General features: G+C 35.6%; 1 pseudogene; it reads right to left on the bottom strand.

The window, feature by feature from the left end:
- Positions 1-30,729: 30,729 nt before the first annotated feature.
- On the bottom strand, positions 30,730-37,726 carry LOC143386441 (heme oxygenase 1 pseudogene; annotated as a pseudogene).
- Positions 37,727-72,089: the final 34,363 nt, after the last annotated feature.

Raw genomic sequence — 72,089 nt, 5'->3', positions numbered from 1 at the left:
AAAAATAAGAAAACAGAAGAGGGAGCAAAAACCTAGGGGGAACAACAAAAGAACATGTGCTCTTTTATCATTCCTTCCACCTTCCATTCTCTTATCTTGTTTTCTCAGCCAGGAAGCTTGGTGATCCAGCTACTGTGTTCCCTGAGAGTCTGAGAGAGAAGATAAGAAGACCCCTAAGATTCACATTGGTCTTTGGATAGCCTACGGATAAGCATCAAGTATGAAAGAGAGTGCAAGCATCAAATATGAAATGTGTGTTTATTGTGTTTGAAAAAAAGAGAGAAGTAGCAATTCCAGGTCAGAACATGGAAACTAAGGGGGATGAATTTAGGGAGACTGGACTAGCTTGATTGCCTGAACAGGACAGCCTGAGGAAATCCTAGGAGAATTAGCTAAGAAGCCTCTCTTGGCTTTAGTGTCTATACCTTTTGTTTATTCCAGAAACACTTGTTTTCTTTACTCTTAGGTAGATAAGTAAGCAAGGACTTGAAAAGCCTTCAGGTAAGTATATGTTTACCTTTACAAGAAGCTACTAATGAGTTTTCCAAAATGGTCACACCATTTTACACTCCAGCCAATTATATATAACAGTTTCAGTTGATCCATATCTGTACCAACATTTGGTAGTGTCACTTTCTTAACTTTAGTACAGTAGTGGATATATTATGATATTTCACAGAATAAATGCTAAAGATAACATTTGTATTGTTAGAATATTTTCATGTGTCTGTTACTTATACATCTTCTTTTTTCAAAGTGTTTATTCAAAGTTTTCCTTCTTATTGTTTTCTTCCTACTTTTGGAAGAAGATACAAGCTCTGTGATAACAAGGCAAACCTTTTTCATTATATACCCCAAGAAAGGTAACCATATTGAAATCATGAAGAAGAAATAAGGTGGAGTAGTTAGGGAATCCCATCCCCCCCCCACACCAGGCAAATTCCTGAGTAGCAGAGCACAACACCAGCTTTTTCTGAGAAACTTGAAGAAAGATTCTTTTTAAAGAAGCAACGCAGTGAGACCCTGTTTCTAAATAAAATACAAAATAGGGCTGGGATGAGACTCAGTGGTTGGGTGCCCCTGAATTCAATTCCCAGGACCCCACCCCCCAAATAAATAAATAAAAAAGGAAAGGAAAACTGCAGAGTAGAAAGGAAGAAGACCAGGAGGAGAGAGGAGAGGTAAGAGAATGAAATTCATCAAATTATATGTGCATTTATGAATATATCACAATAAATTCTACTATTATGTATAGTTATAATTCACAGGTAAAAATAACAAAACAAAATCCCTTGCCTTTAGAGCACATACTTTCTTGTGTCATAATTTAACATATGATGGTGTTTAAAGAAACATCTTTTAAGAAGGAATATCTTTTAAAATTTTGATTAAAAGCCATTTTATTCTGCAAAGAGCCTGTATGGATTGAATCTTTTTTGACCAATGTAGATAAGATTAAGAGAAAGTTTTACCCACTGAAAAAATATGGTAAAAATGTTCCATCTTGAATATCCATTCTCACTAGTGGACAGTAGCTCATAGGAGTGCCACACTGAAACAGATTAAAAGCATCCTGTGGACACAATAGGAAACAATGGCAGGGTTTGATAATAAAGGCTGAGGCCAGCATAGGAAGTGAGTGCGCCACCTGCAGGCCAACCCTGTTCTACAGTCTCTCCATTGAGAGTCCTCTCAATGTTATTGGAAGGACTACGAGTCATGATTTCTTTCTTTCTACTTCTTTTTTTTCTTTCTTTCTTTCTTTCTCTCTCTCTTTCTTTCTTTCTTTCTTTCTTTCTTTCTTTTTGGTATTGGGGATTGAATTTAGGGGAATTTGACCACTGAGCCACATCCCTAACCCTATTTTAAATTTTATTTAGAGACAGGGTCTCGCTAAGTTGCCTCACCATTGCTGAGGTTGGCTTTGAACTCACAATCCTCCCACCTCAGCCTCCCAAGCCTCTGGGATTACTGGCATGCACCACTGAGTCTGACTGAGGCATGCTTCTTTACTGTTACAGGAAATAAACTGAAATGACACCAAACTCTCAGTCTTGAACCATATAATATCTCAGTATTTTTAACAATTATTTTTGAATTTGGACAAACTGACTGTAGGAACCTTGTTTTGCTTTGTTGGAATAAGTGTTCTGCGTTTATAAGAAACTTATCACAGTATGGAGTACATAAGTTTCTAATAGGACTATAAAACTACATTTGCTTTATTAAAAAAAAACTGGTTAAAAACAAGTCACTTTTTTTCTGGTGATAAAGAACAAAAGATTCTATTACTACTACTTTTTTTATAACTTTGGGACAATGTCTTATGACCTTAGTTCAGTCATATTGGGTAACTGTGAATTCAGACCTCTTTCAAAACAATGATTTCAGGGTTTCTATGTGGAAAGGTAGGAACAGGGATGGATTTGTAAGAAGCAGTCAGATGACATGCCTTGAAGTGCTCTGCATAGAACAAAAGTGTTGCACTCAATTATGGGTTTATTGGTGGTGGTGGAAATATGCTGATGAAGACTGTGGGGTGGCCAATTCCCTCTCATGGTACCACCATTTTCCTTTGATGTTCATGTAGTAGTTAAGCAAGCGATTGCTTTGTGTGAAGAAGGTGAATGGCATGTGGAGGGATCACACTGATTGTTTAATTGGTGAGAGTTGCATTGAAAAAGCTTCTGATGCTTTCTTGGATGACCTAAGAGATTTGGGTTTGTTAGTTTGATTTGTATTTATATTTTGACAAACTAGCATGCTTCCCGGAGCTTTCGTTTATTTTCAATAGCAGAATGAAAGAGTTACGTGATGACTCACCACATCTGGTCCTACACATGGCAAACATACCCAAATTCCAATCTACAGTACATTATGAAAAATCTTCTGATATACAGTGCATAATCAATTTTCCAAAAGGAATAAAATCTTATTCTCTGAGGTCACTCTTCTTCAGCCAGTGGTCATTCTCATCTAAAGTTAACGCAAGACAAGTCATGTCCAACAATGACTTCTAAGTTAATAGGGCTTCACCTATTCATTTTTGGAATTTGACAATAACTTTCTAAAAGATCTGTCAAGGCTTAATACAGATATAATTGAAACAGTATAGGGAAAAGAGTGTTTTATTTTCTGATTCTGAACACGTTTTGTTGCAGTGAAGAAAAATTACAACTATTGTTCAGTTATTTAGTGTGTTATTGCAACATTATATAACACAGAACATTTATTGTTATAGAAAGTGCTTTTCACTTTAAAGCCCCAAATCATAAAAAGTTGTGCACCGGTTATTATCATTTACCTTTTCCTTAGGTACATTACTTTTCATATGCCTTCATTAGTGCTTAGCTCCCTAGCGTGCAAGTAACTTAAAGTCTACTTGCTAAAACCCAGCTGGGTAGAAAAAAGGAGTTATTCTTGCTTCAGTTCTTTAAGTTGGAACAAAGCTCTTTGCAAAAGACGGTAGTTGTAAAAGAGCCAGACAGAGGAGCCTATAAAGTGTGGCTAGCAAGCATAGGATTGCTCTCTGATTTGCAAGACTTAATAGGTTTCAGGCAATTAATAGACACTATTACAGTTTTATGTGATCTTAATTTTGCATGATGCCTTAACAATGACTAGTCTAAAATGCATGGTTAATCTTTTTTTCACAAATCTTGATATTATTTTTAGTGTAAGGTGTTTTTTTTTTTTTTTTTGTTCTTAGAAAGAGGACGTATTATTTGAGGTAGCTATCTTGAATCATTTGCCTAAAACTTGAAGATTGAATGAATCTATCTTTTCCTGTTCATTGAAGTATCATTTCCAAGCTGATGTCTGCTCCTTGTAACATATTGTGGAGAGGAGGTAATAAGTTAATGTCTGTCTTTAGCAAGTAGAAAGAGAATACTGGCAAAAGTATTTGGGTCTGAGCAATAAAGCTTGTGATTGACCGTTTGTAGTATTCTGCTAACATTTGGGAAATTACAGTATAAAAATATAAAGACAGTAGAAACCTAGATAATAACATCTTGCTGACCAACCAATTTCCTTGGATATCCCTGCCAGAGTATATGAAAAATCAAAATGCAGGGGAAATATACATTAGATGCTCAAACTGCAACTTTTTAAGTAGAGTCACAAATTATTGAGTGTCAATAAAGTGTCCTCTACTTTTGTTAATATTCAATATCTAGAGTTTATTTAAAGACCATCATTAAATGACAGTAGGGGTAATAGAGAATGATTTAATAATGAATGAAAATGGCAATAAAAAGGAAACAAAGTCTTGTTCACAAGATGCAGAAATTACTTGAGCTACAGGCTCCCTTCTTGTAAGGAAACTAGTGACTCCCTTGGAGTGAGAGTAATATTGAAGAATGTGTGAAATTAGTATAAAATATGAGAAGCCCATGAAGGAATAGATTGGGTTGGGTGCCAGTGCAAAGGGTAAAAGATTTTATGCATGGGGTAAAAAGACTGTATTTGTTCTCTTGTCATATCTTTTTAATACAAAGGATCTGTTTTGAAAATCACCTCTGGAATGAGTCTGAGCTTAATGTCCATTCTCAAAGACCTTCACTCACTCTTGCTTTCTATATGACTCTGATTTCAGAGACCAGGGGAGCTCTTGGCAGGGGTGGGATGCAAGAAAAAGCCAGTTTTTCTTTTCTTTTTGTTTTGGATTTTTTTGTTTGTTTGTTAAAAGGGCCAGTTGACTAGACCTTAAAACTTTTTTGAATTTGAAAAAGTTCATGATATCCGTCTGTCTGTGAAACCCATGCCAGAAGGCGGCAATTATTAGAACTTGATTCTAAATATTTTTTTTCTAATCATCGAATCAATCTTTTTTCTCCAGTAGGTGCTACAGAAAATAAACCATTTTCTCACTTTGTACTTCACCGCTGTACTCCTTCCCCCAGTAAATCTTTGCATCCCACGAAGAAAATTTGCTTCTCATTCCGTTGTATCCTGACATACTCCGCCTCATACCTTAGGAACTTGAGAACAAGTCTCAGTCCAAATCAGAATGCCTAGAATAGCAAATGTCACAAGCAGAAGAAGTCATGGCTGTATGGTTTAAGTAATTTTCCCAAACTTGTGAAAGATAAATACTTCAACACTGTATACAATTGTCACCTCCTAAGAGGGGTCTGTGACTTGATTCCACCAAACCAGGTATATATCTCTATCCCCTGTGTTTGTGACTCCTGACTGTTCTTCACTTTGCTCTGGGGTCTCCAGAGACTGACTGTTTTCTCTCTGGACCAGTGAAGGGGAAAGTGACACTGAAGTATTCACAGATCCTGCCCCATCCTGGCTGTATCCATGAAGTAAATGTCACATACCCCATTACAAGATTCTGTCTGCCTAGTTCCCTGTAATCACTCCCACCCATTGCCCCATTGGACCTACAGTGATAAAGGCAGACCTTGTCACTTTCCTATGTTCTGCCAACATCTTCATGAAGTCTCTCTTTTTGTGTCTCCTCAACCTAGTTTTTCTGTGTCCTTTGTTTTCTGCCAAACCCTGAAAGATACATGCACCACAAATTCTTCATCTTCTTCTTCTCCTCATTGGCTGTGTTTCCCTAGGAAGCATGAGGAACCAGAGAATTCTGTAGAGACAGCCCGATTGGAATCAGTCAATGGGCAAAAGTGAAATCATTGGGGAAGAGAGTGTATACATGTGTGTGTATGGGAGTGTGTCCACAATAAAAGGACATCTCAAAATAAAATTGAATTACCACATGAGTTAAATGGATCCTTGCTTCAATGTAACCAATTGTTGCTACATATAAACATCCATGTGGCTATTTATAATGATTGAAAATCACATGCAACTACTTAATGAATTGTGCCCCTTTACATTATTATGACTTTTTACGTTTTAAAATGTGAAATGCAGAATATTTCAGCTGCCTTGAGCTGCCAATAATGAGTTACTAAAAAGTAGGTAACTTATATAACAGAAACCTTCTCACATTTGAGAAATCAAGGTGTTGGCAGAGTTGGTTCATTCTGGACTCCCTGAGGCAGTTATATTCTGAGTATTCTGTAGGCTTTTGCTGGAACTGTGCAATACTGATCCTTATCACAAAGACTTCTACCCAGTGCGAACCCCTGTGTGTCCTCACTTGTTTGTATAAGTATACCGGTCACTGGACTTATCCTCTTAATCCATTGTTACCTACTTTTAGCAAATTAAATCTGTGAAAACTAGAGTTCCAAACAAAGTTACATTCTAAAGTTCTGTATGGACATGAATTTCAGGGAGACACTATTGAATCCACTACAGAATATTACTGTATTTGATGGTATAATTTAGATTTATCCTTTAATAACAGGAAATGTTGTTCTCAGTAAAATTAACTTAAATAAAATCTGATAAGAACAGAGATTCATTTTATTCATTCTATTAAATGGTTGCACTCTATTTTCATGAAGATTGCATAATGCAAGATTTATTTTCTTAAATATGGTTATTTGGTAGTCTTAACTACAGTACTTGCCTTGTCTAGGAAATGATGATTTCATTAAGAATGCATATCATAAATAGAGGGGTGACATGAACTGGAAAATTTGAGGGTCTATGCTACCTACTATATCAATTCTGAAAATCAGTAAGAGTGTTCACCCATTTATTCATGCATTCCTTCATTCTATAAGCAAGCAATGACCTACACACTGAAGACACTTAGAAATATAGTTTCTTCCCTTTTTATAGTCTCATAATGGGGGCATTAAGCATAAAATTATTTTTTTCATTGTGATGTATGTGTGTGTGTGTGTATATATATATATATATATATATATATATATATATATATATATATATATTTGTATATTAGATACTAAAATATGCATTATACTAATATAAAAAAATAAAACATAGGCACTGGCATAATGGGGGATAGACTCTATTATCTATTATACATTAGATGCTCAATCCACAGTTATTTCATTAATTAAAATTAGACTGAATTCAGGAAAAAGCTTCTTGGAGAAAATGATACCTGCTATACATGTGCTGAACATGTAGGTAGAAATTAGTTGATGAAATAAGTATAAGCAATTCCAAGTACAGAGAACAAGTTGTGCAAAGATAAAGCATGGCACAGAATAATGGGTTTGAAAGCCAATAAGTATTTCTTTGTGGCTGGAGAAAGGGTGATGAATTATATATATATGTAGTAGAATTATGATAGAAGATTCCATGGATATAGGAAAGAGCCCAATCATGAAGCAGAGCAAAGGAATTTATGTATTTTCCTGAGAACCATTAAAGTGCTATAAGCAGAGGAGTTTGTTGTCAGATAAAATGGGAGTGATCATCAAACAAAAAGTAGGGACACAGAGATAGTTCAGATAAAACTGATGGAAGCTGAAATAAGTTTTCAAGAAGAGAATAGATGGAGTCCACTTTATTAAGGAAAAAGAATTTTCAGAATTTTAAAATAATAGTATATAATCATAGTTGAAAGAATAGTTCACAATTTATTTTGTTATTTTCAGTGCTTTGTGCATTTATCACCCCACAGGATAGCTAATTTACTTTTTGAAAATGTTCCGTGATGTTGAAATTTGCATTCCTGAAAATTGCTCTTCATTTTTCTGCTGGAATTATAAAATAACAACAACAACAATACAAAAATCCATAAGTATTCCATATCATAGACTTTCCAATGTTTAATACAACTACAATACCATGAAATCAGTTGTGCAATTATTTCTTAAAATGACAAAATTTCTAGATATTTCCCCATCATAGTCACCCACTTGTACTAGTGCAAATACTTTAAAAATGAAGTGGCCCACATGTTTCCAGATGTGAGCTGATCAGTATACAGCTCAGAAAGACCAGATTCTTTGTTCTGAAGATAGTAAGCTTAGTAGTAGGGCTAAAAGTACATGACCTTCCTCCCTCCCTTTCTTTCTTCTTTTTCATTCTTTTTGAAGTTGTTCTGTACTTTAATTCTGTATTGAGTTTGCATGGCCTAATACCCTGAAGTTATAATGCATTAGAAGTTCTTCTTTAGCTTGTACTCAAATTCCTGTATTAATTTACCCTAATGCATAAAATATATCTGATTTTACAATCTCAGTGCATCAGGGTAATTTATAGATAACACTCTGGATTCTGATTCTTTTATTCACCATATTAGCTCTTCCCCATGCTTTCTGATCCATTTATTAAACCTTTGTTTATTTCCAGACAGTAGATAATCTGTGTTGCCATGACCCTCTTCTGGAACTAATCACTTTTTGCCTGTATTATAGTTTTTGGAGATAAGACTTATATTTCATGGATGATAAGTTCTTGATATTAGAATCCATTCTGAATTATTTATTTTAATTCTTTCCATGGATTAGAATAGTATTTTAAAAATCATAAATGATAAATTTCAGGTGAATAAATGAGTAGATGAATGATTTTTAATTAGTAAGAAAATTTTTAGCATTTTCCTGTATCTTTTGTTTCTGTTTTCTCAATTTCACCCATCCTTTCTATATTAAGTTCATTTTCCCTCTAGAATATTTAAAAACTAAAATTGAAAATGAGCAGTTCTAATTCCCATCTTTTTTCATAAACATGTTCTTTTGTGTCTCTAGTTCAACTCCCCTTATTCTAATTTACCTGAGCATAGGTTTATAAGCCTTCTGCCTATTCTTGATGATTCAGTTTTCTTTGTTTGGGGCATGTGCTGTTTGAAAATTTCTGATCCTCTTTCTGCTCAGCAATATTGGTTCTAGTGCCTTTTATTTCCTCAAAAATAATACATAATTAGTTATTGAATCTTATCTCAACCTTCTTCCCTTTCAATATACTGCACAGTTTCTCAATTTATTGATTTCTGACACCAATACTGTCTCTTCTTTTGCAGTTAAAACTTATTAAATAATTTTAAATCATATTAGCTTCACCTTCCACAATCTGCATGTTTTGTTATCTGAATTGTCCTCATTGCTTAAGATTAGTTTCAGCAATTCCTGATTGCTTTATAAATTAACTAAAAGACAAATTTCAGATGGATACAAATGTGGATATATACCTACCTATATCTACCCTGTATGACTCTGTATCCATCATCACCTATCAATTATTTATCAAAAATATGCATCTTTTACTTGAATATGAAAATAGCTATTGTGGTCACAGCAAGTATTGTTCTTAATAGTTAAATACCATAAATATTTTATTAAAAAATAGGAACAAAATAAAGATGTCCTTTATCACCAGTAGTATTTGTAATTCTGCTGAATTTTCTGGCCATGTTAAAAAAAAGCAATATTAAAAATAGGATATTCTTATTCAACATTAATCATAGGATATGCAGATATAGACTATGGGTTGAACTATCTGGAAAACCCAAGATAATTAAGTTAAAAGTCATATAAATACAGTAAGATTTCTGGAAACATATGTAATATAGATGGAGGTTGTTGGTATTTTTTACTCCGTTGTCTTCTTTTTTGCTCGGTTTCTGAAAAGAAGTCCTGTGTAATTTTTTTTTTTTTTTTTTTTGGTACTGGGGATTGAACTCAGGGGCACTCAATCACTGAGCCACATCCCCAGTCCTATTTTGTATTTTATTTAGAGACAGGGTCTCACTGAGTTGCTTAGCACATTGCTGTTGCTGAGGCTGGCTTTGAACTCAGGATCCTCCTGCCTCAACCCTGGAGCCTCCAGGATTACAAACATGCACTACTGCACTCAGTAAAAGTCCTGTGTAATTTTTAACTGTGTTCCTTTGTATATAAGATATTGTTCCCCTCTAGCTTTTCTCAGGATTTTCTTTTTGACTTTGGTTTTTCTGCACTTTGAGCATGATAGACCAAGGTGTAGGTTTGTTTGTAACCAGTTCAAATAAGACAATTGTGAACATCATGGCAGAAGGGTGACAGTGGAGGATAACTGCTTACCTCAGGGCAGTCAGAAAGCAGAGAAAGGTGAAGGTGTTGCAGGAAAAATGATCCCTTCCAGGGCATGCTCCTAGTGACCCACTTCAGTTATGCCACACCTGCATACAGTTACCACCCAAAGTCTGTTCAATCTGGGATAGAGTGATTGAGTAACCACTCTCAAGGTCGAATCATTTCACCTCTGAATATTCCTTCATTAACACAGAGCTTTGAGGGGTGGGGAAGTCACCTCATATCCAAACCGTAACACTCGGTAACTTTTATAGTAACATGAAGAAGAACTAGGAGTTGAGAGAACCACGGTAAGCATATTGACATGGCTCCGCAGCTGTCAAGAATCATAGCCAGCCCATTAATCCCTGTAACAGAGCAGTGGTGGAACAGTGGGGCAGTAAGCAGGGGCCACCGTGGTGTGGAGCCTGCAATGCCTATGTGGACCTATGGCAAGATGAGCTGGACTGAGGAGAGTCAGGGCGACCACCTGGTGCTCCATGGCGGAGCACCCCCATGAGCAGTGAGAAAATGGAAGTGGGACCAGACCTGATTGGAGATTGCAGGGCTAACCAATAGGGTTGGTTTTTTCCTCAAATCTGATTAGCATAAATTTAGACCAGTAGCATTTATCCAAGAGCTATATAAATCCCTAGACTAGCACACCGAAGGGGTAGCCTGCTATTAGGTCCCCTCTCACCTGGCAAGTATTCTCTTTTCTTCCCACTTGAACAAATCCTATCCCTTTTGCTCTTCAGTTGTCTATAAGTTTCATTATTCTGATTGTTGAGACAAGAAGTTGGTGGTGAACTTCTGGGGTCTGCTGCAGCATTGGAGGGCATAGCCCACCATTAGGAGCTCCATATAGCAGTGGAGAAGAATCCAGCTTCACAGGCTACAACCTTCAAATCTGATGCTGGCAGGCATCCTCTCTGCCTACTACCATGAAAACAGGATTTCTCAGCTGCAGAGCATTGTAGCTCATGCAGACTTCACCTGCAAGCAGAAATAGAGAAACTCTGGTATTATATGAGGCAATGAGATCAGAGAATTAAGAGGCCAAAAGCCTCTACAGTTCTCCAGACCACTGTAAGGACTTTGGCTTTTCATCTTAATTGTATTTATTCTTAGTTCATCTTAATTTGGAACCCATTGGAAGAGTTCAAGGAGATGATGACATAATCTGATGCCTTTGTGTTTGGTTTTGTAACTAAATTGATGAAGAAGAATGTCAGAAAAAGGGAGTTAATGTTACCCCAATATAGTATTATTTTACACTAGAGAGCATTATAGGCAGTATAAAAGGGATGTAGTTGTGAGAGTAAGTAGAATAAATTCATGGAGAAAATGAGAAGTAAAATTTAGAGCTTCTAAAGTTTGAGGTGCCTGTTAGATGTTCAAGTGAAATGTCATGTAAGTACTTTCATGTAATGATTCTAGATTTGAAGGGGAAATTTGGGAATGTTTTAGCATATAAATGGAATTTAAATACATAAAACTAGATATAGTAACAGGGGAGTAACCAGAGGAACAAGGACTATACCTCAGGATAGTCCTTCATCAGTTATTGAGTTCAGAAAGAACCAGCAAAGGGAGCTGAGAAGCAGTTGTCAGTGAAAAAAAAAAAAAGAGGAAATCTGAGAAGCAGAAGTCTCCATAATTTTATTACCCTTTATTTCCAGTCCAAGGGAGGTAATCTTTAAATCCTTGGCATTTCCTAAGTGATAGGAGAATCTTTGTCATTCATGGTGTCACCCTAGATAGGTGATGTTAAGGACATGATTCAGGATGGAGATGGTCATGCCCAAAAATTCAACAATATTATTAGAGGGACGAGTCACTTCTATCAAGCTGACCTTTGGTGAGGGAAGGGAGGCTGGACATTGAGTTCAACTAAGTGACCGACGAAAGGACTAATCATGTCTATGGAATGAAACTCAATAAAAATTCTGGTCACTGATGTTGCTGCAAATGTTTCTCGTTGGCAATATTCTGCATACTGTTGCACACAATGTGCCTGGTGTGTAATAAGTTCTGAGGACAAGGAAGCTTCATGTTGGGGACTCTCCCAGACCTACATCACCCTATGTGCATCTGCCTTTGATTGGTACTAATTTGCATTCTTTAGCTATTATAATTGTAATTCTAAGTATAGTGCTTTTGTGATTTCTGTGAGTCATTTTAGCAAATCAACAGGGAGTGGTGGGGAAATCTGAGTTTGTAAACAGCAGATCAGAAGTGAGGGAGTGAGGGTGGCCTGGGGAATTCCAGACTTGTATGTTGTTTTTGTTTTTGAAGAGCAATACACTTCATTTTATTTAATGATAAATTTTTGGAAAAAATATTTTAACCTATGCTCTATGAGTACTTTTTTAAAAATTATTTTCTGTTATATATAACATTAGGATTCATTTTGACATAATCACAAAAGCATGGAATATAATTTGCTCTAATTCAGTCTATAATACTTCTCTCCTGGTCCTTCTCCCTCCCCCATCTTCCCTCCCTCTCTCTACTGACCTTCCTAGAACCTACTCATAGTTTTTCTTTCTTTCTTTTATTTTTTTTAAGTTGGTCTCTTGTAGATGTACTTGATGTTGAGATTCACTGTAGTGTGTTTGCGTCTGAAGTGAGGGCAGATTTATCAGAGAACTGAGCCCTTAACTTGTGAAATTTGATCCATCTCTGAATATTTGGTACCAGAAATAATTGCTGTGGTGAAGAAAAGAGAGTACTTCAGGGAGTAGGTAACAATTGTTTAAATCAGGTTCTATGAAGACTGACAATGGATATTTATTTATATTCAATGACACAGAAATTATGAGTGTCTTTGATTTTTTTTTTTAGTACTGTGGATTGAACTCAGGAGTGCTCTACCACTTAACTAAATCCTCAACCCTTTTTTATTTTTTATTTTGAGAGAAAGCATTGCTTATTGGCCAAGGCTGGCCTCAAACTTGTGATCCTCCTGCCTCAACCTCCCATATTACTGAGATTAAAGAGGTGCACCACCATACACAGCCTACGGGAGACTTGTGAGAAAAGACTATTCTGTACCGTTAACATTTTGATTCAACAGCTTTTTTTTTCATAGATAAAAGAGAAATTGCAGGCAGCAAACACAGTCTACCATTTGGATGAGTTTTGCTATAAATGAAAGGAGACATTTGTTGTTTTAAATGAAGGTAGGATAAAGGAAGACTTTTTTTTTTCCTTTTGGAATTGGGAGATGTCGATGCATGTTTATGCTGATGAAAATAATCAATCAGAAGGAAAACATAGATGAGGCAAGGATAATGGGGATAATGTCTGTAACAATGTCATTGGGAAGTGGAACTTACTGGATTAAGTGCCTAACTCTGGGGGCTGAACCTGAAAAGGACTCAAACAGTGTTTCCATAGTAGCAGAGGGAAAGGGAGAGCAAGGAATGGACGGACATGATGGCCTGAACGTGCAGAGAAGTTCTCTTTTGATTGCTTCTATTTTTAGTTGAATACAAAATAAGGTCATGGAGTGAGAGTGAAGATCATGCAGGCATTATTGAAGGCTTGAGGAAAAAAGGGCAGGTATGAACTACAGGCAGCAGTGAAGGTTCGGGTGAGGATGGAGATCATGAATTTCAAGTAAGACCAGGCAGCATGAGGCAGTGAGTAGCAATGAGGAGAGTGAATACCTTTCCTATGGAGCTCTGTGTGATGAACTAAAATGAGAGAAGAAGGTGCAGTGATTTAGGCAGGCCTCTGAGGAAGATGTACACTAATGGAAGAATTGAAGATCTCTCAAAATATAGAGGTAAAGCGAATAGTTAGGAAAGAGAGTAGGATATAAATGTGTTCATTAACAGATTAGTGGCAGAGAAACAAAAATTCATACATCTGTCCTATGTTTGTGCACATGTGTGTGTTTATGATAATGACAGAATTTCACATTAATGAAGGAAAAAATGGATTGTAAGCGCATTGTGATAATTGGGAGGTACTAAAACTCTATCTTACATTTTACACCAAGAAAAATTCAGACCAGTCAAATATTTAAATATGAAAAAGTAAATTATAAATTTGTTAGAATAAAACATAAATTTTTAAAAAAAGCTTTTACATGGAATTTCCAAATGACACAAAATTCAGAAATTATCTAAAATTGTAATGATCAAGACAAAGCGCCAAAAACATTAATTGGAGAAAAGATAGCCTATTTAAATGGTGCTAGAAAAACTGGAAATCCATATGTAATAAAATGAAATTAAACCCCTATCCCCCACCCTGCATGCCACTCAAGTGAAAGTGGATCAAAGACTTAGGAAGTAGAAGAGAGACCCTGTACTTAATAGAAGAAAAAGTAGGCCCAAATGTTTACCATGTTGGCTTAGGATCTGACTTCCTTACCAAGACTCCTCAAGCACAAGAAGTAAATCAAGAATCAATAACTGGATGGATTCAAACTAAAAAGCTTTTTCTCAGCAAAAGAAACAATCAATAACATTAGGAGAGAGCCTACAGAATGGTAGAAAATCTTTACCCCACACACATCAGATAGAGCACCAATTTCCAGGATGAATAAAGAACTCAAAAAAAATGACACCAAAATAACAAATAACCCAATCAATAAGTGGGCTAAGGAAATGAACAGACACTTCACAGAAGAAATACAATCAATCAACAAATATATAAGAAAGTTCAACATCTCTAGCAATTAAAGAAATGAAATAAAAAATGCTGAGATTTCATTGTACACCAGTCAGAATGGTAGTTATCAAGAATACAAGCAACAATAAGTTTTGGTGAGGATGTGGGGAAAAAGTTAGCCATCACATTGCTAGGTTTATATCCAAAGGACTTAACATCAGCCTGAAAACAGTGACACAGCCACATCAATGTTACAGCAGCTCAACTCACAATAGCTAAACTACGGAACCAACTTAGGTTTCCTTGAACAGATAAAGGAATATATATATATATATATGTATATATATTTAGTAACAGGGGAGTAACCAGAAGAACAAGGACTACACCTTAGGATAGTCCTTCATTAGTTATTGAGTTCAGAAAGAACCAGCAAGGGGAGCTAAGAAGCTCCCTTTTTTTTTTCCTCTTTATTCTCTCTCTCTCTCTCCCTCTCTCTCTCTCTCTCTCTCTCTCTCTCTCTATATATATATATATATATATATATATATATATATATATATATATATAAATCTCAGCCTGAAAGAAAAATGAAATTATGGCATCCATTCCCCAAAACCAAAGGCCAAATATTTTCTCTGATTTGCAGATGCTAATTCACAATTAAGGTGTGGAACTAGGGAAGAATAGAGGTGCTTTGGATTAGACAAAGGAGAGTGAATGGAGGGGAGGGGATACAGGGGTAGGGAGGACAGTAGAATGAATTGGACATTATTGCGCTATGTGAATATATGACTACATGACTGGTGTAATTCTACATCATGAACAACCAGAAGAATGAGAAGTTATACTCCATTTATGTATAATGTGTCAAAGTGCATTCTACTGTCATGTATAACTAATTAAAACAAAGACAAGTAAAAAATTGAACTCATAAAATAAATAAATAAAATTTAAAATATCTTCATTAAAAATCATGTATAAACAAATGCCAAAACAAAGGTTAAAATAAAAATATATATATGTTATAGAAAATGGCTAACTTATTTTATTAGTCAATAATCACCATTCATAGTCAATAAGATGAATAACTATATAAAGGGAAAAAAATTATCAATAAACAATTTGGTTCCTTTTAAATGATATAGCTATTATGATTTGGATGTGAGGTGTTTCCCAAAAGCTCATTTGTGAGAAAATAGAAGAAAGTTCAGAGGAGAAATGATTGGGTTATGAGAGCCTTAACCCAATAAGTGAATTAATCCTCAGACTGGATTAATTCAGTGGTAACTGAAAGTGGCTGGGGTATGGCTGGAGGAGGTGGGACCCTGGGGGCATGACACTGGGGTATATAATTTGTATCTGGGGAGAGGAATCTCTCTTTCTGCTTTCTAATCACCATATGAGCTGCTTCCCTCTGCCACACTCTTCTGCCATTATGTTAAGCCTCACCTTGAGTAATAAAGCCTGCTCTATATGGATTGAGACCTCTAAAACCATGAGCCATCAAACTTTTCCTCTTCTACAGTTGTTCTGATCTGGTCTTTTAGTAGTAGCAGCAAAAAATCTGACTAAAACAATAGCATTGTCAGGAAGCAGGCATTATATGTTGAAGTATGTGAAAGTAAGATGGGAAACAGATTGGATAGTCATTAATAAGGGTGCATTGTTAAGTAAAATACAAGGAAACAATAAGATGGAACACTAAGTAGTCGGTCAAAAGAATGAGCTAATTACATATGCTACTTCAAAATATGCAAAATGAAAAATATTTTAATGATACTTTAAATAGGAAGCAATCTTGCAAAGAGAAATATTGTGAAAAGAGAGACTTTAGAATCAGAACATTTAATAGTCTCTTTGTTAATGAAATGAAAAACAAGTATACATGCACAAATACATAAATGCCTATGTATTCATGTATTTCATGAAATATGCCAGGATATAGGTTGAGCATCCCTAATCTAAAAATCCCAAATCTCAAATGATCCAAAATCCAATATTTTTTTTTTAGTATAAACATGACACCATAAGTGGAAAATTCCAGACCTGTCATAATCATCATGAAGGTTCAATAAAAATATAGCATAAAATTACGTTTGGCTGTCTATATGCAGAATATATGAAACACAAACGAATGTTGTGTTCAAGCTTGGGTCTCATCCCCAAAGTATCTCATTATGCATTTACAAATATTCCAAAATTGAAAAATATCCAAAATCTAGAACACTTCTCTCCCAAGTACTCCAAATAACGATATTCAAACTTTATGTAAAAATGCTAATGTATTTGCTTCTGAAACAGAGCTTGGGTTCTATGACAGAATGGGAGGAAGGCAATCTTTTCACTGCATGCTTTTTTGGAATCTTTTGAATATGATAACGTATTCATGTGTCTTTCATACCATATTCATATATTCATGTTTAAACAATTTAAAGAAATATTTAAACTTATTATTACAATTGGAATAATGAAACACTTTAAACTGAGAGTTTCAAAATTATTAGTAATCCACTATGGACTGGAAAACTTTAGAGATATTTAAAAGCATAATGAAACTAAATTTTAGAAATTAAAAAAATAATAAGATGGTAAGAGAGAATTCATTAGAAGGCCAGAGAATACTAAAGTGTCTTTATGAAGGAGGATGTGTTTTTCTTAATTCTATCTTGGTTGAAATATTGAGTTAAACATGTTTGTTATAAAATTTCAGGCAGTATAATAAAGAAAGTAAATAGAATCTATCCATTCTAGGTCTGAGAAAAAAATAGGAATCATTTAAAAAGTTGATCATGAAATAGGAAATCAACAATAACAGAACATATGACAATTGGAAAATATCCTAATATGTACTCCATGCAAGCACACGTCTGAGGTTAAAAGACAAGCACAACAGAGCCTAGTCACAGCAGTCATTGCAAACAAGGTTATGGTAGATCAGCCAAATGCCAGCTGATTCCCTATAGAATGTGAACAATTCCTAGGAAGTGAGCAAAATAATCCAAGGAACTCTCAGATTTGTGACTAAATAAGTGCTTATTGTGTTAAACTACGGATACGGATTTCTGAGGTGATTTTTTTTTTTTTTTTTGGTAGCATTGTGGTACAGAAGGTTCCTAACGAAGATAAAACTGTCTGGATTGACTTTCATAGTTGGTATAGAATAAATGCAGTGGTGAAATGTCACGTGGTCATATGTCAAGTGTTCTCTTAATCAATGCAAACCAGTCCTTTCAGGTACATGAGACATAATTTACTCACAAAGTCATTAATGAGCTATTTCATAATTCTCTCCACTAATGAGTCACAATACAATTGACTTTATAAAACTATCAAAATTCTAATAACCCCTGCTTTTCCATACCTCTTATTAGCATCAATTTATGTTTCTTCAGCTTTTTCTGTTCAAGTGCTGTGTAATTATTCTCATTTGCCAGTCTGATCCTGCTTCTGACAGTTGCCTTCCCTTTTCTGGCTCTCTTGCCTCTGTTTAACCTGCCACAGCCTTTTGTTTTCCCTCCTGTGCTTCAGGAAAAGGAAGATAACTTGGCATACCTGCCAAAGACTTGTGACAGTCATATAAGAGCAGTGTGCTTCACTGATGTCTTAGAATAAAACAGTACCCTCAAGAAGACAAACCCTCTGTCATTTGGTTTCCAGGGATACAAACATATCTAAAAATGCAGAGCTAAATGCATTTTAAAGTAAGATTTAAAAAAAAATGGAAGTGAAGAGAATGATATAAAGGAAGAACAGGGGTTGTGGAGTCAGACACTGCTGGACTGAATTCTGACAACCATTTACTTCAGACAGGTAACTTAACTGCTTGAGCATCCTTTTATCTTCTGCAAGATGTGAGAATTATATGAGATAGAATAGCTAAACTCCTAGCACAGCCAGCCTGTTTCTTTTCCCCAGTCACTGTGGTCTCATGAACAATGAAGGCTTCTTTTGCCTCCCTCCTAAAAAAAATCCCCCAAATCCTCCTGTGATTCTACCCTGTCCCAGCTCTCCAAACTGGTATGCCTTAAGAGCCAGCACCCTTTCTGAGCAGAAGCCCCGAGGTTGCTAGGACTCAACTGCCTAATAAGAAAAGGAAGGAAAAAACATTAAATATCATTTTAAAAGTTTTATTTGGATACATTTTCAAATTAGAGTCTTTTATCATGCTTACATCATAAAAATAATGCTTGTACTCTTCATCAGCAAAACAATGTCTTAAATTCCACAGAACTTACAAAATACATCTGAAAGGTAGCTTAGAAAAGACTCCTGGACACGATTATACATGACAATAAATAGACTGTAACTAATTGGTTTGATTTGTGAACCTGTGGAAGGGTGGCCACGCTCTTGTCTTGGAAGAATACCTCAAACAAGCATTGATAAAGTAAAAATTCATACCTTGGTTGCCTGAAAATAGTTTCTTTTCCTGTTTATTTAGCTGAATTATTACTTATTTAAGTATCTTTTCTATTCAAGTCCACCCCCAATTGGGACACATCCACCTTTACTAACACTGAATTACAGATGTTAGAGTTTACAATTGTTCCTTTTATCAACAGGTAACTTTATCTTTCTTACACTATTCTCCAACAGGATCATTAAAAAAAGCAACAAAATCCTAACAAATGAGGCACAGAGAGAATAAAATGCCTTGGGTGCAAGATAAAAATAGTAGCTTCTTTAGGTACCTCACCTTATTTAATTTTAATGAAAACCCTTCACCATAAATATTGCTAGCCCTGTTTTATATGATATCAATACTTTGAGAATTAATAGGTTTCTGAAGGTGAAAATAAAATGGCTGTTTTTGCACATATTTAGCTGTAAGAGTATTAAACCAACAACAAAATAACTAGAATAATAACACGTTTGCTGTATCCATCTGAAAACAACCTCCCACAAACTTCCCTGCCCCTTCACAGAGTAGAATCATTTTACCTCCTAGCCAAACCCAGGGGCTGCCAATTTCTCCCTGTATTTCTCCACTCAGGATCCGTGATTCACCTGCTTTATTTGTTGATTTGCTATCTGTGCTTTTTAAGCAAACTGATTATGCGAGTCTTGAAGAGTTTTAGGGAAGCACATTCTCATCCAGTCTTATTCTTCAATAGTGAAGAGCAGAATCTTGAAAAGAAGGTGAGGATAAATCCAAGGGGTGTGGGAGTTTTGTTTTAACTTTCAAAGGTATAAATCACATGTCAAGATACTTAAGAATCAAAATTTGAGACTTAATCAATAAATTGGAGCTTGGATTTCCATCATGAAGCATGGGAAGTACAACATTAGTCCCTCTTAGAAGCTGTGTCCTTGGTCAAAAATAGGAAAATTTCTTATAGTTCAATGTAACAAATCAAGGAATCACTTTTAAGTGTGTTTTTGTCACACTGATGTTATTAAAAAGCTAGGAATTATTTTATCCTGGCATTATTGTAGGCTATTTCAGTAAAAAAAAAAAAAAAAAAAAAAAAAAAAAAAACTATGGAAATTTAGACTAACTTTCTTTTACTTATTTATTTTTTTATTTTAATTAGTTATACATGACAGTAGAATGCACTTATATACATTGATATATCATACATAGATGGGATATAATTTCTCATTTTTCTGAGTATACTATTGTAGAATCACATTGGTCATACAGTCACATATATACATAAAGTAATAATGTCTGTTTCATTCTAGTATTTTCTTATCCCCACATCCCTGGCCTTCCCCTCCTTTCATTTCCCACTACCTAATCTAAGGTAATGTTATTCTTTTTTTATTTCTTGCCTTTATACATGTACTTTGTTGTTGTTGTTGTGTTTGCATTACAATTCTTAATACACATATATACCACAATCTTTGTATTGCTGTTTGTATATAAAATATGTTGACACCAATTCAAGTCTTTATATATGTATTTTGTATAATGATGTCCATCACATTCCACCATCCTTGCTAATCTCCTGTCCACTCCATTTCCCTCCCACCCCTCTGCCCTATCTAGAATTCATCTATTCCTCCCATGCTCTCCTCCTTCCATCTTCTACATCCTTCCATCCTAACTTTCTATGAAACTGAACTCAACCTCCTTATATCAGAGAAAATATTTGTTTTTTGAGATTGGCTGGCTTCACTTAGTATTATCTTCTCTAACATCATCCATTTACCTACAAATGCCATGGTTTTGTTCTTTTTTAATGCTGAGGAAAATTCCATTGTGTATAGATGACACATTGTTTTTACCCATTCATCCACTGAAGGACATCTAGGTTGGCTCCACCGTTTAGCTATTGGGAATTGTGCTGCTATAAACATTGATGTGACTGTGTTTAAGTATGCTGTTTTTAAGTTTTTTGGATATAGTCTGAGGAGAGGAATAAGTGGGTCAAATGGTGGTTCCATACCCAGTTTTCCCAGGAATCTCCATACTGCTTTCCAAAATGGCTGCACCAATTTGCAATCCCACCAGAAATGTATGAATGTACCTTTTTTCCCACATCCTCGCCAACTCTTACTGATGCTTGTCTTCACAGTTGCTGCCATCCTGACTGGAATGAGATGAAATCTTAGAGTGGTTTTGATTTGCATTTCTCTGACTGCTAGAGATGATGAGCATTTTTTCATGTATGATTGATTGTATATCCTCTTCTGAGAAGTGTCTATTCAGGTCCATGGCCCATTTGTTGACTGGGTTATTTGTTTTTCTGGTGTTTAGCTTTTTGAGTTTTTTTATACCCTACAGTGCTCTATCTGATGTGTGAGGGGTAAAAATTTGCTCCCAGGATGTAGGCTCTCTGTTCACTTCACAGATTGTTTCTTTTCCTGAGAAGAAACCTTTTAGTTTGATTCCAACCCATTTATTGATTCTTGGTTTTAATTCTTGGTCTACAGGAGTCTTATTAAGGAAGTTGTGGCCTAATCCCACATGATGAAGATTAGGGCCTACTTTTCCTTCTATTAGATGCAGAGTCTCTGGTTTAATTCCTAGGGCCTCGATCCATTTTGAGTTAAGTTTTGTGCATGGTGAGAGATAGAGGTTTAATGTAGGCTATTTCAGTAAAGAAAACTGTGGAAATTCAGACTAACTTTCTATGAAACTGATCTCAAATTCCTCAAAGTTTGAATTGCAGATTTTTATGTTTCTAGGAGCAAAGGAAGACTAGCATACAAATGCTCATTTCATCTGTTACACATTTTTATTTATTGTTTCCTTGATGCTTTATTAAACTAAGCAGAGCACATTGGGATCTCAGGAAATTCACAATGATGTTAACTTCTTGACCTTAGCTAATGATGGTGATCCAAATGGGAAGCTACAATCAGAAATTGATCCCTGATAAGTGATGATCTACTAGGTGAGGTAAGGTAATATGATCTCTAGGTTTCCCCCAAGCTAAACTGTCAGGATCATCTCCCATAATAAATTGTTGGACACATCTATTCAGATAAAGAAACATACATTTTTTTCTTCTGTGTCTCTCTTCCTTTGGATCCCCTACAATTTTGTTCCCAAACATGGCCTGAATCTGAACTCTCTAGTCCTCTGCAGAATTGAACTAAGGTTCTATTTCCCAACACTTTGCTTCATAGCACACTCTTTGCTTGGTTTCTTTCCTTTGATCATCCCGTTTTCATAGGTCCCCACACGTTGTTTTAGGCAGCACTTTCTAGAAAGTCACTTTCACATTAATCCTTTCAGGTCTGCCTCTGGGAATCCCAAGCTGAGATAAATAAAAAATAAAAATGTAAAACTTCTAATCATAATATAATCTATTTAGACTTTCTTTAGTTTTTCTTTGGGCATTGTCAACGCATATTATAACATAATTTTTGTTGGGTACATTACATTTTTTTTTCTGGTGCTAATATTTTAGTGTCTTCCATTCACTTGTTTCAAGTTTAGGTAACACATAAAATCAAATATTGAAAATTTCATATGATTTGTGCCCCATTGAACTTTCTGAACTTTCCAACTAGTCTTAGCCTTTCACAGATGCTTCAAAAAAAAGCTAAACTTACCTATAATTGTACAACTTGCTAGCAGTAAAAGCTAAAATTATGTTTCTTCTGTTTTTGTCTTTTGTTTTTCCAGCAAGCACACAATGGTGCCTTCCTGATATAATATGAACACACTATTTCCCCCCTTATCTGCCTTTAGTGAAGATACAGAACAGCTGGTCACCATCCTTCCTATTTGGACAAAGAATGCAAGAATGGATTATTATGGAAATCACTTCCTTCCCTCCAGTCTAGTAGGTGATGACTTCACTTAAGGAAGGAGCAATAGAGGGGAAACTCTCAATGCTTCTGGCCTGCTTCCATGTAGTCTGTGGATAATAGAGCTCTTTGATGTCTGGTGCATTCATAACCACCAAACTCAGGTTTCCAGTCAACGGAAAAGCTTTTTTACACTACTTTTGATGTGATGAAATAACTTAACTAGACATGGTTAATCACATAGCTGGTGATTATGCCATGCAAGGAAAATCCACTAAAATAAGCCAAGTGCCTCTAAAAAGAACAAAGGAATACTTCCTAGCAGGCATATACAGGCTGACTCAAGTGCTCCGGCATGACTCCGTTTTTTTGCCATCCAGACACACTCTCACTATTTTGATAACATGAAACATGATCACAACTGAATCCATGAGGATTCTGCATACTTTCCCGATTTGTTTATTGCTTACTGTGTGGCATTCATGATTTGCCATTACTGTGTTTCCAGATATATCTGACTTTGATCACACTGCCCAGCCTAACAGTTTCTGGACTAAAGCAGAGCAAGCTCTTTTATAAATGTCTAGTCCCACTTAGGTTATTTGTTTATTGTTTTGTCCAAAGCATCCAGATTTTGAGTCGATTTGGTTGGTATCACAAATGTAAACCCTTTAATAAATGGTTGTCCCTACAGGTTAGCAGATTAAGAGAAAAGAAGGCTCTGGAGAGAACAGCACTGACAAGCTGGTTTATTAGTTCAGCTGGCTTGAAAGACAAGCCAAGGTCTTGTTTCAACTAGCATTTTTATTTGTATCAATGGATGTTAAGCTAGTTCTAGGAAATAAACAAACAGGATGTATTCACATAGATTATTTCTATGTAGAGGAAATTCTAATTTTTTTGTAATTCTAAAGGAATTTAAAACTAATAAAATATACATTTAATATTTTCAAAAGCCTGGCAACTAAACATATTGCTGTGGTTTGGATCTTGAATGTCCCCCAAGGGCTCATGTGTTCAAGGTTCGGTTCCCAGACTTTGGCAATATTGGGAAGTGGAAGCCACTTAATGAGATGAGGTCTAGTGAAAGGAAGTTAGGTCCTTGGGGTTATGTCCTTGAAGGTGATATTGTGACCTGGCCCCTTCTTGTCTCTTTCTCCATGTGTGTATGTGTCCACACACCCTGGTTGCCACAAGGTGTGCAGCTTTGCTCTTCCACAGGCTACCTGCCATGATGGTCTCTCTCACCACAGGTCCAAAATTGATGGTGCCAAATGGCCATGAACAGAAACTACGAAAGAGTGGCCCATAATAAATCTTTTTTCCTTAGGTTAAATATCTTAGGCATTTTGTTACAGAAATGGAAAACTAGCACCCATGTTCTTGTAATTAAACTATTAGCTGTAATATCTAATTACATTTTTATGTACACGTAGGCTAACGAAAACAATGAGTTGTCTTTAAATAACCTAAGAAGTTTTGGGTGGCCTATCTAATATTGGTTGGACATCCAGCAAAATAAACAAACAACAGCCCACAAAAATATAGGTTTAAGAAGTTATAATTATCAAAACTGAGACTTTAATTTTAGAGAAAATCAACCCGTGCTATAAAACATTCTGGTTCTGTGTTCAGATGACTAGTCTTTGAAGAGGTAGTATAACAAATCGCTAAAATTCTTATTCAACGCAAGAAGTTACATTTTTCAATAATTTAAGAATCTCACAGTATCTATGGGGATTGATTCCAGCATCCCCCTAAAGATACCAAAATCTACACATGCATAAGGCCTTTATATAGAAAGAAAGATATAGTATAACCTATGCACATCCTCCTGCAAACTTTTAATCATTTCTGGACATTTAAAATACCTAATGTAATGTAAGTGCAATGTGGATGATTATTATACTGTATTTAGAAAATAATAACAAGAAAAAAAATTTGTACATGTATAGAACAGAAGCAAGTTTTTTCCTGATATTTTCTTACTCTGATTAGTTGAATCCAGGGAATTTACAGATGTTGGAGAACCAACTGTATTCAAAAGTAAAATAACAGATCATTAAAAGTCTAATTAGAAGTTTGTTTTCTGCATCTATATTGCAATACAGAATAACAAGGAAATTTATGAAGCACCTCATACTCTAGTTTCCTCTCCAATGAAATGATGGGCTCATTCAGTAGGTCAAAAACATAGTTATGTATCCTATCATGTGCCACAAGATTAAAAGTGATGAACCAAATAATGTCTTTCTACTCTTGGAATTTATATTCCAGAACAAGAAAGACAGATAATGAACATGTACATAAATATGTTACTGAGATCATTTTAGATAGTGGGAAAAACTCTGAAGCAAATAGTACAAGGGGACATAACAGCAGTCCAGGGGAGCAGTCACTGCCCTGTAAGCAGTCAGAGATACACTCTGGAGGTGTGTTTGAATTACGACCTGTTGGAGGAGACAAAAACAAAGACCTGATGTGAGGCAGTGGTTGTAGGTCAGAATTACTGGAAGCATTAATGGCAAAAGCCAAATCAAAGGCCTTAGGCAATATTGAACTTGTAGCAAAAGAATAGAAAGCAAGGCAGTGCATTATAAGCCAAGCATGAGATATTGTCAGATCAGAAGCTGGAGGAAACTACATACCTGGTACCTAGACTATGGTATGGAATTTAAATTTGAGACCTTGGGGAAAGCTTGAGAGGATATTGAATGAGAGATGACACTTATGTATTCTAAAGACTACCTTGGCATATGAACATAGAATGGATCCCAGAGTAGCGAGAAGGAAGATGATAGCTGTCTAGGAATAAGACTTCAATGGTTCAGATCAGGGCAGGTAGACTAGATCAAAAATTCTCTATTTTTCTTGTGCAATGCTTTATTTTGCCAGTCTGTTCTCAAATGAACATTTTAAATGTATAAAATAAAATGTAATGAACCATAAAGGGAAACTAGTATATTAAAATGTGATTATCAAGATATTTTAAAGACATGCTTAAATTATAATAATATAGATGATATTTTGAAATATCTCTACAAAATGTAATATGATAGAAACTTATCTGACATATAAATGAAAAAGTTCTGTCCATATTTCTGTGGTTGATGCTAGAGTAATGATTGAAGAATATGCTAAGTTATACTTAGGGTGTATGAAAACAAAGGTGTGAGTTCTTCCCATAAGTTTCAGATTCCTGTACTGTAGTTGATGACTTCTTGGTAAATGAATTTTACAGACAGGAACTTTCATTTCATCATACTCATTTATTGGTAAAGTAAATTATCATTGGAAATACTGGAGGAAAAAAGATAGTGTTCTATAGGACATTGACTTTATACATGATCCTGGCTGCACTTTCTTCCATTTGCATCATTTTTTTTTCTTTTTTAATGAGCCCTTTCTATGAAACTCAAATTTAGAGTAGTTATACCATTTCTATCACTAAAAAGATGATGTATTGGTATTAAATATAACTCTATGGTGATTTTTCAGTTCTTCAAGGAAACCTGACTTTACTTATAGTTGGCTTCCATCATGGGGGCAACAGTTTTAATGTATCCAATGTCATAAATTAGATGTCAGATATGAATAAGCAATAAAACCAGGGCTTTATTATACAGTGCCACTACCACTATTTTGAAAATATATATTCAATGTGCAGTATACTCGATTTTTAGTACCCATTCACATATGGAAATACTTCACTCTACCCTCTTAGAAATATTGGAGAAAATAGGACTTAGTAATGAAAAGTTTGAGGTTTCAAATTTGAATTTTCTTCTCAGTTGTTTGATATCTTTGACAAGTCACATGATTCATCTGTTTTCCTCACTTATAAAGCTGAAATTTATCTGCTTTATATCCTTCTACCTCTAGCATTATACATTTCTATGAAAAGTAAGCAGATTAAATAATCCTCTTCCTACTCTTGATAAGAGAATATGGTACATTCCTCATGGTTGTTTTATGTGATTGATTATATTACACATTGAAGAATTTCCGTTAAGCTTGACACTTAGTATCTCACAGACATTATGTATTGAATAAGAAAATCTTGGTTTTGATGTGTATCTTTGCAATATCAAAGTTTCTTCCTTAATATTTGTTTTGAGTAATTTTACCCAATATTTTTTTTTCTTTCTACTTTGGTAACCATTGCTTTCAAGGTAATATTCTAGTAAGTAATACAAGTAGCTATTAGGGAAAGAATCTAGACTTTCCTTTATGAATGAAAAGAAAATGTGAAAATGAAATGATCTATCTCTATAATGTCAAAAATATGTTTTTACTTATGCATCTCTCCTTAAGCACAATATGGATCATATATATATATGTATATATACACATCCCATAAATCTCTCAAGGTCAACATAATTAGAATCTTCTGTTGTAAGCCTAGTCACAAATTTGAAGAAATGAATGCTATAAGACGTAAATTAGCTCATATGGCTAGTGTAATAGGACTTGAGCACTGAAAACTAAGTTTCTGTGACAGGTATCTTAAATAATCATATGGAATTTATCATGAAGATACAATCAAAGTGTTTAAGTGTAGCACACAGTCTTAGAATTCAACTACAGTTTTGTAAACCCAGTGGATTCAGTTAATAGACAGATCACTTCTTGGTCCAAATCAATAGGCATTACCTCATCAAGTAGATGACCCCAGAACCAATGCCAAGACTGATAAAAAGAGTTATATATGTGGATACTAATATATTCTATTCATTTCAGAAGGAATGTGAGACAAAAGGAGAGGTATTACAAAAGGATTTAGTTGTGTTCATTACATAATAGAATTTGAAGGGATTAATAAGATAACTTGACTATATTAATATCATCTGCAATATAAGCATAGGATAGGAGCAAAATGGCATAATTGAGCTATGATATTTGGGGAAAGCTATGTATTAATCTAATTTCTCATTCTAGTAGGCTTTCATCTTGGGCCAGTGACTCAAAATGTGTATGGCTCAATTTTTGAATCTGCAAACACAGACATCCTGACAGTGACTAACACAGTCCCCATAAGAAGTGATAGAATAATCCCTGTAAAAAGTGTCTTGTAATTGATTAGGCACTAAATTAATGTTAGCTTTCCTCTTTTCAAAATAAGTGTGTCTATTTGCTAATTTATACTGATTTAAATTCAAAGGAGTTAATCATAATTTTCAGGTCTGGTAACATAGAATACCCTGGAACTTCCTTTTTTAAAATCAGATAGCATTATTTATTATTACACAGAGAGTTAGAGATCAAGGCCATGGCGTTGTTAAACACCCACCATCCAACACACACACACCCCAAACCTATTACAAAAACAACAGAACAGAAGATGGACATCATTACCATAGGTACACGTATGACTGCATGAATGGTGTGACTACTTCATGCACAGCCAGAGAAGTGAGAAATTCTTCTCCATTTGTGTACAATGAATTAAAGAGCTTTTTATTTATTTATTTACCTATCTATCTATTTATTTATTTATTTTTAATTTTTAAAATACACAACAGCATTGGAAAGCATTACAATTCTTATTACACATATAGGGTGCAATTTTTCATATCTCTGTATATAAAGTATGTTCATGCCAATTTATATCTTTATACATGTACTTTTTTTGCATTGCAATTCTTAATACACATATATACCACAATTTTTGTATCTCTGTTTTTATATAAAGTATGTTTACACCCAATTCAAGTCTTCATACATGTACTTTGTATAATGATGTCCATCACATTCACCATCCTTGCTAATCCCCTTCCCCCTCTGTTTCCCTCCCACCCCTCTTCCCTATCTAGATTTCATCTATTCCTCCCATGCTCTCCCTCCCTACCCCACTATAATTCAACCTCCTTATATCAGAGAAAACATTCAGCATTTGCTTTTTGGAATCAGCAGACTTCACTTAGCATTATCTTCTCCAACATCATCCATTTACCTACAAATGCCATGGTTATATTCTTTTTTAATGCTGAGTAAAATTCCATTGAGTATATATGCCACATTTTTTATTCATTCATCCACTGAGGAAATCTAGGTTGGCTCTACAGTTTAGCTATTGTGAATTGTGCTGCTATAAACATAGGTGTGGCTGTGTTCCTGTAGTATGCTGTTTTTCAGTCTTTTGGATATAGTCTGAGGAGAGAAATAGCTGGGTCAAATGATGGTTCTATACTCAGTTTTCCAAGGAATCTCCTTACTGCTTACCAAATTGGCTGCATCAAATTGCAGTCCCACCAGCAGTGTATGAGTGTGCCTTTTCCCCACATGTTCACCAACACTTATTGTTGTTTGCCTTCGTAATAGCTGCCATTCTGACTGGAATGAGATGATATCTTAGAGTGATTTTGATTTATATTTCTCTGATTGCTAGAGATGATGAGCATTTTTTCATATATTTGTTGATTGATTGTATATCCTCTGCTGAGAAGTGTCTGTTCAGGTCCTTAGCCCATTTGTTGATTGGGTTATTTATTTTTTCAGTGTTTAGCTTTTTGAGTTCTTTATAAACCTAGAGATTAATGCTCTATCTGATGTGTGAGGGGTAAAAACTTGCTCCCAGGATGTAGGCTCTCTGTTCACTTTACAGATTGTTTCTTTCCCTGAGAAGAAACCTTTTAGTTTGATTCCATCCCATTTATTGATTCTTGGTTTTAATTCTTGCACTATAGGAGTCTTATTAAGGAAGTTGGGGCCTAATTCCACATGATGAAGATTAGGGCCTACTTTTTCTTCTATTAGATACAGAGTTTCTGGTTTAATTCCTAGGGCCTTGATCCATTTTGAGTTAAGTTTTTTGCATGGTGAGAGACAGGGTTTTAATTTTATTTTCTTGCATAGGGATTTTCAGTTTTCCCAGCACCATTTGTTGAAGATGCTATTCTTTCTCCATTCCATGCTTTTGGCACCTTTGTCTAATATAAGGTTGTTGTAATTTTGTGGGTTAGTCTCTGTGTCTTCTATTCTGTACCATTGGTCTACAGGCGTGTTTGGTGCCAATATCATGCTGTTTTTGTTACTATTTCTCTGTAGTATAGTTTAAGGTCTGGTATAGTGATGCCACCTGCTTCACTCTTCCTGCTAAGGATTGCTTTAGCTATTCTAGGTCTCTTATTTTTTCAGATGAATATCATGATTGCTTTTTCTATTTCTATGAAGAATGCCATTGGGATTTTGATGAGAAGTGCATTAAACCTGTATAGTGCTTTTGGTAGTATGGTCATTTTGATAATATTAATTCTGCCTATTCAAGAGCAAGGTAGATCTTTCCATGTTCTAAGGTTTTCTTTGATTTCTCTCTTTAGAGTTCTGTTGTTTTCATTATATAGATCTTTCACCTCTTTTGTTGATTCCAAAGTATCTTACTTTTTTGAGGATATTGTGAATGGGGTAGTTTTCCTCATTTCCTTCTCAGAGGATTTTTCACTGATAAACAGAAATGCCTTTGATTTATGGGTTTTGCTTTTTATATCCTGCTACCTTGCTAAATTTATTTACTAGTTCTAGAAGTTTTCTATATGACTGATTATAATATATACATACATACATTCAATAGAACAAGATAAAATACCACACAGCTCAGACTGAAAGGTGAACAAAGAGTAGCTCCAACAAAAATACGACAAACACAAGACACAACATCTCTGTATATAGACATAAAAATTGCCACAGCCCATAGGAAAGTAATCGTGGTGAAGTCAACAAGAACACTGAACCAAGGCCATGGGGAGGGTCAAGACAGTTCTCCTTGGCTCTACTGCAGGAAATGGGGATGCCAAGTTTGGAAGTTCAGGCCACTGGGTGTGCTTTTGGTTGGAGAAGAGGCCTCCAGGGAAAGAAGGACAGTGGGAGAGGGTTGGAAGCCCATAAAGCCTCCAGAGCCCCAAATAAGGAAGCCGGCCAAGAGATTTCCCATTCTGCAGAAAGAAGGCCCTTCACTGTACAGAGTTCCCGTCTCTGGGGTCCAGCATGCTTGTATTCATAAAGCCTAAAACCCCATGGCAACCTTGACCACCAGGAAAAAGTGAAAGTTTGAACCCATAGGATGAGAGGTGCTTGGGAGAGACTGATGAGCAAGGGCTTCCCTCTGGGAGTCTCTGCAGGGATGGAGTCTCACACCCGGCCGCTGGCACAATGGCAAAGCCCAACTGTCTGTGAGGGGCTCTCGTCCTCAGAGTCCTGGGTCAGCAACTCCTGCAACTCCTCAAACAGGTGAATATTTAGTAGGAATGAGATCTTGGCCTATTTGATGACCCTCTGCCTGACCTCAGGGGTCTTCTCCAGAGTGTTCATTCGCCAGAAGTCGCCTGGTTGAACGTGGTGGTGCTGGCATGTTGGGGAAGGTGAAGAAGGCCAGGCCCCCGAGGGAGCTGGGCAGGTCCAGGCCCTTCTGAGAAATCTTCTCGAGGACCTGGCCCCCAGACCGGTGGCTCAGGTGGGTCACCAACAGCTTGGGCTCTTTGCCCTCACCCAATTTAAGTTGCCTCTCATATAACTGCACGGCTGGAGCATAGGGGCTGGCTGGCTGCCAGTGTGGCGCATACTAGAAGGCCATGTACTGCTCCTGGGCTATCTTGCCAAGCAGCTCCTCTGGAAAGTAGGGGGGGTGCATATGGGGTTGTCATTGTTGCTCTCAATCTCCTCCTTCAGGGCCATGTAGACTTGGTACAGGATGCCATCACCAGTGTGAAGCCCTTTCAGGTCACTTGGAAGTTCCTCATATACTCCGCAGTCTGTGCCTGGGTGTGCACCTCCTTAGTGACCCCCTTGGAGGCCTCAAATGGATCCAGAGCCTTGCTGTTGTGCTGTGGGCCGCCCCTGGCCCGGGCTGGGCTCGTGCTGGCGCCTCTGGCTGCATTGGAGGATCAGGCAGCGGCGCCTGGGAACCTCCTTCATCTCTTGGTCTGCGTCTTTGGTTTCGTGCTCCCACTTTCCCTTCTGGGTTCTTTTCCTGGTTTTTACACTGGTCTACCTTACCCTAATCATTGACTCTTTCCGCTTCTTGTCTCCTTGATCTTCTCTTTTCTCCCGCTGCCCTTTCCCCGCTTGCTCCCCACTGCTTTCCTTTCTCTTCAGCTCAGTTTCAACCCTCATTTTTCATGTGACCTCGCTCGCCAGGGTGTGCTCAGTTATGAGCTTGTCTCTCCAACCAATCCCAGAACTCTTTGATCTCAGAGTAACCTGGCCAACCCTGGCATTTCTTTGAACTCAGTGCCTTTGGCTTTTCTCAATAGCTCTTCCTAACTGCTGCCTGCAATTTTTGTGTTTCCGAGAATCCCATTTGTTCAAAGGTGCCAGTTGTATGTGTGCCAAATATTTGAGGTTTTGTTAAGAGACCATAAATTTGGACACTTTAAACAGAAAATTTTAACGATGCCCCACTACTTAAATGATTCTTAATAATTCAAGTCTTAAAGCAAAGCAAATAATACTGTTATAGGGAATTAATAAGAAACAGCAGCAAATATGAAATAGAAGCTTATATTGCTTCTCATCACAAAAATAATTTTTCTTATCTGCACAGAAATTCCATTGCAACACCATTTCTCAAACTGTTATGGAAGCAGTTCAATAATTTTATAAAATCCATCTGTACTAGTTTCATGTGTTTATTTAAATTACTATTATAACTAGGATGAAGAAGTGATGGCATAAAAGACATTAGAAAATTATAACATGCAAAAAGTATAGAAAAATATAAAAAGTCCAAAGAAGGAATATTGAAATAATTAATAAAAATTAGTAATTCAATCACTTAAAAACTTAATGATAGATTTGCAAAGCAGGTTAGTTAATATTATCTATCTGCAAAGTAGACATAATATAACTCAATCATTTTCCTTTCTCTATTTCTTTCACACATACACATGATTATCCTTAAAGAGCAATTATCAGGAGTTGACCTAAAGATTTTATCTGCATAGGGATAAAAATAATCTGATTGAACTCCCTCAACAATTTGATGTAATTATCATTTTTTACTGCATTGTTATTACACTGATTGTAGATAAGAAAGCCAGTTGGTTGATTCTTTATGAAAAGTGGCTCACCATCCCTGGGGATAAATAAACAGAGGAACAGAAGTGAACCACACTTTTACTGTGTGTGAAAAATTCCCCCAATTGTTCATTTAGGAAGGAAGGAGGGAGGGAGGGAAGAAGGGAGGGAGAGATAGAGGAGAAAAACCAGAAAAAAAAGACTTTCTTCACTCTTTTATGGAAAGTTGAACCTTAAGATAATCTAAAAATTGCTGGGCACAGTGTCTCAGGCCTGTAATCCCAGCAGCTCTGGAGGCTGAGACAGGAGGATTGAGAGCTCAAAGCCAGCCTCAGCAATGGCAAGGTACTAAGAAGGCAAGGCACCAAGCTACTCAGTGATACCCTGTCTCTAAATAAAATACAAAAATAGGGCTGGGGATGTGGCTCAGTGGCCGAGTGCTCATGAGTTCAATCCCTGGTACAAAACAACAACAACAACAACAACAAAACAAACAAACAAAAAACTCTAAAAATTGTGCTAACTTTGATGCTTGAGACCTGGACTTTGCTGCCTCTAGGGGATGATGAAGAAGAGGTGTGCTCTTTATGAATCAATACCTTTGGGATTGTTTGGAGAAGATGCTAAGTGTCCTTTACAAATCACTATATCCTTGCCATTGTCTGGGACCTGAGAATCCATGTGTTAGAAGGAAATCCTCTTAGAGCTTTTGTTTACTTGTAAAACTTAACTTCCCTTAGAATGGGAATCATTTTTGGTGTTTGGGGGATTAATGACCCCATAGAAGAATGAGCTACCAAATTAACAAAGATTGAATAAGTAAATGCTAAAAAACATTAGAAAAAAACTTCATCTTTAATTTTTTTGTTTGTTTCTTACCATTTTGACCAAAGGCTAGACCTGCTGAATCTATATCAAATGTGCTGAGATATTACTTTATGTGTATGGGTGTAAACTTAATTTTACTCTATAGATAGAACTTGAATCATTACTATGTGCAAGCTATCATTCTAGGCTTTGAAGAAACCAAGCACACAAATTTACACTTTGAATTATGAATTTTTAAAAATTAATTGCATATATTAACAAATATTCATTTATCTTACCTTCTTTCAGCGAGTAGCTATAAAATTCTTAATATATGCCCATGAATGTTCTGCTGCTAGGAATATTGAAGTCAACTGGAGGAAAACTTCTTTCACAGAGTTTATTTTCTCTTGAGAGTGAGAAAAATATACAAAAATTAATTATATAATAGTATAAAGTATTGGGAGATGAGATGAAGGAATAACTAAGGGAGAGTGGGTTTCAGAGGCAGACTGAATGAAGATTCAGCCAAACATACACAAATTCAAATAAAGAACATTTCAACCAGAATTTAAAAAGCTCAGTGTCAAGATAGAGTCTAGAATGTTCAAGTAAGAGCCTCCCAGGCTGTGAGGCTTCATCAGAGTGAATGGTGAGAATGTGAGTTAAAAGTGGTGATGCAGGCCACAGCCAAGCAATGAAGAGGGGCAAGCCTTGTGTTATGAAGTTTGGATTTTAAGTGGGAAGAGGAATCTCTATTGAGGTTTTAAGGAGAAAAGTGAAAGGATAAAATATACAGTTTCAATTTTTTTTCCTACCTAAAAAACAACTCTGTGTAAACTCTGTATGTTTGGTTTGTTTGGATTTATACTGGGGATTGAACCCAGGGACACTATATCTCAGCTACATCCCCATTGCTTTGAATTTTTTATTTTGATGCAGGGTCTTGCTAAATTGTTGAGGCTGGCCATGAATTTGTGGTCTTCCTGCCTTAGCTTCTCAAGAGACTGGGATTACAGTTACGTACCTCCATGCCTGCTTGTACTCCAATTATTTTGAGGTACTGTTTATCAAAAGAAATTTCCTAAAAGAAATGGCCAAGTTAACTCCTATTAAAGATGTAGGAAGCCGTAACAGAACTTCCCTCCCATCTTAACAACAAGGAAAAGACAGAGAATCTAGAAAAGCTTACCTTTCCCAAATGCATCAGAGACTTGAGGCCCTGACAGTGAAGCAAACTGAGTTCTGAGTGACAAGCAAGTCCAAGGAGAGTTGGGAGAGATGGACCATTTCTCCTTTAGCAGAGCCTGGCAGAAAGAGACAAGTGCCACACAAGTGGGTAATAAGTGATCAGTTAAAATTCTAATAAAATATAAAAGATTAAGGAGGTCTAGCACATTGGTTTGAAATAACTGAGAGTGCCACACAAAATGGGAGTTCTCACTTAATTAAAGAATCTTCTCCATGGCTGCCATTGAATTGTCCTAAGAAGGATGTGTGTGAGTTAGAAGGCCTGAGTCTCTTGACTAGCAAACACTAAGGGACCAGTTTACAACAGGAATTCCCCAGGCCTTATATTTATGAGAAGTGAAAACCTAATCCATTGAGCAAACCCTCCTGCTCCTAGGGCTTCTAGGAAATGATTCATTTAAAATCACTGGAGGAAGGGAAGGAAACCTTCCTTTCTGCTAGAGTAAGGAGCCAAGGAGTCACTGCTTCTGAAGGCAGGGTAGAAATAAAAGGAGAAAGTCCAGGAGATGCTCTAGGGCTCAGAATCCTGACTGATAACCTAGCAGGTCTCCTACAGTTGAAGGAGGAGCAAAGAGATCTGTCAAAGATACAGAAACTGACTGTCATTGAAGGAATAGGTAGGAATGGTGAAAAGATGCCATTTCCTAGGCTCAGACACGTGGACTCTATCTGTACCAGGTGAATTAAGAATTTCCTCACTCCTGTCACAAGCTTTGCAGTGCTAAACTTTACATAAGCAATGGAATCTCCAAAACACTCAATCCAGGATTTTATGTACAGCAAAAGTGTCTTATAGAAATGAAGAAAAATATTAGAACTTTCAGACACACACACACAAAAAAAAAAGAAAAAGAAAACAACTTAAAAGGTTTATTGTTGGCATATCTGTATTGTAAGCTCTTCAGAGACAGTATGATACCAATGGAGGTTTAAATCTCTACGAAAAAAGGACACCAAAAATATTAAAATGCTGGTAGATATATAAGATACCACTTTTCTTACTTTAAAATGAGTAAATGTAAAATGTGCAATTTGCTAATACAAAATAATAAAAATATATTGTGCATTTTATAACAGAGAAGTCCAATGCACCATAAGAAAAGCAAAAATAATGGGAAGTAGGAAATGAATTTAAAATTTATACTGTTGTAAAGTTCTTACATAGTAAAATGGTATAATACAATTTGAAGGTAGAGTTTCATGAGTGATTTATATTATAAAATTTTGAATGCATATATTCACTCATACTTATATACATGTCTATGAATATATATGCATATATATCACATATTTCCCAAGCATGCTATGTTGTACAGTAAAAGGAACTTTGAAATGTGATTAAGGATTTGGAGCTAGGGATACGATGGTAAAAGTAAGAGGCTGGAGTAATACAAAGAAAGGACCATAAGATGAGCAATGCAGGCAGCCTTGAGAGGCTGAAAAAAGGTAGGGAAGTAATGTCAAATATAATTTTTTATTGTAGGAAACACAATAAAGTGTAGGTGTGAGTGTGTGTGTGTGTGTGTACACATGTATTAGACTTCATGAAACTAAAAGGTTTGTTCTTTGAAAGTTTTTTAAGAAAATTAAAAGATAATAATAGATTGGAAGAAAAAGACTTCTATCAATATATCCATGTGCTTACAACTAAATAAGATAAACAATCCAATATTAAAATAGGCAAAAACTTGAGCAAATGCTCCTCACAGAAGAGATATGGATGGCAAATAAACAAGTGAGAAGCTATTATACATCCTTAGTTATTACAAAAGGCAAAATAAATAAAAGACAACCTATGACTTGTGCAGTAAAATGTTTAAAATAATAATAATAATAATAATAATAATAATAATAAAACTGAGTATAAAATATTGGCAATATCAAAGAACTTGGATTCCTACTCATACTGGTGGTAATGGCACAGCCATTTTGTAAAACAATTTAGCATTTACATGTCAAATTTATACTTACCTTATAACATAGTAACTCCACTCCTATTTATTTATTCTAGAGAAATGAAAACACTTGGCTCCCTGTATACCTGCATGCAGATGTTTCTGGGATAAATTTGGGAATTACTCCCATGTAGAATTCTATATTTGTGTTAGTTTTTCTGTTCATGTGGTAACAAATTATCATAAATTTAGTGTCTTGAAAAAAATTCATTTGTTATCTCTCAATTTTATGGTTGGAAGTCTTGGTTCTCTGTTTAGGATCTCACAAGGCTAAAATCTGGGGTACCCCCTGGGCTGTCCAGTTATCTGAAGGCTCTGTGGAAATTTTTGCTTCCAATTTCATTCAGATTGTTGGCAGAATCCAGTTTCTTGTGATGTAGGCTTGAATTCCCAGTATCTTAGTTTCAGTTACTATGACAAATGGTCATAGACTAAGTGATTAAAACAGTATTTATTTCTCACAGTTCTGGATGCTGGGAAGTCCAAGGAGCTGGCAGATTGATGTCTGGTGCGGGTCCATTTCCTGATTGCAGGTGGTCTTCTTCTTTTATCAAAGGGAGAATAGAAAACAATTCTTTTTACATCTTTTATTATTAGGGCACTAATTCAATTTTTGAGGATTTCATCATCATGATCTAATTACCTTCCAAATGTGCCATCTCAGAATACTGTCACTTTGGGGATTAAAATATATATTCTGGGTAAACATAAACATTTAGCATATATCACCTAGTTTCAGGTGGTTGTTCTCTGCTATGAAAGCTTCCTACATTCCTTTTCATGTGGATCCTCAATAGTACACGGACTTTCATGCTTATTTTCTCTGACTTGCCCTTTTGTTAACAGCATTAGAAAACTTTTTGCCTTTTTAAGTCTCGTATGTGTATACCCACCTGGGTATCTCCTGGTTATTCTAGTAGCCTTACGGCCAACTGTATCATAGAACATAACATAATCACGGGCATGATATTTCATGTTCAAAAGTTCTATCCATACCAAATGGAAGGAAGTTACATAAGGGTGTGTACCTGAGGTCAGTCTTAGAATTCTGCCCACCACCGTATTATTTAAGAAACAATAAATATGTTAGCATATTTGTCAATGACCATTAATGAAACTTGAATTGTTAAAAAATTCTTTTGCTTTTCTTCATGATATTTTAACATTAAACAGACAAAGATAATGGGTAAGGTATCTAGAATGATCTAGTGATAGATTTTGACTGGGTGTTCAATATCATATTAATGACAAAATTTTGCTTTCCAGATTTTCTTCCCAAGAGATTTCTTTGATTAAGTATATGGTAAATTATAATTTCTGGATGAGTTGTATTGACCATATTTTTCAGGAATAAAAGAAAAGAGACAAAACCTTGAATATACGTGCTCATGAGAGCTTTTAAGAAAGCAAGCAATGACATAGATCACCAGGACACCTAATTTGGGAAATGTAAGAAGGTGGGAGAAGCAGATGACATCAGCTGCCCTATAAAAATTAAGTATTGGATTATGTGTTGTTCAACTCTGTCAGAAACATCCTAATGGCATTAGTTTTCAACTTTATTTCATAGGAGATCTGTCTTTATCTATCATATATATTTGATAATTATTTATGCATATTATATATAATCACATACATTTATATACATTAATATGTATAAAATGTATGTTATATATAAATGTATAAATAGATACAGTAAGTTCAACCTGGTAAGTGATATTTAAGTGGCAGAGAATATATATTACATAAAGCAAGTATATATTCCTGGAGTAAATAGGCATGAACTATTTTTTTCAAGTAAGATAAGTTCATTGTGATAAGCTTACATGTCCATATTTTAGGAATATTCCCCATAGAGATCATGAGGAATAATCTGGTCATTGGTGATAGTCACACCATATTATGGTTAAAATTGTGGTAGCTACATTGCAACAGAAATGAGTGCAGAAGTGAGGCAACAACAGGGAAATCATTACCTGTGTTATCAGTGAGACTGTGCAACAACAAGGAGTGGCCACTCTATTTCTTAAATAAATTAAGCTAAATTCTCAAAAAAAAAAAAAAGAAAGAAAGAAAAGAAGAAAGATTTCATGAAGAAAGTAATAAAACTAAGAAGTTAGATAGAAGTGAAATGAGACAACTGTCAAACCACTGTCAAACTGGGCCCTTTTACTATGGTGGCTGTGCCCTGTTTTGTAGCTCCATAATACAATTATTTCCATCACTATAATTCTGAATTTTAAAAATTCCCTATCTTTATTTAACAATACATATACACAGCTTCATTTTAGAAAATTGTCAAACAAAAAATAAAAATTAAAACTTTGTCATTAAAAAGCATGAAGGAATTAAATTTAATTATATTATTCATCAATGTTCCTATATAAAGCTTGCTTTTTCTTCTAACTTTTCTTAGTAAGTCCAAAAATATAGAGAACTGATAATTGCATGTTATTTGGATGGAATCATGCATATGCTAATTACATATTTGTGGAAATGATAATAGAACGCTAGAAAAAGTAAAAATCCCAAAGGTTAGTGTTTGTAACCTATACAACCAATGGAATATACATAGTTCATAAACTGTGGAATTGGTATATTTCAAAGGAGTGCTTATTTTAGTTAGTACACTGTATTGGCTTAGATTCACATTCATAAGGCATGACAAGTAAGTTGAGGTAATGAAAGATATAATGCATGATTTTAATTAGCTTTTAAAATATATTTTTAAAAAATTTGTAATAAACTTCTTTTTTTCTCTCTCTCTCTTTTTATTTCTGGTACTGGGAATGGAACCCAGGAGAGCTCTACCTTTGAGCTACATCCCAAGTCCTTTTACCTTTGAGACAGAGTCTTAAGTTGCTGAGGGTCTACCTAACTTTGGCCTCCTGCCTCAGTCTCCAGAGTCACAGTATTATATGTGTGCACCACCACATCCAGTTAATAAACTTCATTTGTAAAAGAAGTTTTAGATTCACAGAAAAAAACAAGATGAAGTCAAGGAGATTTCTCAGACACTTCCTATCCTTCCATGTGCATAGCCTTGTGGGTTGTCAAGCTCTCCCACCAGAGTTGTACATTTGTCATAACTGATGAACCTATGATGAACCATCTTTTTCACCAGATGGTCCATTGCATCAGGATTTCCCCCTTGGTGCTGGCCATTCCATGCACCTGAACAAATGTATAGGATATACGTTTTTTTTTTTCAATTCTGAACTAAGAATACTCTGTACTCTGCCTATTCATCTCTTCCACCCCTTTTTCCCCTGGTAATAACTGATACATTTATTGTTGCTATAGTTTTGTTGTTTCTGGAATGCATGTACCCAGGTAGTATATACACACACACATATATGAGTGTATGTATGTATTTCCAGAATATGTATAAAAATACTTCCAACATATTTGCAATGAAGTAGTATGATTATCATTTGTAAATTGAAGAAACTAAAGGTTTTAATTAACTAAAATACATTTCTTTAGCTCACATAGAGAGAAAAAGTCAGAATTGAAGTTAGAAAACAGGGTTGTTTGAGTCCAAAGCCTGTCTCTCATTGTTACCCTCCATTATTTCTCATGTGACATATATCATTAGGGCTCAGTGGAGTTTGTTTTCTTCCCCAAGCTTCACATGGCCATAACATCATGAACTCTTTCACCATCAGATGTATGCCTATGTGTTTGATTCTGGCTACATGTGTAGCTTCTATAGCAATTTGTTTTTCTGTTTTATTCTTGGCACTGTGCACCTTTATTCTTTGTTTGGTATGATAAACATTGTGATCCAGGTTATTGAGATCTATCATTATGATTTGGTTCACCGTCTGTTTTTAGTGATGAGACTCCAGATACATGAAGTTGAATTAACCATCCTTCTTTCTTCATGGTATGATAACATATTCCACTATGCATAAACCCTAAATGGTTTTATATTTTTTAAACATTCCTTTATTTTATCTCCAATCCTTACTTTCACTCCCCACATAGGCAATTATTCCACTTGCCTGATGTCTTTTTTTTATTCACATATGTGTTTTATGTGTTGTTATTTTTGTATATATTTTAAAAATACATCAAAGATCTTGTTCTAATTCTATTTTATTTTCCACTAAGCGCTGTTTTTAGGATCTACTGATATTGTGTGAATATCCAGAGACTACTTCTCCTAACTTCTGTGTGAATATCTAGGCTACTTCTAACTTCTGGAGAATATTTCACAATGTTAATTTTCCAATAATAATACTTAGATTATTGTCTAATTCCAACTACCATAAGCAAGTTCACTGTGTGAACATACTTATGCCTCTCCTTGCAACAGTCAGGGATGGGGATGAGGAACTGGCAGTCTTTCCTGGGTCATGCTGTGGAGTGAATGTTGGGTCACAGGTTATTGATGATTTCATCTGATAACTAACTCTCCAACTAGTTGTGCCCAAGGGTTACCATAAATCCAGGTTTCTATAAGCCATTGGCAGCCATTGTTATCAAACAACTTAATATCTTTTGTTAATTTAATGAGTTTAAAATTCTCTTTCTATTGCATTTATTTACATACTGAAGCATTTGAAACCAGCTTCATCTGGCTATTAGCAATATAGATTTCTTCTTCTGGGAATTACTACATTATAATTTTTGTCAATTTCCTCTATTTGATTTGTTGATTTTCAAGATCTCATAATAAATTTCAGATATTAATTATTTTTTCCTTTTATACATTGTAAATATTTTGTTTTGACATTTTATACTTCAATTTCAGTGATGTTTTTCATTGAATAAAAATCTTTAATTTTAATGACACATTTTTTTGCTTTTCTATTATGAAGGCTTTATTTCCAAGCCATAGTTTCAAGAAAATTCTAAAGTGATTTCCAATTATTCATTATTCATTTTTTGTATTTAGTCCTTTAATTCAGCTGAAACTTATGTTTGTATATGCTACTAAATAAGAAACCTGTTTTAATTTTTTCCATGTGGTGAGATAATACCATCCACTGATTTCCTCTCCCATTTTTCTTCATTCTTTTAATTGAATATATAGCTCTTATAGGTAAAAGGGCCTGTCTCCAATCTCTGTTCAAATACAGAGGAACATTTATATCTCTAAGCACTTTGAGCATTCCTTATCACAGAGAATTATTTTTACAAATTGGGATAGTGCTAATATGAGTTCCCACTGAGACCTTTCATACACATATGTGCCTCCACAGTTTTAAATTTAGATACACAAACAAAAATCTTAATTAGTAGTTTTTAGGGTGTCTCTGATCTTCCACTTATGAGAAAAGGTAATGTGTGTTAACATAATAATATAGATGACCTTTAAAATTCCCTTCCACTCCAAACTCAGATTCTATGGTAGAAGGCAAAATGTGTTTGAATTAATAAAATAAAGTATGAGCACATTGAAAGTTGAGTGTCTTACTCATGCCCTTAATAGTGCCAGTGTGAAATTCCATTTTTATTACTAGATACTTTGCATTGTTTTGGGTTCTCATAAAAGTATTTCATAATATACAGCTTTTCCTATGTTCTGCTTGGAATCCAGATTCCTGCTTGATCATTAGGACCTTCAGTTAAGTATAACAGTGGAAAAGATTAGGTACCTGTGGATTGCACAAATTTTTTCAAATTTATTTTGAACAAATATTTTTATTTGAAATACCAGACAACACACATCTTAACCATAGCCTTCATTGTAAGATGGCTTTATTGTTTTCTGGTTGTGATTTTATCACACCATATTACACTGCAATATGACCAAATGGCACTTGGTGGGAATGAGGTTTAAGAATCCATTTATGTATCAAAACACATGGTGGAAGAGCCTGTGTGCATCCTAGAACAGAATGTCACACTGGGTGGCATAATCTTAATTTAATAACTTGATCTGTCCTTTATTGACTGCAATATAATGCAATGGGTTAGGATTGTGTTTATCTGAGAGCTATAGAAAATCTTACTACAGATACTTTAAAAAGAAAAATAGTTAATTATGCCACACAAAAAGGGATTCATTCAGCTACTCACTGTCATGTTTACCTCTGTATGTTTTTGTCCTCGTTATGTCAGGGTAAAGAAGAGTTATCTTTGGTACCTCCGTATCCTATCAGGAAAGAAAGTAGATAAGCTAAAATCCATTACTTTAAAAGGCTTGAGTTAATTCACTAAATTTGGTAAAGGATCCAGCTTTATTGTAAACTTTAGTTTTAACAAGGTGAAAACTTTAGGACTCTGGCACTTATTTTAGAGTGTCACAGTGGAAAAGAGTATTGTAAATGACTTTAGTGAGACACATCTCCAGTTTTTGTGACATTTTCTGAGTCAAAAAATTACTATATACATTATAACAACTTTCTAGATAAATTTCTTATGATTGTCAGTCTTCTCTTTATTTATCTCAATAGGAGGTCTACTTCTAATAATTATTTTATTTTCAAATGTAGAAAGAGCTATTTACAATAATGTCATACTTTTTGGGGAGATGGAGGTGCCAGGAATTGGAGCCACATTCCCAACCCTGTTTTTGTATTTTATTTACAGACAGAGTCTTACTGAATTGCTTAGCCTTGCTTTTTCTGAGGCTGTCTTTGAACTCATGATCCCCATGCCTCAGCCTCCTGAGCCACTGGGATTACAGGCATGCACCACCGAACTTGGCTAATTTGATACCTATCCTATGGTCATTATCTCCCTGAATTATCAAAACCATAATGTATTGATTCTCTAGGTTACAGATGAGGAAAATGAAGCCTAAAAAATTGCTTCTTCCTCAACATCATATGTGTTATGGTTTGTAGATGAAGTGTACCCCTGAAAGCTCATGTGTGAGACAATGCAAGAGGGTTTGGAGGAGAAATGATTGGGTCATAGCCTTAAGCTAATCAGTGAATTAATCCCTGATGGAATTAAGTGAGTGGTAATGGAGGCAGGTGGGGTGTGACTAGAGGGAGAGGGGACATAGCTATGGGTATTTTGTATCTGGAGAATGGAGTCTCTCTTTCTCTGCTTCCTAATCATCATGCAAGCTGCTTCTCTCTGCCACACTCTCCTGCCATAATGCTCAGCCTTACCTTGAATTCCAAGAAATGGAGCCAGCCTTCTATGGACTAAGACCTCTGAAACTGTGAGCTTCCAAATAAACTTATCCGCCCTTACAATTGTTCTGGTTGGGTCCCTTAATCACAGCAGCAAAGAAAGCTGATTAAAACAATCTGTCTACTCAGTAGAAGAAAATCAAACCTGGGTCATTATTATTTGAATTTATTTCCAAATATTCTACTCTCACTCACTCCCAAGTATATATATATAGGGATTCTGCACTTTGTTTCATACCCCATTTTGCATTTTCCAGTGGGTATCTTAAGATTCTGGCAAAAAAAAAAAAAAAAAAAACACAAAGATTTTGTAAGAGGGAATCAATTTTCCTCTCTTACGAGATCTTTGGCTGTAATATTTTGTTGTATTTAGGATGGAGAAAAATGGGCCTCTTCAGTAAGTTATAGAACCTGTTCCTGTATTAATTTGATTTCTTGCAGGATGGATGAGATTGGATGCTATAGAATCAAAATTTTAAAGAATCTCAGAGGTCATTTATGCTCCAGTTCAGAGATTCAAATTTCTTCTTTTCCAACAAGTAAGCCAGTCGTTCAGCCTCTGTTTGAATATTTCCAGGGACAGAAATTTCACTGATGTTTCATGATCACCTGTTTTTTATTAGAATAATTCTACAGACTGAAAATTTCTCTCCATCCCTCCAGCACTTCAACTCAAAAGTGATCATTTCAGTGAAAACTGGCATCATTTGTTGGGGGGCAGAGTTATTTCAACAATTCCAGCTATCCCCACTCTAGGGATTCTTCAATCAGTTTCCCTCACTGCAGCAGAGGAATCTTTTCCTTCTGAACCTGACTAGTGCATAATTATCATATAGACTTTCAATAATATCCTTGGCTCCTTAGAAGGGCAAAAGGCCTTAATGTGACTCTTCACATTTTCTGGGACCACTCGGGGCTGAGTGTCCTATGCTCTTGTCCTTCTTCAGGTTTCAGGGATTGCCATATACTTTCTACCAGCTTGGAAAACTCTTTATGGTTGTTAATGAGGTTTTTTTTTATTATTTCCATAAATTTGGGGGCATTTGTATCAGCTTCCCTTAACTAGGTATACTACCCTAATGTATGATCTCATTGTATATAATAAGAAGGAAATTTTTATTCTAAATTTTGTATTTCACTTATATGATTAATGAGTTAATGTTCATCTCTTCTCATCAAGCACCACATATATGAAGCAGGCTTTTTTGTTTGTTTCATTTTACCTTCAATGTTATAGAACAGCATCTAACATTTTGTAGGTACCAAATTAATACATCCTTCTATGTCATAGTAATTTTTGTTCATGGTTTTAGAGATTTAGGCCGATGGTTGGCTGGCTGCGTTGCTTTTGGGTCTATGATGAAGCAGACATTCTGAGGGTAAGTGCAGGCCAAAGGAAACTGTTTGCCTCATGGAAGCCAGAAAGCAAAGAGAGTGACAGGTGGGGGCTGGAGTCCCAATATCCTCTTCAAGAGCACATCCCCTGGGGATGTAGCACTCTTGCCTCTGGATTCAATCCCCAGCACTGTGGCAGGGAGTCAGGGAAGCACATTCCCAGTGACCAAGGCCTTCCTCTAGGTTCTACCTCTTTAAGGTCCCACCACTTCCCAATAGCACCATAGGTTGAAACTAAGCCTTTAACACAGAGGCCATTTCATATCCAAACTGTAGCACCTACTTTACATTGCAAACTCACTAGCAATTCTTCTTATAACATTATTTGTCCATACTTCATTTAGGTAGGCCTTTTTCTCCTGAAAATGTCCCAGTGTTTAGAATGTTCTTTTGCATTTTGTTGTGTAGAAAAGATGTAGATGAGTTTTGATCTGTTTATTTTTGTTTTTGATCTCAATACTTTGATAAAAGACATTCTAGTTTTATATATTTAAATAATGTACAATATATAATACTAAATAATTTGTAGCACATAAACATATAATATTTGTTGAGGCTTTGTGATGTAGCAGCTTTCATAAAGAAAAAAAAATGATATGGAATGGTCCAGTTAACTTCAACATAAACTTCAGCTTTAAGTTCTGTTAATATCCTCATTTATAAATGAGGAAATTGGGTCTCACAATCTCTCTATTGCCTAATGTGCCGCAGCTAGTAAGCGTCTCTTCTGGAATTGACTTTGGGCGACCTGACTCTGGAGTCATATTTTTTTCAAACAGCATTCTCCTACACTGCTAAAAAATTAAGTCTAAGTTTTCATATGGCAATTCTTGTCAAATTGTTTTATATGATTATTTTTAACTCAACTATTCAGCTTGTATTCACAAAATGCCAGCTACTTTTAAATATATATATATATATATATATATATATATATATATATATATATATATATTCAAAAGACATTTATATATATGCTTGTTTTGCAGACATTTGTGGGCATGTGTTATTAAACTGATTTATAATACAGGATATAGTTCAATAAAGAACCTTGAAATGCACATAGGTCCTGGCTTGTTTACCAAATTTTACAATTACATTATTTTTTTCTCTAATTAGTCTAATTTCATCCATCTGAGTGTTGGCTTACTTTTGGCCTTACTAGAAAGAAAGCAAAAGCCAAATGAAGCTTTTGATTATTGTCCATTCCTATAGAATTAACAAATATGGCTTTAATGTGGGCCAAAAATTCCACAATTTTTTGAAACTAGTTAATTTGCGACACCCTATCCTTGTTTTGGGAATATCAACCATCACAATATCAAGTAGACAATAGTTTTCAAATCTACACTGATCAGCTTTCATCAAGTATGTTCAAGTCCCCTTATATAGTGGGAAGTCCTTTTAAAAAGCCTTCATGTGTCGCTCTGTCTTTCAATGATGTAAAAGAAAACCAGAAAATAAAGTTTTAATTAATGTAACATATGCAAATTTTTATTTATAATTTCCATGAATGTGGCTTGTCAGCCCATGGGTTAAGGGCAATTTAATTGAAGAATAACAATAATAAAAAATTAACATTAATTTAAATTAATCATTGTCAAAGCCCTGAAAAAATAATGGATTTCAGCACTTGCTTTGTTAGGAATCAAAAGGGAAATTAGATTATTCTTTGGCAGCAGAAGAGGTTATAATTTGTTATAAACCATTGACAGCCTTTAAAATATTCAAAATTTGTATAAAAAACAGCATATCTTTAGGAGAAGTACAATTGCTTGATTCATTTTTTGAATCAATGGATGTCATATCAGCATTAGACAACATGAAATGTTGTGCTTTTGCTCTGATGAGTAAAGTACCTATATTTTAGAATGGTAGTAAGTGCTAAAAAATTTGCATCTACTGTTATGTAATCAAACAGAATCAGAACCTCTTATTGGGTGACAATTACTTAGGAAAGAACATTCTATTGAGAAACTGTTAGTCAATAATTACTTAGAAACAGAAGTTTCAAGGTGGAAAGGGACTTAGAGACCACAGTGTTTTTTTTTTTTTTTTCTTCTTCTTTTCTTACACTGTTAAGACAAAACATTTTGTTCTCAAAATATACATTTCATATGGTTTCACCAAGTGAGAGGCAATTGTAGTGGGGTTCCTCACAGGGAATACCCTGAAGTCCACTCAATGAGACTCCCATTTTCCTGGATGGTAGCTCCTACCTTATTAGGCAGCACAGACTACACACTAATTCTACTATGTGCTAGAAATAAGAAAATTGAGGCACAAAGAGTTGAGTGTAAGAATTGAAGCTTACTTTTTCTGATTCCTAGGTGAAAGCTCTATCTTTTGAAATGTTGCACTGAATGTTAATGTTCAAGGATAGATGTTAGCAAATTGTAATTCCAGGCCAAAAGGAAAAGATCTTTACATTACCTGTATTTTGGAATTATTGATGCTACTTTTCTGCTCCATTAGTAGGGATAATTGCTATATGACTGTATTGAGTCCTTTTGAAAGCTATTAGATTCAAATGGATGCTAAATGCATTTTGCTCCCAGTAATAGGTTAGTTTGGCGCTGAGATGAATTATCAACAGCAAGTTCTGAGATCGTCAGCAGTCATCAAATCAAATGTGTGTCCTCTTCATATGCCTGGGATAGATGGCCTTTTGGGGGACATTGATATTAAGGTTTTAGTTAATTTTTATGCCCAAAAGTAAATGAGAAAACATCTGATTTGCAAGTGTCACACATTGCTCTTACCTTTTCCCCATTAAACTAGAAGGAAAATCTGAAGTAAAATAATTTTATGTATGTTGGTACAATCCTATGATAATTTACATAAATTTTAAAATTGCATGTACCATATGATCCCAGTAACTCTGTTAACATTTAAAGACTCAATGACACACATGTCTTGCAGGTTTTGTTAATTCTCCACTTATGGGTAATTCTATGAAATCGAATCTCTCTTCATCTGGAAATAATATATGTGAATGGTAGTCCAGATGGAAGGAGCGCTTAGATTTGACTATTTCACTAATTCATCTTTCTCTTAGGTTACCACCTTTGTGGTTTGTTTTATTTTTGTCTCTATTTTTTGGTTTAACTATGACTTTCTCCAAATTCACTTTCTAGGGGTGATCTGAGACCCTGTCTATCTTGCCCAAAGCATGGACAATGCAGTTAAGAAAGAATACTTTTAAATTAAAAGTGCTATTCAATAGTACCTATAAATGCTGAGAAATAGATTAGTTCATAGGATGCAGGTCTCTGATTCTATTTTAACCTAAGTCTGGCCTGAGTGTAGATTGCCAGACTGTTAGAAGACAACTAATTGTCACCCCCCCTCCCTTTTTTTTTTGTTACAAGAAATTGAATTCGTCCACTGAGCCACATCCCTAGTCCTATTTTGTATTTTATTTAGGGTCAGGATCTCACTGAGTTGCTTAGCACCTTGTCATTGCTGAGGCTGGCTTTGAACTCTTGATCCTCCTGTCTCACCCTCCTGTGTTCCATTGTGCCTGGCCTACTGGTCCATTTCTTTCCCTTTGGAAACATGTTCTTATTGACTATGGGCTGAAAGTCCTTCATGACGGTCCAGATAACTTCAGTTTTCTGAATACCTTTCTCCCTCTGTTTTAAAGCCTCTGATTTCCTGTGAGCTAATGATTCAGTTACAATTCCTTAAATGATTATCCAATTCAAACTGTCACAGAATTAACATTGGAGAAATGATTGACGTATTTGATCCTACTGAGGGGTCATAGTGGCTCAGGTTACTCATCTCCAAATGTTCTTTTTTTGATAACATTTTTCTCATTTCTTCCAAGGGAGGAATTTTCAAGAATAATATGGTTTTGGTTTTATAATATCATTCCAAATTGATAAGATTTACCTTAAATTTGTGTGGAAATCCTGAGGCCTGGGGTACTGGAACTGGACATTTTCATGTCAAAAGTCATGATTGCCACTAGTAAGTAGAGAGAAGAGGAACAAAGTAATTCTATTCTTTTCTCAAAAGAAACTGAAACTATCCCTCTATTATTTCAATGACACTATGATTTCCAGATAAAGAAAGATATAATTTCCTGGAAATATCCATAAATAGGAAACTTTTAACATTGATGATATATATTCCTTTAGAACTAGACATGTCTTAGAGGCAAATGTTAAATTTGTAAAGATGATCAGAAAACTAGAGTTCCTATGCATATGGTGCTATGTCTCATCTTAATTTGACCTTGATAAAATCACCTGTTATTTTTCAATAAGGCTAGTGGTAGCAATTCTGATTTTCCCTTCTTCAAACCATTCTGTGTATATCAGTCAGAGTGATCTTGCTAAAACAAAAATCTCATCAGGTTCTTCTCCTACAAAGGTCGTTGGATGACCCTTAACAGGGAACATGACTGTATTTGGCTCCATCTTCACCTTCTTTGTGTAGCATTATAGTGACAGATCCTCATTCTGTTCCTCAATAACATCATGTTCCTCTCATCTCCTGGCTTTACATGGACACTTCTTCCTTCCTGGAATGATTTTATTCATCCACTCCCTGTGTTAGTCCCCCATTTCTATATAATTAAATACTCATCATTGTTGTAAGTGAGCATTTGATTCACTTTTACGGCTACCCACCCCTGTGTGTGTGGGGGGGGGTGGGGGCAGATGTTACTCATTTCCCAAAGCTTAGTGAGCCAACTTGACACTTGATCAGGCAGCGTTGTCCAGAAATTATGTTGTGGGCAGGTTGCTGGGAGAGTAGGGCACTGTACATGGAGACTTCTAATTTCAAACCACTGTTTCCTTGTGGAGACTGAGGGGTAAAAAAACGTCTTTAAACATATTGTGGCATACATTAATTATTCCTATAAATTCCTAATAATTCAGAAATACCTCTCAGATATTTCTATGGCTGGAATCTGACAAAACAACAATGTTGATCTAGCATGGGAAATAGATAGGCTAGCTAACCATGCCTCAGAAAAATCTTCTGTCTATAAGTCAAGAAATTAGATATGACATTTACTGAAAATGAACACATTTTATATGTGATTTTCCTAAAAAATCCAGATGGATTTGGAATTGGAATTACAGATAATACCACATAAGCATTCCTCATGTTGTCAGCTTCTTTGGGATGAAGTGTCTCACCCCAACCCTTCAGATGGTCAATTATGACTTAAATCCTCTTTAAAGCTCCCTGGGGACTCCACATTACCTAATGTCAATTGCTCAATTACAAATCGGGTTTCAAATGTCTCCAAATTCTGCACACTGAAGAGGTAGATGGAAAAAAAATTTGAGTGATGGAGAAGGACCAGATCAATTTGGACTTTCATTAAACTGCACATAATTAACACAGAACAGATGCTTCCCAATTAATTGTGCTGGCTTTAGACTCAGGAAAATCTTTACTGATTCTCTTGGACAAAAGTTAGAGGAAGTAAAAGCTAGTAGAACTAAAGCATAGCCTATAAGTCTGTAATAGTTTATAATAATAATATTATTATTTTAGCCAAAATTCTATGTACTTCATAAAATTAAATACCATATAAGGTTATTTAAATAGAGGTAGGCATCTTCATATAAAAGCTGAATATTTAAAACAGATAATATTGATAAGAGCATCCAAAAAGTGAACAAATACTAAGTAAAATGCATCTATCTACCTAAAGAATATATATATATGTATATTTTACATATAATATATATATGTAAATATGTAATATGTAAATAAATATATACGTAAAATCTCATTACTAGTTTTTCTCTTAGATTTATATAACATTTTTCTGTAAGTGTAAGAGCAAAAATTACTTTTACATATTATACATATTATATATAAATAAGTTATATTCCCAGGAATCTGAGAGCAAAATGCTCTAGGTATTCACAAAATGCTTGAAACACTGGTACAGTAGGACTACTATGATGACTTTGACATCATAGAAAATATGACAAAAAGACTTCCTCCTAGTAAAGAGGAAGTGTCCTACACAGGCCAGTGAAAGAATGCCATACACCAGGAAAAGAAACCAAGGCTTTTCTAAGGCATAATTCTGAAGGAAATGTAAGTTTTAAAAGATGACATTATGAGATGGAGTCATTATATTCATGCTAATATAAAATATGAAAAGCATCCATCTTTCCCATCCCTTTAAAAAACTGGGATTTTAAAATTCAATTAGTTTTGTATATCTGTTTTTAAATGAAAGTTTAAAATGTTATTAGTTACTTTAGCTAAAATGATATCAACTTGTTTTGTTTTTAAAAACAATAGTACATTCATATCCTTGGTTGGCATGCAATCATCAGGGATGTTGAAAATACTTTCCATATGAAGAAAGCAGAAAAATTCAATTGAAAAGTTGGATAAACAATGCATGATCTTTTCACATACAAGTAAATATGTATACACATGAATTTGCAAACCAGTTTGAAATATGTCAAAATATCCATAGTGAGTATATCAAGATGAAAAATTAATTATATTTTCAGAATTGTCTATAATTCAGCTCTAATAACTCATTGAAGACCTCTGGTGTCAAATTATCGGTGACTGGATTCTCTTTATCATTTGCTTGATATATGACATTGTGTAAGCTATGTGAATGAGCTAAGCTTCAGCATCCTACTCTGTAAAAATAGCAATAATAGCACCTACTAGTAGAGAGAAATTTAGTTTTATGAGAAAAATCAAAAAAGAATATTTTTCAAAGCCCCAGCACTAAAGCACAAAATATTTTTAATTTTTGTGGTGATGATAATGTTAATAGCAAGAGGATGTAATTAACATTACAGTTATAATAGCTATAGTATAAAGTGGCAATAGTTTTTACATAAAGAGGAACTGCTTATTTTAATAACCAGTAAAATTTACTTTTATGAAACTTAGCTTTGGGTAACTTCTGCTTGATCAATAAGTTCTTGGGCAAATTTAGTGGTAAACATACACTATCAAATAATCATTCAGTTCTGTTAACAACCACTATCAGAATGTTACTAAAAGACTTAGCAAAATGCTACTTTAAAATATAACTACAAAAAAGTAATTTATGAAGAATTTGATTCTCGCCATATTGCTAAGTTGAAAGGGCTCCTCACCTTCTATCTCCGATCTCTTCAACATTTTTATCACCTAAAATTATTTACTCAGTAATTATTAAGATTTATTTTATTTATTTATTTATTTATGAGAGAGAGAGAGAGAGAGAGAGAGAGAGAGAGAGAGAGAGAGAATTTTTAATCTTTATTTTTTAGTTTTTGGAGGACACAACATCTTTATTTTATTTGTATGTGCTGCTGAGGATTGAACCCAGCACCCCGTGAATGCCAGAGGAGCAAGCTACTGCTTGAGTCACATCCCCAGCCCAAGATTTATTTTGTACCAAGCATTAAGCTAGGCAATGGAGATAGGTAGTAGAAAAGGTAGACATACCGCTATTTGTATGAATATTGAATTGTTATGTGAGATACATAGCAGAAAATAGAACACTACAGCATAGTGTGAAAATATCATGAAAAGACAGGTGTAGTCTGCCCATATGGAAGCCCCTGGATTTGGGGAAAAGGTTATAGAAGACTTTCTTGAAGGAACTGATGCTTGAAATCTTAAAAATTAGTTGAAATTCACTAAGTGGAGAAAAAAAGGGAAAGATCAAATAACATGTGCAGATGCTGGAGCAAAAACAGATTATAGTGTGTTCTGGAAACTAAAGTGTAACAAAATAACTGTACAAAGAGTTCAGCTGACAAAGTTAGCAACAGAAAGACACAGTAGCAGACTCTCACTATTAAGGATTCTATATAGGTAATTTGAGATGCCCTCTGAAAGTACCCACTGAAGATGAGCTCAGAATAAAAAATTATAAACCTTGAAAAGAATACAAGCAAAAAAATGTGTTTATCATTGCATATAAACTCATCTCCTGGTATCTAAGGGGAACTGATTCTAGGAAGCACCCCCCACCACCACCACCAATACCAATTTCCCTGGATGCTTAAGTTCGTTATGTAAAATGGCATGCTATTTGCATATAACCTTTGTGTATCCTTCCATGTATTTTAAATTACTCCTAGATTTCTTATAATGCCTAATAATATGTAAAGTCATATAAATAGTTGTATTATTTATGGAATAATAACAAGGAAAAATATGCATGTTCAATATAGAAACACTATTTTTTTTCCTGAATATTGTCAGTCTCTGGTTGTTCAATCCACAGATGTGGAACTCAAGAATTCAAAGGGTCAACTGTATATGCATCATTTAGATACTTGCAATAAGTAGAATTAATCCCAGCTGCTTCAAAAGCAGTCTGCTTACAGATGTATGTTAGGGTTGGAAAAACTAGCAAGTTATGGTAAAGCGCCCAATAACTAGCAAAAGTAAAAAGCCTTTCCTTCTCCTGGGTATTTTCATCAGGGAGATTGAGTTAATCTGATGAAGAGTTGAACGGGATTTAAGATTTGTTGTGGCTCTGCTTAACTTCAGCACCACATGGGGTTCCCTATATGGACACCTGTGTTTATGACACAAGGCTGTTTTTCCAGTGTATTAAGTGGTCTGTTGTGTTTTTTTAAGTCTTCTCTTACCTCTTCTCAGAGAATGTCTCTTCACATGCTGAGAGGGTGAGACCTTTTTAGTTCTAATACCTATCTTCTATCTTTACTTATGGGCTTAAATCATAATCCTGCCTTGATCCCAGCAGAATTTTCCTCCTTCCTACCATAGTTGCAATACGTTTTGACCAGTCTCCCAAGTGCAGCCCTACAATTTTTCCTGCCTGCCATATAAAAAGGATTTTTGTTCCATAGTGGAGATGGAGGATAAGGGTCTGGGCAGAGTTTCTTGTCCGATTATAGCCACTGTTCTCTTTCCCCTGTCTGCATCACCAGAGATGCTTTATGTCTCTTCCTCATCGTTATTATGATTTTTCAGCAGTTTTTGTGGAAGAAGAGCAGGAAGCAGACTCCTCCATCTTCTATACTCCCTGAGAGTTTCCACACAGACCCCACCAGCCTACACTCAACTTTTATCAACTTGTCAACTATTATGGTTGTTTTAGCCTATTTTATGGTGCCATAATGGAATACTTGGGACTAGGTGATTTATAAGGAGCATATATTCATTTCTCATGGTTTGTGGGATACTGGAAAGTTCAAGTTCACAGGATCCATATCTGGAGAGGACCCACATACTAAATGTCCCATGACATCAGACAGAGGAGCGAGACTGCAAGACAGCAACGGGAGAATGTCCATGCTTTTATGCCAGACCCACCTTCACAATCATGACTCACAGTCGCAAAGGTGACATTAATCAAATCAGTCGGGCAAAACCAGAGCGATTCGATCACCTCTTTAAAGTGATTAACACTGTTGCACTGGGGATCAAGTTCCCAGCACATGAACTTGAGGGACACATTAAAACTTTAACAGAAACTGAACTCTTCTTAGCAGTTTCTGGTTGTTTCTACCCCAGCTTAGCATGTACTCACATTACTCTTCCTATAAGTACAATTTCTTCTCGGATTTGGAGCAATTTGTGCAGGCAACATCAGCTTTCCAGTAGGTTATGAGTTTTGAAGTCTGGCTGATTTTTGTTGTTAGACTGAGAGCAACCCCTCTTCCAAGGATCGACATCCTGAGGGTAAGCCAGAAACCCTGCCAATGAAATAGTAACTAATACTATAGTATTTACCTTGGAGAATTTCCTATATTCACAATAAATACAGTGAATGAGAAAATTTTGTTTTTTTGTTTTTTTCACCCACAGAAATTGTGCAGTTGCTTATCAGAGGAGAAGTATTTACCTTGTCCTGACTAACAAAACATTAAATGCCTGAGATGACTGGCAGGGACATAAGTGGTGAAATTACAGAGAGAGATATAAGGGGAGAGATAACCCAGAGGCCAAAAGAACTCTTCATAAAATTTCAGGAGGATAAAACAAAGCAGGAGCCCAATCACTAGAAACTGAGTTATGAGGCAGACACTGGTTTATACAGTTAATGAAATAATTACAGAGATTTAATTAGAGTAAAATGAAGGCCAAAACACAGGGCCAAAACACATGGGAAACAAGGTAAGAACAAGTCACTCAGCAAAACTGACTCGGTGTGCACAGTGAGTTACTGAGTTCCTCCTGAGTCTCAGCATCTCAGGCAGGGCCCCAGCAGACCCCGCAACGGAGACTACAAGGACCTACCACAGGAAGCCAAAGAGTTGTCATAACCCCAAACAGGCTAAGAACCTTTCTTGCAGAAAAAGCCTCTTTAATGGAAGAATATATCATTTTGATCAAAATGCCATTGTGAACTTTTCCTTCTGTGGCAAGCAGCTTGAATGCTAAGACACCACCACCCACATCCATATGTCTCAGTGTATGCATTGCCAAGATGTCTGCTTGCCATTTGCTCTGTCTATACAATGCCAAAAACCCAGGTGAAAAGTGAAAGATTCAGTCAGTGTTTCTAAACACCCAGATGTTTGGCACCACGCATGTAAAATATCTGGATCCATGACAGCATTTCTCACTTTTTCATCTGGCTGTTTGGCATCACATAACATAAACCATTGTGTAGATGCTAAGTACTCCTAGGACTAACATAATGTAGAACATTACCACAAATCAGTACATTTTCCCTTAAGTAATAGAGAATCTTTCAGACTTGACTTGGACTTTAGAAGATATCTCATGTGACTTCCTCATAACATATCGGTGATACCTCTTTGAGCAAACCAAGGAAACTTCAAGAAATCTCATCTGATATTGAGAAACATGAGCTTTCATTCTCTGGCTTTAGGTTATAAACAGGAATACAACTTTATTCAAAAAACATTCTCTAGATAACTCCCCTAATTCAGGCCATGGGACTGAAAAATAAATATGTCTGATATGGTTTGAGTGTATATTCCCCAAAGTTTGTCTGGATCCTTACTGTGGAGTATGGGGCCTAATGGGAGGCTCTGACCTCACAAATGATTTAATGCCTTTCTGGTTCTCAGGAGTTCTCTACTCCTTAGGACTATTCATTATAGCAAAAGTGGGTTGTTATAAAAAAAGTTTGCAGCTCATGTTTTGTCTCTTCCACATGCACCTGCTTGTCCTACCACTTTCTGCAGTAAGCTGAAACAACATGAGACCCTCATTAGAAGATGAGCAGATTCTGGCACAATGCTTTTGGACTTCCTAGCCTCTAGAATATACTCTATTCTTTACAAATTATCCAGTCTCTGGTATTCTGTTATAGCAACAGAAAATGGATTAAAACAATGTTTTCAAGGAAGTTGCTTCAGACAGGGCATAAGTAAGGCAGGAGCAGGGACATGAGGGGACTGCCTCATTAAGACAATGAGTCAAGAGGATTTAAGTACTTAAACACAACCATTGGTGCTTGAGTAGCTCTTGGTAGAGGCATTATGATAGGTATGACACCAATTTCCTCAAATAATCTGCATAAACCCCTTAACACGTGGAGATTCTTATTTCTATTTTAATGGCCATTTAGAGGAATTAAGGAATTAATATTAAAGCCCTACAGGTTGAACGTTCAGGGGATGGAGTGTAGAACAGTATCTGCTGCCTCCAAACTCCTTTCACTGAAACACCTTGCCTCCCTTCAAAGGTCTCTAACAAGTTCTCAGTGACCACATCTTGTCAACCCAGGGGACAATAAGACCCCAGAGAAGAAGATGTGATCTCCCCAATATTTGGGGATTTTTCCAGAAAGAATATAATTACTCAAGATAGCCAAAACAGTCAAAAGAAACCAATAATATCACAAAAAAAGAATGATTAACCCTGAAAGAGAGAAGAGAATTCAGTCTCCAACATTAGAAAACCAGGGGAAATGGAAGGGGTACGGATATTAAGAGCAAGTCAGAGACATTCAGCTGGAAGTTTTCTAATCCAAAGAGCCAATTTCTCACCTTGAGGATATCAACTAACAATAAGCTCAGACTAAGGACTTCCTTTAAGAAGACTATTGCAGTAAGAAAAATGTTCCAATCTCGGGGTTTGCACGTATCTTAAAAATAAAATGAAAAAAATAAAGCTTTTGTTTTACAGGGAGGATGATCAAGGCTAGCAGAAACTTTTAAAAGGAAATCAAGCAAGGAATAGGGTCAAGGAACAGCCAACGGCAGGACAGAGGAGGTCTGACATAAAGGTTTCTTTTGGTCAGCTGATGCTTGGAATGAATAATGTTTGTTCAAAGTTGGGGCGTGTGCTGCATTTTAGTGCATGCTCAGATTTGGGAGCAAGACAAAGTTCTGGCTCTGTGGAAAGGAAAGAAGCCTGACTAATGTTTGATCAATCAAAAAAAAAAAAAAAAAGGGAGGGGGGTAGGACATGGCAATTAAAAAACTTGGTTAAGAGACATCAAGGTATTGACCTCTGCAAAAAATATCACCTGTTTCAGCTGTCACAGTTCATTTTGCCTTTAACAGCTTTCTCTTTTCATTTCAGCTGCATTCATGTTTTCTTTTAATAGTGTTATTACTATAAAAGGCTGCCATAAACGACAATACTCCTACAATACTCATGGTCCTAGTTGCCCAACCTTGGCTTCATCCAATGCTGAATCAGGTTTCCTTGAATAGAGGCATTACAAATCCTCCCCACTCTGAACTGTTCTCTGTCCCATTCCAGAAGATTGGTCCATGGCTGTGGGATTCCAGTGAGTTGTATTTTTGGTGACTAAGCCTTTGGCTCAAGAAGCCCTGCTCGATTGCATTTCCTGGATTTCAGTTTGAAATTGAAGCATTCCTCAAATTTTCTCATTTTGTTCCTCATAGAACAACTTCTTGAAGTGGAAATTATGAATGCTTACCTCTGAACTGCTATGAGACTAAATGACTCACTCCTGAATTCTTTGGAAAGCTTAATTTAGAATATAAGTGCTTTCACAGAAGACAGAGGTTGATTGTCTCTTTGGGTTTCTGGAAAGAAATATATGGGGTTTCTTTGACCACGTGGAATTTTCTTTCAAGCACTATTAATTTGACTTAAACTATGATTTTCATAGATTAAAAAAAAGAAACCAAATAATATCCTACTCATCAGTAACTTCAATAACTGAGACCATAACTTTTAAATTAAAATAATTAAGATGAATGTTTTTATTCTGCAATATGAGTGAAGTGCAAGATGCAACAAAGCTTGTGGATATTTGTGTTAGAAAGCTTTTTGTGACTATAGGGAAATACCTGAGGCCACTAACTTTATGAAGGGAAATGTTTTATTCAGCTTACAGTAATGAAGGTTCAAGGGCACAGCACCCATTCGTTTCATTTCTGGTGAGGATGCTATGGTAAATAACAGATGGCCATGATTGGAATGTGGGTCAGGGTGAGTGGTCTTGGATTAGGAAGCAGAGAGACTAGCATCCTGCAGTCCCATTAGGAGTAATACTCCCAAGTGCCTAAGGCCCTACCCCTAAGCCCCATCTCCTAGAGGTTCTACCACCTTCCAAAGGTGCCAAAACTGTGCCAAGACTTCAATCGTAATGGACCATCGGGGAACACAAACCATGTTTAATCTATAGAAATATCCCATAGTTTGATGTTTCTGTTATTGTTATTTTAGGAGAGTTATAAAAAACACTACACTGCTTAGATAATAATGATTATTTTAATTGACCACCCTCCCTTGCCATATTGGTATATTTTCTTAGTACTTTCTCCTTATTTCTAACTTTTACCATGATCATTGTTAATTGTAACCCAGGTTTCTCTTACTGAGATTGAATTATATATCCAAGAAGGCAAGATAGTCTGTAGGGACAGTAGCAGGCAAGTCATTATGGACTAATGCTGCTCTTACAAGTGCAGTATTAAAGTTATAATGAAACACACCAGGGGTTCTGGATAATTTACCAACGTCTGTTATACATATCCCAGAGATGAATGCTTGAATTATTCAAAGTTTAAGGAGGCAAATGGAAGAAATACATTTTATACCTAAAAACAAAAACAAACAAATAAAAATCCCCAACAGCTCTGATTACAATGTATATCCAGGTTACTGGAAACAATTTTTATTTCCTGTTTTTTGTCAAAAAACAAGGAAATAAAATAATACAAGAAATGAACACCATCATGTCAGAGTGTGGTCATAAGTAAAGCTATTGGCAGTGATTCAGGCCAATTAATGTTAATGTTACAGAGAAAAAAAAATCTATATAAATTGCATGGCACCCTTCCTCTGTAAATAAATAATTAGAAAATCATTGAAAAGTTCATTTCCTGCAGCCACCATATACTCTTCCTGAGACTGATGCCACGTGCATCGTGTTTACTGTTTTACCTACTAAAACCTATCATTTTCTAAAGGAAAACCATGTCTGAAGTTGATCAAGAGTGAATAGTTGTTACCTAGGAAACAAATAATTCTACTAGTATTGTACACTTTGTTTTCAATGAGAAATTGTATCCCTTCAATTATTAGGTGAGATGGGAAAGTAGTAAACAATGTTATAAATCTCTGGAATCCACTCTATGGTAATGGTGTATTAAACACCATTGGGCAACTAGAATTCTCAGCAACAAATAGATCTAAGAGGGTGTACTACTGTACAATTCTATAAGGATCACAAACACAACAGGGGAAGGAAATTGACTACTCAGCATCGGCACTGCTGTGTCTTATCTACTTGTCCCTAGCCTAGGTTAACTGAGCTAAGGACATGCCCTGCTGTGCTCAAAATAGATAAACAGGGCCCAAAGTTGATAATAATTGACAAAGAAAAATACTGTTGCAAATGACAAGGCACCTCAGAAGACTATCAAGTTTATCATCTTGAAAAGATTGGATTTTCACAAGACTATCAAATAGAAGGAGGGAACAGAAGGGAGTTAAGAAACTGACAGTTAATTAAATTTTCAAGACAAACTGTCAATAAGGAGAAAATCAAGGGAATTATATGAATAATTTAATGAAACAGGACCCCTCCCTTAAAGTTGTGAATTTTGTTATTCTTTATGGAAGTACTATAGGATGTTAGTGTGTGTGTGTGTGTGTGTGTGTGTGTGTGTGTGTGTGTGTGGTGTGTGTGTGTGTGTGTGAGAGAGAGAGAGAGAGAGAGAGAAAGAGAGATTTTGAGAACCATTTACATTGGTAATGATAAATTCATTACCATTCTCGCTGTGACTTTGCTCAGGTGAGAAAAATACCTAAGACTTTTGTGTACTGATGTGAAGAGTATTGTCTTAGGGGTTATAGAACCTGGGTCTTGCTGCTCAGGGATGCAGTAATCTGGCTAGGTCATTTACATATAAAACTATGCTCTCTGCTTTGCCCTGGTCCACAGCAGTTTGCATCTTTCTAATATTTATTTGAACTTGAAGTTATATCTTCACATAGATACCATCTGCTTTTAGGTACAGCTATAATCAAATGTAGCCAAATAACTGATTTTATGTGTTTTCCACTCTACATTCTTAAATGGCCCCTTCACTCTAACAATAAGGATTTTCATTAAAAAAGAAAAATTTCAGCAGGTGTCCTCACATATGTTTTAAATTTTTAGAAATTAATAAAACCTATTTACAGAGCTTTCCCAAAAACTATACACCAAACTCCTTCAATACTTACCCAGAACTCTATGTTTTAAAATATATAAATATAACTTGTGTGTCATCTCTCTATATAAGTCACCAACATAATATATGATGTATATGCTAATGGTTATTAATATGCATGTGTGTATATAATTTCTTTGTGTTTCTCACATTACATTTAATTTAAAAAGAAGAAAGTTTGTTTTAATTAAGTACTTGAGGAGGAGAATGAGAGGTTGATGGACAATATTTTAATACTCCTCTCAAATCCACTTGATATGAACTCTTTTTTTAAAAAAATATGTTTTAGTTGTCCATGGATTTTTTACTTTATTTATTTATATTTGGTGCTGAAGATCAAACTAAGGGCCTCACACACGCCAGGCAAGCACTCTACCACTGAGCCACAACTCCAGCCCCTTGACATAAATTCTTAAAGGACAGTCAAAGAATTCTGGGGCTCTAGTTTTCTGAGGAACACTAAAAAGTCCCTGACTCAACCAAATCATAGATCTCTCTGGGTTTCAGTTTCCTGGTATGTATAACTATGTTTTTTGAAATATAATTTTGTGCCTCTTTTTCAATGGTAAATTTATTATTAGGGCTTCCTTCCTCAAATAATGGGATGGGGTGGGTGGCAGAGTAGGGTAAGGAGGGTTGATATGCCTGCTCTGTCACTTCAGCTGCTGTGTTATTTTGAGCAAATTTCCTTACCTTTCTCAGACTCAGTTTTCTCATTGTAAAATAAGTTTTAATGATATTTGTTTCTAAGCATCATCTTACAGTGTTATATCCCTACTTCAAGTAATACCTGGAAGATGGCAGGCTTTGAAAGATATCCACTGAAGTGAAAAAAAAGTATGAAAGAGTAAGGAATAGATGCTATTCTATAGTACCTAGAAGTATAAAGCCCTGCATAATGAATCAATAAATGTCAGTCATTGCTATTAACCTCACATTATATGCATTGCTATAGGTACTCCTCCTATCATGGAATACTGGTGTGAACAGTGCACACCCAGTGGAGGAAAAATGAATTCTAGCAAACTGTGTCAAGCAGAGTCCTCCAGAGAAACAGAATCGATAGGACGCTTGTGCACACACACACACACATACACACACACACCCCTTTCCTATTGATCCTAAATAAATCTAAAGATATTTATTTTAAGGACTTTGGCTCAGACAACTGTGTGCAAGTCTTAAATTTATAGGCCAGGCTGCCAGGCTGGAAACTCAGACTGGAGTTGCTGCGGTGGTCTTAAAGTAGAATTTTTCTTCTGAGGAAAATCTCAGATTTTTCTCTTGAGACCTTTATCCAATTGGATGAAACCCAAAGATGTTGTCAACAGTAACCTTAAAGTCAACTGATTTTAGATTTTGACATCTTAAAAATACCTTCAAAGTAACACCTAGATTAGTAGTTGATTAGTGACTGGGCACTAGAAGCTAGGTTAGTTTATATACAATCACACAAAGCAACCAAATAGAAACCCTGAAAACAACAACAAAAACTTTATATCTTTTCTAATAGTTTAGAAATATTTCTTGTATTTATTTACCATCATTTACCCACTTTCCATAAGAAGCATGCTAACAGAATTGCATGAAACACAGATGAATAAACAATTCCACCTATATAAAGTAAAACAAATGTGCTAGAACAGAAATTTCTTTCTAATTTTAGTGCAAAGCACTTATAAGGAAATGTTAATTGGTTACAAAGAAAATATTGCCCTTTATGTGTTCACTGTGTATATTATTAATATTATTTGCCTTTGATCTCTTTACCATTGCTTTTAATATTTACTTGGCACAGTGCAGACAGGGGAATTGTCAGTGACCTGATTCACCCAATCAGTATACAAAAGCAACACAATGAATTAGGCTACAGTTGCCTATTGATGGTATAAGAGATTAAAAATTTTATTATAGTAATTGAAATGAAGAAAATAATCTACATTTCTTCTTACAGTATCAGTGTATTATTATGTTTATATTCCAAATACTATTTTAGTAATAATGCTATGAGTTACAAAGCCTGAGAGTTTATCCTTCAAACTTAATGTGACACATTATAAAAGTCAGCCTTAATTTTCTTGAGCTGTATATGGATCTAATAAAGGAAAATCAACTTCAATATCTTGCATTTGCCTACTTTGTATTAAGCTGGTCCTCGTGGGAGTTACAAAGACATCTTGGAAATGGTCCTGAGTCAGTTAATAATAAAAATCATTTTCCCTGAAGAAATCAACATACCGTTTTGGGCACAATTTATTATTACATATTCATTTTAGGCAGAACAGCAGGCAGCTTCAAGAAGAGCTAATTTAATAGTGTCCTTAAAGTTCCTACCTGCTACTCGTGCTCAGAAACCTACATTTTTAATTGTTAGTTCACCTCATCTATCTACACATTTGGAAATAGCTACCTAATGCATCAATTAATTACATGTAATATCAAAATATAAATGGCTAAAATGGCATTTAAAATTTTACTTCTAGATATTTTCTTTATTAGATTCATCTTTGATTATTCCTGATAAAAATAAAATTACATAAAAGTTAAGTACATAATGTCCTATGTAAAGTATTGACATAAAGATTGTTAAACATATATATGAAAGCTTTAATTCCTGTAAATGCTCCTAATTTTTCAGCATTAAACAACTCAGAACCAGTAGGAAAAAAACTACCTCATTCTGCTATTAATCAGAAATTTTTAACAGTGTCTTCTAGTCATCCTGGGGGTCCACATCACTGGTTATCAAAGCTGAATCATCAGTCATCTGTATCCTTTGGCAACCAAAAGACAACATTATTTCTGTTTGACCCAAATGAATGAGAGTGTGGTAAGTTCCTAGTGGGAATTTTTGAAGACCAAAGTGAACCCCCGCTTGGTCTTTGTAAAGAGGGCACAAAGCAATGCTACAACCTTCCATAGAAAGCACCACATGAGTGGCAGAGAACTGAGCAGATGGAGTAGAATCCAAGCACTTGCTTGGACCTAGAGATGATTCCAGTTGTGATACACAACACTTTGGGCTTTAATGATGAGTGAGACCAGCACAATATTCTTTGACATAATCCCAGGGAATGTTTCCTCATAATCAAAGAGAAAAGTCACATAATAAAATAACAGTACAAGTGGCTTTGCTTTGGGGAATCCAGTAAGAACACAGCAGTGCCTGGGTGGGGTGTGAGGGGTAAGAAGAGCTAGACTGATGTCAACAGAGTATTCTCTGTTGATCTCTCATCTGAGGTTGAAAGAGTGACACAGACTAAATACCAATTACTGACCAGACAGCAGAATGGGCTGCAGTACATGCATAGGAATTAACAACTTCCAGGGACTTCCAGGGACAAGGGGCGAGGCCTCAAGAACTCCAGGGGGAGGAAGAAGCATTGACTTTTCATAATGTGGATTGTTATCAAAGACATTTTAATTACTCATTCATGCACTGCATAACAATCAGGAAGTGTTCTGATGTTAGGTAATTTTGTTGTTTTGCCAACTTCATGGAGTGCATTTACACAAACTTAGAGTTACAGGTCAACCATTTAGCAGGACCTTTTGATGCAAACAGGAAACGCGGGAAACACAGATATATGAGGCTGTTGGTTGTATAACACAGCACAGTACTTCCCAGTAATTTTTTATACATAGAAATAAAATAAGAGTACATACTCCAAAATAAGAGTAAAAGTTTAGTGTACACATAGGTCAAGAACACATCACCTATTTTCAAGTATTTATACTATACAATTGTATGTGTTATACTTTCACATATCTGTCAGCATCTTAAGTTTGTTTACACTAGCATCACCAGAAACACATGGGGGATACATTGTACTCCAATGTTATGATGGCTACAGTGTCACTTGGTGATAGGAAATTTTCAGCTCCATTAAAATCTTATGGGGCTGCTATCATGTTTGGTCTATTATTGATTGAAATGTCATTATGCATGAGTACCTGGCTGTGTGTGTGCTTCTTCAGAGTGCTTGCAGGACTGACTTTTTAATAATTATCTAAAATATTGAGTAACATACTTTGTCAATCAGGAGGTCCCAAACTTTATCTCATTCTCTCCAAAAATTTAGCATGACAACATTAACATGGGAACACCCATCTGGGATGAAAGATTCAGCGTCTGATACTGCTTTTTATTTAATGGTTGCATACCATTAAGGGAAACAAGATTTTGAACAAGTCACCCCAAAAAGCGGCAGCTTTGCAAACTATTTCTACCTACTGCCTGAGGAGTAATGAAATGCTCATCTTTTGGATGATATTAAGCCCAAAACCCATGAGTCGGCTTTTTGTCCTTTGCTCTTGGGCTCCCGTGGAATCACAACCCACAATTTGTGAAGGGTGTTTCCTGCCTTTGTTTGCTGTAGCTACCTAAATACTTTGGGTGTAAAGTAATATTGTACCAAGGAGTAAAATCAAGGATTCTTAAGAAAGTTTCATATTGTTTGCTTTTGAATATCAAACCTCATGTAAAACTTTATGGATTCTATAATCTGGAAATAATTGAACTGTTCCATAGACAAGTGTCTCACTTTCCTGAAAATCCAGTACAAGACCCTCCTTTCCTTTGAAGAGAACTTAAAGGGAAAATGTGTCATCACTCATGATTCAGTCCCACTCTTCAGCCATGAATCATCCTTAATTCATGTCCCCATTCCAGGTCACACCAGGAAGAAATAGTCTTTATATCCTTGGGGCCTGAGCCTCAGTGGTGATATGGAGACAGATCTCTAAGCATCTAAATAATCATCCATCCAGGCTCTACCTGCATGGGAAAGTATAACCCATGGTACAGAGATGGCATTCAGAGGCTCATTTTATGAAATATATAAGTTTAGGGTAAACATTCTGATTTTTTTATCATTTTTTGTCTGAATTTTCAATTTTAATATTCCTTTAGTGTTGGAGTCATGTAAGCCTTGCACAACATGTTAGCTATATAAAAAATGAGCAAAAAACATTTGAATTGTATAGGCTTATTAGATAGAGGTTTTCAATTTGGGAATACATCCTTCATATGGAATGCCTATGATCAATATTTCTCTGTCAGATATCAAACTCATGCATAAAACATATTGGGTAGGCACAATAGTTGTGGCATGTACAAATAGCCTTTAAAATAATTTCCTCTTTTTTTTTTCCTTTTCTACTCCCAACTTTTTTTTTTCCAAATAAACTAGGCACCCAATTTGTTTTCCATAAAATTACTCTCCAGACGCTTCAAATGTATTCCTCTCCATGCTGTTCTCTTAGAGCATTCATTTAGTTCTGAAAGCAGCATTCATCTGATTTGCCTCTGCAATCATTGTTTCAGATGAGCATATTCCCAAGGACAAATTTAAAAGCACTAATGCAGTTTTATCTGTTTGAAGTGGTCTGCTCTGTCATCAGCATTCACAGAGCTCTCAGGTCCAGCTCCAGCATTCTCAGTGAGTACCTCCAAGTTCTTATTCTGCTTTCATAAGAGCACTGCATTCTGCTCTCAGGATGCTATGGAAGGGGCTTTTGTAAAGAAGGAGGACAAGGAATCCCAGAAAGAAAGGCAATGGGTACAGTCAGAGGGAGTAAAAAGCTTTACTATTCATCCAATCTTGATGAAATGATTATTTCATGGAAGTGACTGTAAATCTTGCTGTTCACAGGATTGAAAGCAGACATTTAATAAGGGCTGCATGTAGTTAAGTTGACACAGTCAATGTGTCCAGCGTATTGGTGTGTATGTATGTGGGGTATGAGTGTGTGCATTTATTCAGTGTGTATATATAATTCTGTGACTTTTCTTTTAAAAGAAAGCAATTCCTAGTTAAAAGTGACTTGATGGTGCAGTGTAGTACACTCTATTCAAAATAAAGCTTCACAAGTCAGCATTTGCTGGAAAGTGCCTCTTATCAACTCTGGGAAAAATGATCTTGACTATAATTTTCAGGCAGCTCCATCCTGTTCACATGTCTTTTCTTAACAGTACCTGAAAAGTTTTTTTTTTTCCATTTGAGATTTTATAATAACAACAAAAAGGATTAGCTGAGAATGGTTGAACCCACTCTGTAGAATGAACTCTGGTGCTTAGCAAACATTTAACTTAACATCAAGGAACATCTAGAGTTTGTAAAGAGGATTTTATTATGATCCCTAAAAAATAGTAGACACTTTTCAGGCACTTGAGATTAAGGGATTTGTGTGTCTTTTTTTTGCAGAAATTTTCTTTTGGTTATGTTGTTTATTGGAAATTGTTTTCTACATTCTGTGTCGTAAGATATAGAACCATGACTTAGAGAAAAGAACACAGTGTTCAAAAGTGAAACATTTGGAATCAACTACTTGCTCTATCCCTCCTTATGTGTTAGATTTGGGCAAGTTCCTTCACTTTTTGACCTCTGACTTATTACTCTCTAAAACAGGAATAACAACATGACAGTTATTTAAAACTTACAACAGTATTGTTAGGTCATCAGGGCTCAACTCCCAGTAAGCACAGAGAGTGTTACAGAACAGTATGTCTCTAACACTGCACAGAATACTGCAAAACTGAGACAGAACATATTTACTCCTCTCCAGCACATTACTGTAAACTGTTCCAAACTGATGTAAACCAACTCAATTCTGCATAAGTCAGAGGTTCTGTTTTGTACAAAAGCTGAACACTTTAATGTGGATGTTTTCTGTTCTGTTTAAGCAAATTTCGTTACCAGTTGTAATAAAAGCAAGTCTCAAGCCAAAATCTATATTCGTATTGATGTAATTAATTAAGCCTGTACTTAGAGGTAGACATAAAAGAGTTCATTCAATGTTATCTATGTTTGATGAAGACCCGCCTCCCTGTCTTTTTAGATGAACAAAAGGTTCTATACATTTTTTTTATATATGAGTGATTTGTCAGAACCAGATACTAAAATATTTAAAAGGCAGATTTTACTACCTTTATAAATTATCATCAGTTACTAAGAAATTCTCTCACCCAAACAGTGGACTGGAGTCCATTTAGCAGTTTAGAATGAGTGCCACTTCAAAGGGTATAAGTGACAGATCTCATAGTTTCTAATTTCTCACTTTATGGAAGTATTGAGTGTGTTTTTAAAATACTTTAACTGATCTCATATCTTGAATTTTACTAATTTCACAACTGAGAACCCATTTTTAATATATATTATGTTGATTAACAAACCTCTAAATGCACCAATGAAAATTCATTTCTGACATTAAGTATGCTAATTAGCCACTCGCTTCAGGGTTTCGTAAAATATAAAGATAGATGAAGCTCATAGTGTAGAGTCCTCTGAAGTGTGGCTGTTCTTTTATAATACTGCCTGACCACTGTATGTGAGTTTTTATCAGAACAGATGACAGTTCTAACCATTGTAAGAAGAAGTGAAAACTCCTAATAAATACATTCATATTTCATTCATTGTTGAATAATTTAAAGTGATTGACCAACATCATGACATCAGGTATCTCAACTTTTCTATCTGTTATGTCTGCCTCTGACATATTATGATATATATATATATATATATATATATATATATATATATATATATATATATATATATATAACTGTCTATATATTATAGACAGTTATATAAACATATCTATATAAATATAAATGTCTTAGGAGAGACACATACACATATGTGTGTATATATGTCATATACAGTTCTGGTCTTATAAGCCTCTCTCCAAGTCATAGCATGAAAACCAGAATTTGTCTGCCCCAAGGCAGGTCATATAAGCTCTAATCTTCCCTCTCCTCCCATTGGAGTTGAAAATAAGGAAAATATCTGATTTTTTTATCTAATAGTGGATGCTAACACCCCAATATTAGAAAGCAACCAGACCCATAACTGCAAGGATTTGTAATGTTGAAGAATTTGAGTAGACAGGGCTTGATGAATTTCACCACTCGGACTATTAGTATTAGATCAGATCCTTTTAGTCCAATCACATTTCAACATTGTTGTCCAGGCTTCAATTATGCCTCTGAATTGAAGTTTCCATAAAAACCCAAGGAACAGGGCTCAGAGAACTTCCAAATAGTAAACACATGGGGGTTCCTGAGAAGTGGTGCACCTGGAGGGAACAGAGATGCTTCGTGCCCCTTCCCACATACCTTGTCCCACGTAGCTCTTCAAATATGCCCTTTGTAATAGCCCTTATAATACACCATAAGTTAGAGATTCCCTCAACACTATGAGCTACTTGAGCAAATGAATCAAACATGAGGAAGGTGTTGTAGGAATCCAAATTGATGACTTGTCAGTCAGAAACAAAAATAAACTAACCAGGCTCTTGACTGGCATCTGAAATGGGAGGGGTTGCAATCTTGGGACTCAGTACTCAACCTGTGGCATCTGATACAATTTCCTGGTGGATAGTGTCAGAATTGAATTAAGGAAAAGGACATCCTCATGGTGGCCACTGCAGAAATGATTGCTTGCTTGGTATAAGAAGTAATCTGTGTTGTGAAAGTATAGTAAGATAAACTGAGTCACTGTGGATTGGATTTTCCTTCTACATCTTCAGATTTATGCTTTCTATTCCCCTTTTCTATTTAAATGCTGTTGGGGGGTTTTCCTCAGTCCCTCTGGCTTTTGGCAATTTGATGCCTTCCTGAATCCACATCAGCAACTTGACTCTCTCCTATCCCCATATCCATTTGCAGAAGCCATAACTCCCTGTTATTTCCTTTCACCAACTGTAGCCCTCTGGATTCAGCCCCCTGAGGGTTTTACAGTTTAACAATTCCATAATCACTATGTGTGGCCTATAATCACCTGGCATTATTCCACACTGCCTTATCTTTCAGGATAGTAAAGGCAAACATATGGGGAGAAGAGCTGTGATGGAACTCTCTGGGCCAAGGAATGTAGTACATTTTTGTACTGAGCAGAGGCTAAATGCAGGCCACTCACAGGCCACTTACGGGCCATAGGCCTTCTTTTCTTTTTTCCCATGGACTGGATGCATACACTTCAAACACACTTGCAGAGATCCCAAGCTCCCAAACAGAACAACCCAAATATCAAACAGGGGCTGGGCTGTAGAGAGAGCTAAATTTTCAAAAAAGCCAGGTGTAGTATAGTCGAAACATACATACTGTGCCCGTTCTGTAGTTTTACACGGAAATGTAAATTTGGAACAGTTAGTAGTGTGTGCAAATGGATTAAGAATCTTGGCTGTTGCCAACAAGAAGTGTGTGGGCCTTTTAAACTGTGTCTGGGAGTGAGGGTGTGAGGAAGTAACTATGGGTGATGTTGGCCCACTTCAGTCTCCCTTCATCCTCCACACTCTGGCAAGACTTATGGATCTTGGCTGGAGAATTAGTTTCTTTATGGCTTTTGGTTCTCTTTTCCTCACCTTACAATTTATATAGAAACTGTTTCCTCTTGAGTTTGTTCTTACACCTCAAACTCATTGGTCCATTCTGGTTTATTTATTCCAGATGTTTCTTATGCACAGAATAAAACATATAATGTATGACATAGTTGTGGGTAACCATGTTTTTCCACTGACTCTCATATTAGGTTTCTTGGCAACTTAAAATTTGTTAGGTGATGAGATTTTATGTAACACAGTAATAATGTTTCACTTTATTTGATATTATATGCATTTCAGATAACTTTAAACATTTTACAAATAGCATACTCATTCATTTTGTGTGGCTAGAGAGGGTAAAATTTCATGTGTCTAATTAAGAAAAATGAGATTCAGAAATAAAAAGAATACAAAGATTGTCTTGAAGCCTGGAATATCTGTTTGATCCTTTCAAACCACGATATTATGGGCAAACCCCACAGTTTTGGAGAATTAATCAGAAATCTATTGTACTAGGGGGTCAGAAATATATTAGATAAAGAAATAATTACATGATGTTTATTTATTTAGAGAGATTGTAAAGATACAATCACACGGCCAAATATACTTAGAAACATTTGGAATATCTTTACATAATAAATGTTATAAATTTCTGGGTGAGGTATGGCACCCCTATAATCCCAGAAGTTTGAGAGGTTAAAGCAGGAGAATCAAAAGTCCAAAACCAGCCTCAGCAACTTATTCAGGCAACTTAGCAAGAGCCTATCTCAAAATTAAAAATATTAAAAAATTAAAAGGACTGTGAATGTGGCTCAGTGGCTAGCCACGCTTGAATTCAATCCCTGGTACCAAGTAAATAAATAAATATTATAGATTATCATAGTTTTAAGAATAGGTCTCTTTCAAAAAATATAAATTTATAGAAAAATATAAATAACCTAAATAAGGGAATCTTTCAGTGGGCTGAAAGAATGGAGTGATCCCAGTGTGTTTGGGGATTGACTAAATTGGAGATGCACAACATACCTGAAAATAATATTCTTGGAATTTTTAAAAATGAAAATAACTATTTTAACCTGCTTAATAAGTATCTTCCATCACAGAATGAGAATAAAGTATGATAGGACTTCAAATTTCAGCTCTAACATGTAAAGATGTTTGAAGTTGTCGCCTCAGTTCTTTTTTCTTTTTAATTAATTAATAAATTTATTTTAATTATGCATATATGACAGCAGAAAGCATTTTGATTCATTGTACACAATTGCAGCACAACTTTTCATTTCTCTGGTTGTACACAATATAGCATTGCACCATATGGGTCCATCTCATTCCACCATCTTCCCCGCCCCCAATTTCCCTCCCCTTTGTCCAAAGTTCCTCCACTTTTCTCAAGCTCCCACCGCATTATGGATCAGCATCCACTTATTAAAGAGAACATTTGGCTTTTGGTTTGGGGGGATTGGCTTATTTCGTTTAGCATGATATTCTCCAACTCCGTCCATTTATCTGCAAATGCCATTTTTTTGGTTCTCTTTTAATGGTAAGTAATACTCCATTGTGTATATATACCACAGTTTCTTTATCCATTCATCTATTGAAGGGCATCTAGGTGGCTTCCACAATTTAGCTACTGTGAATTGAACTGCTATAAACATTGATGTGGCTGCATTACTATAGCATGCTGATTTTAAGTCCTTTGGATATAAACTGAGGAGTAGGATGGCTGGGACAAATTGTGGTTCCATTCCAAGTTTTCTAAGTAATCTCCATACTGCTCTCCAGATTGGTTATACCAATTTGAAGTCCCACCAGCAATGTATGAGTGTGCCTTTCCTCCAACATCCTCTCCAACATTTACTATTGTCTGAATTCTTGATAACTGCCATTCTGACTGACATAAGATGAAGTCTTTGAGTAGTTTTGATTTGCATTTCT

Source organism: Callospermophilus lateralis, chromosome 2 (assembly GCF_048772815.1).
Source record: "Callospermophilus lateralis isolate mCalLat2 chromosome 2, mCalLat2.hap1, whole genome shotgun sequence".
In the NCBI taxonomy this organism is placed as follows: domain Eukaryota; kingdom Metazoa; phylum Chordata; class Mammalia; order Rodentia; family Sciuridae; genus Callospermophilus; species Callospermophilus lateralis.
The sequence above is the reverse complement of the archived record's forward strand: the minus strand, read 5'-3'. Positions and strand labels throughout refer to the sequence as shown.